The following is a 72,089-nucleotide window of genomic DNA, read 5'->3' as shown; positions in this document are numbered from 1 at the left end:
ACATAGGAAGGAACAGTAAGAAATTACTTTTGCTCAGAAGACTGTTCTTGTCTCAAAGACTGGTGTGCCTCATCAGGTCTCAGTGACATTAGCCAGAACATTGCCAGCACTAGGATTCTTTTAAGAATAAGCGAAAGAGATAGGTATATGAGGACCTGAAGACTGGACCTGGCTGAACAAGTTACAGAACACCATTTTACATCCTCATTAAAAGATGCATTTGGCTAAGGCTGTGGACAGAGCTTGTAGGGAGATCAGACAGGCTTGGATAAGGTCCAGATTCAACCACTGGGCTGGCATACCCATACTAGCTGCAGGTTTTGCAGATGCCATCTAATCAGATATTATCTGATTTAGGAATAGACAGAATAGAATCAGATATTATCTGATTTAGGAATAGACACTTGGCTTACAAAGAGCTGCCAAACTAAATGTAGAGAAGACATAAAATTAACCTCTTAAACTGGGATAAATTCTTATTGCACCTTGCTTGATTTATACGATTTGATGATAAATATGTGTAATAATTACTGGCTTCCATATGTTTCACTATTTTCCTATTGCATTTCAAACTTGATTTCAAGCATTATTATTCTAAAATTATTTTTCATTTCATACCATGAATTACTAACAGGATACTTTTCCCATGAAACTATTTTATTTTCTATTTTACCACTAAAATATTTTAAGAAGAAAATACAGTTGCAAAAAGAAAGTCTCGGAACTCTGGACCACAACTCCTCATTCAAGTTTCAGCTACAGTATATCCTTCGTATCTGTGTTCTGAGTACTGCTACAACAGCTCTGGCAGCACAGTCTTTTTCTGTCAGCTGAGACTATTCCCCACCAGCGTAAGCTAATTAACATAAATTATTAGGTTTTTTTGGTTTTACATATTAACAGAATGTCTTACTCCCCCTCACATGAATGAAATACATTGTTCTCAAGTATTAAACATTTTCTCAAAGATATCTTCTCTAAGTGCATATGAGGTAGCCATCCTGTATACACTTGAGAAGCCCTTACTTGTTTTCAACAATACCTACTCATGCCTGTAGTGCCAAAGAGGTTGTCTACTTTAAAAAGATTAGCAATTACACGTGCACATGTATATTTCATCTTGCTGATACAGTAGTCTCAGGAATATTATATATTATGTTTTCAGATTTTTACAGCTCTGCAGCCAAGTTTCCATAAATATTGGGGAAAGAATGCAATAATCATATTTGAAAGATGCAGTGCATGAAACAATAAGCAGATGGAAGGTTTGGGTTTGTTTTTGTTATCTTCTTATACTGAAGTAGGTGGCATTTCAAATATTCTTGACACTAAATCTCATCCTCTTCTCTGATAACTGGCATTACTCTTAGCCTTTCATTTCCCTCTTTTAATAAAATACCACTACATGGGTAATGTTTCTTGCTTTGTATTTTCATCTTTCTTTTTCTGAGTTTGTTCATGTAAATTACTGCCTGAAAGAAATGTCTATTCACCTGTGTCTTCCCCTACACAAACATCCTTTTCTCTCCATTTAAAAGCTTGATTTTACTTCTACTGAAATGTAGGATGTTGTGTTCATAATTTTTTATAGAACAGCACCATGACTGCAGTAAACCATCCCATCTGAAGATGCCCCTTTCCATCTACCAACTATAAAGTTACTGGCTACAGATATCTTCCTTGACATAAATATGATTGCCATCTTCTGTAATATGGCCAAAATAAAAGATGGCTTATGCCTGCTTACATTCTATTTCTACTTATTGACCTGAAGAGTCAACCTTAATAACTACATGAACTCACTGTCCTAGTATCTCCTCCTATTAATGTTAATTTCTGGTAATTAGGTACCAGGTTGTCCCAGACACTGTCTGTGAAAGAGAGAGAGGCTATAGGAATTATGTTAACTTTGGTCCCCTATTTTCTCTCTCTCTCTGTTTTTTACTCTTTCTGTAGAAACTACACGTTGAATACGCAATAAAAAAAAAAACATCCCCTTCTATTAATGTGCAAACCCTGCCATCTTAACTTCATTGTTCTGAAGACAGGAAACCTCATATGAGTTTTGCAGCACTCGGCACAGAAGAAAGGGTTGAGAGAGGGAAGACATGCCTTACTACCAAATTAAAAGTAAAGTCTCTGTAGAACAGATCACCTGTCCTGTTGCTTTCAGGGTACTGAATGCCAGAGGATAACTAATCAGCTCACTGATATCATAAAACAAATAATAACAAAATGCTATTCTCTGAAAGCATGTCTTCCTGACTGGCCAAGGTCCATGCTATCCATCTTGGCAATGACCTTTATCTTAAGGAGAAAGAAAAAGAATATCCAGCTCTCTAAACATCTGATTTCTTTAATTCCTTCCCATTAATTCCACTGCTAACTCATGTTCTGTCATCCTTTAGAACTACATAATCCAGGGAGGATTTTCAAGCCTCTTTCAAAGAAAAATATGGAGGATCCCACCCTAAGTATGAGTAAGAAATGTAAACTTCATGTTTGCAAACAGTTCCACAGCCTTTGATTCCAACTCAGGCACAATACTTCTACTGACAGGTACTTCTGAATAGTTCCACTTGTGTTTTTACAGCCTCTCTTTGCTTCCAGGTATTGAACAAGTACATTAAGCCATTCTTCCTTCTAGATTCCATACAGAATATCTAAAACCTGACAACAGCAATAACTAAACATACTCTTAAGATGTCTTTCACCATCAAAGTCCAAACTAATAAGCAGGCAAATTAATCTGAAATTTTTGCATCTTTTGACACAGAGAGAGAAGAGCCCATTATTATATACCTCTCTCCAGAAAAAAGTTGCCCACATCTAACTCCCTAATTAATAACAGAATCATAGAATCATAGAATCATAGAATCATAGAATCATAGAATCATAGAATCATAGAATCATAGAATGGTTTGATTGGAAGGGACCTTAAAGATCATCTAATTCCAACCTTCCCATCATGGACAGGGACACCTCCTACTAAACCAGGCTGTTCTGGGCCTTATCCTTGAATGCTTCCAGGGATGAAACATCCACAGCTTCCCTGGGCAAACCATTCCAGTGCTTCCCCATCCTCATTGTGAAGAATTTCCTCCTTACAGCTAGTCTAAATCTTCTTCTCACCTCCCTTGAACTGCTGGCCACACTTCTTTTGATGCAGCCCAGGATACAGTTGGCCTTCTGGGCTGCGAGCACGCATTGCCGGTTCACAGAATCATAGAATTTTAGAATAGTTTGAGTTGGAAGGGACCTTAAATATCATCTAGTTCCAACCCCTCTGCCATGGGCAGGGACACCTCCCACTTGATCAGGCTGCTCAAGGCCCCATCCAACCTGGCCTTGAACACCTCCTGGGATGGGGCAGCCACAGCTTCTCTGGGCAACCTGTGCCAGTGTCTCACCACTTTCATCGTGAAGGAATTCCTCCTTATGTCTAGTCTAAATCTGCCCCTCTCCAGTTTATACCCATTCCCCTTCATCCTATCATCACAAGCCTTTGGAACAGTCCCTCCCAAGCTTTCTTGTAGGCCCCTTTCAGGTACTGAAAGATTGCTATAAGATCTCCTCGGAACCTTCTCTTCTCCAGGCTGAACAAGTCCAACTCTCTCAGCCTGTTCTCATATGGGAGGTGCTCCAGCCCTCTGATCATCCTTGTAGCCATCCTCTGGACCCTTTTTAATAGGTCCAAATCCACGAGTGGACGAGGTGCTGAGGGGCATGTTTTAGTGTTTGATAGGAATGGTTGGACTCGATGATCCGGTGGGTCTCTTCCAACCTGGCGATTCTATGATTCTGTGATTCTTATGTTGAGGATTCCAGAACTGGGTTCAATACTCCCGATCGGGGCTCACAAGAGGGGCAGGTCTCAATAGAGGGACAGAATCACCTCCCTCAACCTGCTGGCCATGCTTCTTTTGATGCAGCCCAGGATATGATTGGCCTTCTGGGCTGTGAGCGCACATTGCTGGCTCATGTTGAGCGTCTCATCAGTCAGCATCCCCAAATGTCTTTAACTGTATTGGAAAAATTTTCTGTTGCAAGGATGTGTGTACAGCTGCACTTCTTTTTTTTTATGTGTCTCTCTGGTTTAAATTTTAGCTGTACATATGGTCCTGCTTTGATGTATAAAATATTGGTCTGGCATGAGAGAAAAATAAACAGCCACAGACTAAAAGATGTATCACAATAACAAGTTAATTTAATTCACTACAAAAACAAATAAATAAAATGAAAATTTCCCAACTCTTACTTCTCCTAACTGCCTCATTTAGATTCACAGCCTTTGAAATCTGTTGGGGGGTGTTTGTGGGTTTTTTTTAAACTGGAAAGAGCTACCTTGAAAGTTTATAAAGTAGATATTCATAGGAGAAAATAGATATCCACACTATATAAATACATCCAACTCTCCTGCCTTCAGTGGATCACAGTTAATGCAAATACTGGGATCTGGCTACATTTTCCTTGATCTATAAACAGTGCTAACACATGTATAAATTGTAGTCTATTTGGATAAGTGCTACACTAGCTATTCTTACTGGTCAATATAATTTATATATTAACTTATAAACTCAGACTCCCTTACAGTATCATTTCTGTATATTATGAATTACATTCAAATATGTGTTTCAAAAATAGTACTGCTTCTAAGGAAAGTGTTATTTAAAAATTAAAGCAAGAACTTGAATGACAAATCCACTTTTGTTTTGTTTTTTTTTTTAAAGGATCAATGAAGCACAGATACAGATATGCTAATAAAGACAAATGTGAATTATTGGCAATAGTTGTGTCATGACTTCTCTGTTTTATGTGGAAATGCAAGGCTTCCTCTCCTTGATCAGTAGCAAAATTCCCCATTACCTCAGTGGTATATTATCAGGTCTGTCAAAACCCACAATCCTCCTGCATTATATGACTTTTCAGAGAATATTTCACGGGCCGTAAATCATCCTCAGCACTTCTCTGAGAAACAGCTATGTTAACAAGTCTCCTCCATTATCTAGGCAGCAGGAGGCCTCTTCAAACTCTCCAATCAAGAGCCCAGGAGTACATCCACACTGTGGAAGCAGAGAAAGCATCTGAAAGCGAAGCTGAGACGTGGATCCCTTTAACATAGCTGGAAGTAGGAATGAGAAACAATAATAAAAAAAAGAAAAACAAATATTAAGTACTTCATTAGGACAAGAATAGCACTGTCATTACTACAGAGCCCCACTGACACCCCAGAACTGCAAATAACTACAACACTGATAGAGAAGAAATAGAGCTCCATACAAATTGAGACTATTTTTTTTTTCCCCAGAGGACTTTACTGACTTGGATAGGAAAAGAAATGCTTTACATAATTTAAATATGCCTCAACCTTTGTACACCTACAGCCAACTGCAAGACTTCAGATCAGTGTGGTCATCAACAGTCAGCAGGTCGGAAAACTAGATTTCAAGTCAGTCAAATGAAGTACAGCAATGAAATATGGCTCAGCCCTGCATATGATATGGAAGGAAAGAATTTGACCCTTACATTTATCACCATGTTAAGTTACATTCAGAAATTAAAGTGAGTGCCTGTATCAGTATTCATTAGAGGTTAATATTAAGCAAACAAATAGACCTTACAAATAAATTATGAAAACCATTTTAAGTTCATCCTCCTGGTTCCTCCAGGCATGGACAGGAGCCTGCTCAAGCATAACCAGACTCAGATAGGCACAGAGCCAGGCCAGGTCTGACCAGAATTATCCTGGTCCGCCATTCCATGCCACTTCCTCACCTGATGAAGACAGCAACATCCCAGTCCCCTAGAATCCTCTGCTGGCTGCAACACTGACCTTCTCTCCTAGAGGCAAACATCTCACACCCTTTCTCCATTCTCAGGACCCAATCTAAGTGCCTGCTGCTAATTTTCTTCATGAAGTGGAGCCATGTGTTAAGCTCTATAAGCCTTCTCTATGAGTTGTCTCCTTCCCACCAAGTATAGCAGACTAGATGACAGTGTAAGTCAGTAGAAAAGGAGGAGCTCTCTAAAGGGGATTATAATGACCAATAGTTACTGTGGAAATCTTCAGGCTCAATAATTATTTGCTCAAGTAGTGAGCAAAAGCTAAATAATCTCCTACATCCACACTCATATTGGACCCTGGATACGGAAATCATCATGGCTTTTTTCTAGTACATGAGGAAAATAAACCCAACAGCTTGCTTGCCATTGGAAAAAAATCCCTAAGGGAAATGATTAAAAACAAAAATAAGAACCTTTACTAAATAAATTGTTTCAGGGATAAATCCTTTTGGAGACATTCAATTTGCATAAAGGGGTTTTTATTCTATGACTCATGATCAAGATAATAGATCCTGAATAAGAATAATATTAATAATTACTATTATTACTATTATTATTGTTCATATTGAATAAAATAGAGTCTCAAAGTGAAAACAAAGTGTCTTCATAAAGTGTGTAAGTGTCTCTGTTCAAAACATTTTCTAGTTTGAAAAGAAAAATAAAGTAGATGGTGGCTAGAGGGAAAGAAATTTTATTATACTGATTTGCAGAGAGAGAAGTGATGCACAAAGAAATCACATCCCTTTCTTAAAGTCACAAAGGAAGTTTATAGTGATGAACAAATTAATGGAAATCACCTGAGTTACAAGAGAAGGTCTTTTTCTCTTTACAATAAAAAATACGTGTAGTAAAAAAGCGTTAAAGTAACTGTTTTATGAACACACATGCACTCACTCAAATTCCACTGCCTGTATAGCTTTCCCCAGGTGCTAGAAGAAGGTAAAATTTTAATAAAATTCATATTTTAAAAAAGATTGCTAATGTTTCTTCAGTTATATCTATTTTATTCAGCTAAGTTATGACTAAAAATTTCCTATAGGTGCTTCTAGACAACATACATACTACTCCAAAAATCGAGACATGCCCAGCTAGCTGTATGGTTTACTTGCAAAAGGAGGACAGAATTTTCTTTCTGTTTTTCAGTATTTTCAAGGGTTTTGGTTCAAAAAGTCACAGCAAAGATTTGCAGGAGTAGTCCAACCTGCAGGCAATTGACTGCGCTTCAGTCTCTTTTGAGTTTGTCAGAAGCCTTTGAAAGGCTGATTCTAAGATTAATAATGCCCATTTTTGCCTATCTGAACAAGCAAATTTACAACACTATTTTCTCCAGCTCACTGAGTTTCATAGTTAGAGATGCGTGATGGATGTGTATCCAGTAACAGAAGTTCTATATAGATAAAAACCTCAGTTTTGTGCTTATCCCTCTTACTCAAAGCTTTGTTTAGAAATTACTTTGGTCCCTCAAATTAAAGAAGGTTTCCCCAAACACCTCTCAGTTTTTATTAGTGAGAAATATAATGAGATCTTATTAATTTTGGTAATATTCATCACTGTTCCAGATAAAGACACAAGCAAAGAAAAATGAAAAAAAAAAAAATAACAGACAAAAAGTGCATTGATGTTTCTGTGAACTGCAAAGGAGTCATCTTCACTTTCAGTACATTCAAAGTATGAAGTTTATCTTTATTAATTGAAGACTATTAAAGCATTCGTTCATTTTTTTATGTTGTGCAATGCAATATCTGGTACTATGCATACTACAATAGAGAATATTTTCCATACCTGACTACAAAAAATATATGAGGGGTTTTGTAACTGGAAATTATCCATAAATAAAAAGATATGGTCAAATTCACCATCTGCATTGTTCAAAATTACCTTTTTCATCATTTTTTAATATCTTTTTAGCAACACTGAGCAATGTAAATCACTTAAATAAAAGAAAAATAATTTTACTGTTTCTAGGGAGTAATACGTCTGATTTAAGAAATAATTTTATTTTCCTGAGCTTTCACTATAATCAAGGTATTTACTAGCATGATTTGTTTTGCCATTCACCAGCTAAAAGGGCAAAGCTGACAGTCTCATGATGAGGTCATTAGTTTATTTTTTCTTCAGTTATAATAAACTGTAAGTGGAGAAATTACACTAATTTGAGAACTTAGTTTTCCTCAGCCAACAGTTATACTTGCAAAATGATTGGTACTGACATACATGGAGTTTGATTGTCAGTCAGGGTGAAAAAGATTATTTATCAGATCAGTCAAAATTGTTATCAGTATTCAAAAATGACCAAATAAGTAATAGTCTTTTGCTTTTGCAGCAGGTTTGTCACTGGTTTGTTATTTGTCACTGTTACATTTTTATGACTTTAAATCTTTTTGTTAATTGCTGATAACATGGATAGTTAAAAAAGAAACAAAATGTAATGTGATACCATTCATTCATTCTGTGGTACTCAGATGGTATGGACTAAAAAAAGATATCAATAAAGATTGTTCAGTGCTCCTAGCACTGGAAAGCTTTAGTTGTTGAGCACAAGTATGAGCCAACTCGTGAGGAAGTTCTTCCTTGGACTGACTAGATGAATATGTTGGAGGGTCCAGCTACAGGAAAACTAGAGATGATCAGGATAGAGACAGATGGTTTGTAAGTCAGGATTGGTCAGGTTTCTTGGTATCATTAATTTTGCAGTTGATTAGCAGGATGTGGCTGCTATATTTACTCATCCACCTGCCTACAATGAAAAATACATGATAGGGAGTGGTGTTTATATTTCTTTTAAAAGTCAAAGTTCAGTGCTGTCAGTGCATCCTGGGGATTTGACTGTTTAGACTTAGGGCCAAATTAAGTGAAGGCAAAAGCATCCAGCTTTAGAAAGACCTGTCAGAGAAAGCTCTGCTAGGAGATCTTAGCAAGGTCAGCCCAACCAGCAGATATAGGAAATTCCCCATGTCTGTGTACTGAACATAGGATGTGCTTGGTTTTACATACATGCTATACAACTTAGTATAATTTCCTGTCATATCCATTGCTTGCCAAATGTTTGTATTGTCCTTCACCTGCTTATCTTGTGCCAAAGTATCTAGAGTTTAGTTTTGGTGCTGCCAGAGGCTGTGGCATAGATGTAATTTTAAGTGAAGAAAGGCTTTCATGGACTTCAATAAAAGTTTGCAATTGTAAATATGCACAAGCAACTTACTTAAAGATAGCATTAGAAAATAATTTATTGCATTCTAAGGTAGGCCCAAGAGTGTTAGTCTTAAAATCTATAAGAAAAATGTTAAGTCCTTCCTAGTTATCATGTCCACGATGCCAGCTCAACAACCTTTGAGGAAATCCAGGAACCTGTGTTCTAGCAACCTGAGGTTCTTGTTTTTGCCAGAAGAAATATGTCAGGCTATTGGAAAATTATCCTAAATAGGCATCTTTTTAAAGCATAAAGGTAAAATGTAATAATAACAAAGGTTTCCTGCCCATTCACATATATATAAGTTCTAGGGCATTAAAGCTATTTAGTACACCAACAAAACATTTGGGCAATGTATGCTTAACTATATATACATTTCATTGAAAACTTATCAGATGCATGGGTTGGATTATAGAGTTCAAAAAATGCTGTAAGTAGCAATCTGGTTAAAGAAAATGTACTTTTCCTAGACTAATATCACTGAACTGTGGCAAAACATGGATGTAGATAAAGCTCAGCATAGCAGGCCTGATTCAAAGTTCTGCTAAACTGAGCTGCTGATCTGAAGGAAGTAGGACAGATGTAATCAGATAACTTTCAGCTTTGCATGGGCTTTCTTTCTCCTCAGGGATATAAGCAATCCTTTTGCTCATAATCTGTTGTAGGAACTTCAAGGACTGAAGCACTCTCACATTCAACTCAGATGAATTTAATTAATTGAATTGGTTTATAGCAGGATATTTTCTAGAGGGTCTTTCCAAGGATAAGCACAACAATTCAACTTTGGCTCAATAGCATTCACTTACATAGCAGGAAAGGATAGTACCCTACTGCAGGAATGAGAGGTGAAATTTGATAAGTTATTTTGTAGGTCAGATAAGATGTTGGCCCAAAATTCTTCTGTTTTACTAGTGCATATTTATTCTTATACATTTGAAATCAAATCTTGTGAAGGCCTTCCTGGGTACTAAGTGATAACAAACTTTGTAATATTACAAGTAAAAAAATAAATTAATACAAACAGGCTGGGATTCATTGAATACTTACTGCACTGCTCTAAAAATCTGAGTTCAAGCAAAATTCAGTTACTTGCTGCTTAAGTGAAGAAAAATGGGTGCATGGAAACAAGGTTGCATTAGCAAACACCTGTTAGAGGTATCTTCTGGCTTCTAAATATACCATACTAAAAACATAGGCAGTGGATACGAGTTCTACATCTCGCTGAGTACATTCAACTCCTCCATAGTATTTTAAGACAACTAAAGATAATTCTCAGAAGAAAGCTTTTCAGGCCAGAATGCGTTCAAGAAAGAAGACAAAAAAATCTTTTGTGTGTAATATAAAGAGTATTTTCAGGTTCATATAGTCAATTCACATTGTGTGTTAAGCTTAACTGACTCTGCCTATATAGTAATAAAGTTTTAGAAAATGTTTAGAGAAAACTCAAAGTAGTTCTGACTAGTATATTTAAATAATGGTTTGAGAGTTGTTTTTTGTAGATCCAATTGATTGGCGATTGTCAATCATACATATATACATAGAGAGAATAAATACTATTTAACCAGGAATAAATGCATTTTATAAATTAATTTTACCTCACTTTGAAGAATATCTCAAGTTTCTAACAGTGCAAAGATCTATTCTGGTTTCCAAGAACCACCTTGAGGTCTGTGACTGAGATGTTGCAGATGTTTCAGTGACAGGCTGCCATGTATCTAGTACTTAGAGTCATATTTAGTTACTCATTCCCTTTGTGTCCCAGAAAATAATAAAGAAAAAGGCATTCAGCAGATTTTAAAAGTACCTCAAAGCTTCTTCTAATTTACAATTCTGCAACATTTCAAACAGGCTCTGCTTCATTTCTTCACCAGTTGTGACTGATGAATCCAAATTCCCTGCTGTAGCTTTAGGGGGAGGGATCAAAACCTTATCTGAATAGAGTAGAATTGCCTTTCACCAAAGCAGGAAATAATCTTTTATGCTAATTAATGAACATTCCTCTCATCCCGGGCTGCCAGAGGGATTTTGTTTATAGAAAAAAAAAAACTATTAAAAATTGCAGTCTCTTCATCCTCCCTTCTGGCTACCAATTCCTCTTCTCAGACATTTTCAGCAGCCCCTGATTCACTTTCTTTTCATTGTTCTGGTAATATATTGATGATGTCTTTCAGTGTAGCCTTTGAGACGAGGGCTAATCACAGCTCCTATCCCTTTTGAGTGTGTTAGTAAACCTGTTCACAAGATGAAGTCAAGGAATAACCTGGAATGGAATAAAGTATGAAGTAGGAATAAACTGAATAGAATCTGTTGATGAAAAAAATTCAGTAACAGGGAATGGCAGTTGACTGAGGTGAGAAAGGGATCAGTAATTCAAGGAACCTCTATGGAAAAAGAGATTGTGCTCTGATACAGCACAGCAAGTGGGAGAAGTCTGTTGAGTGATTATTGTGACTCCTGGCAAAACCTCCCATGGCAAATATATTCCAGACAATATAGGAATGGTTCAAATTTCTACATAATGTAGACATAGTTATATAGCCATGAAAAATGATTTAATGCACTTTTCTTATACCATTTCTCTATCTGTTGTATGCATGTGTATACCGTGTGCATGTATTTAGCACCTGAGACCTATTGTTACATTTTTACTACAATTTCTCTTTAAACGTGACACTGTGCAATGTTTTATATGTGTAATGTTCCAGTTTTCTAGTCATGTATGGTGAGATTGCGTTCTGTCCTCATGACTACCATGAGCGAAATTGATTAAGGAATTTTGAGAAAAAAAAAAAGAATAAGGTGATAGAAAAATGTAACGTTAACTTTTTACCTGAAAGATTATTTGACATTTTTGTGTTGAAATTTTGATTTTGTTTCAGAATCAATCTAATTCTCAGAAAGGTGAAAAAACTGAAGTAGAGTGTATAAAGAAATTTGTGTTATCGTTTTCATTATTTTTTAGTTTTGGAAGACAAAGTGAATAGCAAAATTTGTTATCAGCAGAGCAACAAATTAAGTCTTATTTTCTAAGAATTTGTGTCCATTAGAATAAGCTTAATAGTCTACATGACATTTTCTTTGCCTTCAACTGTTGTACAGTAATTTCCCTGATTCTTTCCATTGGAGGTCCATTAAACCTTCCAACAAAATCCAAAGTTACCTTCTGCATCATCAAATCATCATCTGGGAAATAAGTGCTCCAGCCAGTGTTTTAAGCAGAACTTTTGAATTTGGAATACCTTTATTTCTCAAACAACAGAATTCACTTTATTTACTCATCTAAAGATTTTCATATATACTGAAAAGGAACAGAATATTCATGAGGGTGGAATCTATCTTACACATTTTGTTAAGGACTGAGTAAAAGTTTCAAAACTTCTTAAGGTGGAACTGATAGATGGAAAAACCAGACTCTGGAATAAGCAAAAACTTTTCTTTAGGAAACTAATTTCAAATTATGTCTCCCCTACAAATCAAATTTTTCAGTAAAAATAGCAATCTCTGTATTTCTATTGAATAACTGTTTTCTCTAAATTGATTGTGCTCCTGAAAGAATAAAACACAAGTATTTTGAAACTACACTTGGAACAAAACTGATGCAAGAGGAAGTGGATTTCTGACATTGCTTGATATGAAAGTTTTACATTTAAGAATAAATATATAAAGTAGAAATGTATGTTTATTAATGCATATATGGGAAGAAAAAAGGAAAATAATATTTGCAAAAGCACTTATGTGACATTAATTTTTATTCACATTCTCTTTGAGAGTATATGAAATAAAAATAATTGTGAGGACCTTCAATTTAAACTGACTTATTCTCCATTTTCTGTTGCAAGTTGGGTAAATATAGTTATGCTTGAGAACTGTGTTCTACTGTTTGAGGACAGGTTATTCTTTTTGTGGTAAAACCATCTGGCCATCCATCATTATGTCAGGCTTCGGCTTTACTGAGCTGGTGACTATTGCCTTTTTCAGGAGAGCGAGTTCACACATTCTAAGATGGTTCCCAGGGAATCCATCAACATTTTACTGTTTTCTTATTAATGGAGACTCTAAGAGGTTTTTTACTGAAGAGCTGAGTCTTAACCTACTAAATAGCTAGACATTCACTGGTTTTGCTTGATACAGTAGTGACTTTTGCTTACTTTTCTGTGCTTAGCTGTATTTTTATTATCCATTCATAATCTTATTTATTGTGACACTGACTTAAAAATGTGCTCAAAATGACGGATTCTGCTTGAAAAGAGGAAGATTATTATTTTCATCTATTGAGATCAATATCAGTCTTACTCATTACTTCAAACAGAGTAGACCATCTCTGTGTGGTAATTTACTACCTTTACTTGCTTTAAGTTAAACCAAAAAGAAGTGGTACATTACTTACAAATACAGAATTGCCTATGGGGACATGTTATCAAAAATATTTTCACTGAATTCTACCTTTTCAAAATTATTATTTGAAGGAGAATAATTCTACCTGCACATACCCTGGGTTGATTCAATATTTAGCATATTTATGCTGTCACTCTTTTGTATCTTTCTATCTACTCTCAGTTTGCAGTACAAATGAAAAAAAAAATTGAGGTCTTCTAATTACAGCTTAGTATGGAGGGATGAAATTTCCCTTTTGCTTTGGTTCATCTGGTATTTTCTATCTTGGAGTTTGACTTCAACCTCTCAAGTTTAAACAGACTCAAAAGTAGCATGTGAAATTAAATGCAGATCATTAAGTTTTGCCTCTATAAAAGTAAAAATATTAAGCTTAATGTTTTACTTTGAGGAAGACTGTTTATATTTTTGTAGTGTAAATCAGTTATGTTGACTTCATTGTTTATGCTGAAACAGCAAATTGTACCTAACACAATCTCAAGCAAGATAAATAGATATAAGGTTGGAAATAAAATTTAGACTTAATCTTGAGTCTGGTTTTCACTGGTGTTTTAAATAATGAATAACACCACATGACTAAATTTAAATAATCTAGATTAATAAGGAACGTAATTTATGTCCAGCCTAGTGTTTGGTAATTCTAATCAATTTAAAACCAGATTGTGCACCAGGTACTAATGTAAATGGAGATTGAAACTTAGTATATATTGCATATTTTGGCATTTCCTTTCCAAACACTTCCATACAGATTTACTAGAACCAAAATTGAAATTTTACATAGGAAGAAGAAAGTAAATGATCATTCCAGCAACGAAAATTCTGGGAAGGATGAAAGAAATTACAATTCACGTACCTTCCTGATATCTCTACTTGCCACTGGGGAAAAAAAAGGTATCAGAAAATTTTTGGAGTTTAACAAATGTAACAGAAAGAAATGTTAAATCAAGGCAAAAATATCAGCTATTATGCCAGAAAACTGTTCTCTCTTTCTCTCTGTCTTCCCCAAAAAGATATCATGCCTTCCTAGACAATAAAATACCAAAATATGGTGTCAACTCTCAGTTCTGCAATACTTAATTGCAACTCAAGGGTAAGTCCATTCAAATGGACTTCTGGACAGAAAAAGAACTCATTCTTCCAGCTGGTACAAGAATCTTGGGTTTGCTTGTCCCCGTGTGACTTTACAAGACTTTAAAAATATAATGCCTCAAGAATGCCACTACACTTTCTTGAGTAAATGTCAAAATGAACTGTTCTCCTATGTCTGTAACATAAATATTTTGGTTCAGCCAAAAGCAATTGTAAATTCAATCCAAATTTATGACAGCCTTATGAAATAGCTGATTTGCCAGGGGTAGGTTGCTCAGTTCCTCTTGTGACTGTCAGGTCACTGCTTTTTCTAAAATTTCTTTCAGAAGTTTATGCTGTCTACTTTTTTTTTCTTAAAATAGTTCTGTAAGTGGATCGGGATTAGGGTTTTTTTTTAAACATCTGTGTTCCCAGTTTTATTGTCTTTAATTTGAATCAGACTAGTATATATCTATATGAATAGGTATGTCTTTATGTATTATGCATAAGCCTTATGAACATATACATAATGCATAAGAACAAACATACTAAATTCCATGCAGCATTCACTGTAGAAAACTTGGTTTTAAACCATATTGTTAAAGTTTTGGTGATATTTCTTTTACATTAGAATCAGACACCACTTTGTAGGGGATTTTTCATAATGGCATCTCAAAGAAGCTTTGGGGCAATTGTACAGTTATTCCTCTGATATGTGTTACAATTTTGTTCTTTAAGAGACAGCAATGGATACCAAAGGATTAATCACTTGTTATATAGCGTGTATGAATATAGCACATCCTCATTGCCATATATTGATGATTAAGATTACATGAAGAGAAGATGCTCTGCCCCTCAGAATCTGCATACCTTGACAAGAGGGAAAAGCTTATGGTGCTATCATTTATTTTAATAAAAATTCAAGACAGTAGGGGGAGAAGTAGATAAAATTCTCCTAAATGACTTTAGTATCTGTGCAAAACAAATAACTCAAATATGGAACTTCAGTGGGACGAATTATGAACAACGACAAATGAAATAATTCCACTACTGTTTATGTTGCTGTTATCTTAATTCTCAATAACATTCATGAGTTTCATTAACTGAATATGTGAAAGAAATGGTAATAAAATGCAAGTCAGCTCTTTAAGTCAGTGATGAAACCCATAAAGTGTCATAGTTTAGTATTCAAAAATTTAGGAATGAATGACAACAGCATATATGCTCTCAGAGATTTGAGACTGAAAACTATCAACTGGGGATGTACACGTAAATTGTGCAGCTACTACAGTAGAGAAATAAGAGAAACAACCAGAGAAATCCAGCAATATGCACTGAGAAAGTAATATTTTTTCATTAGTATGCCTCTGTTGATATCACTAGATTTTTTAGTTCTGTTTATATTTATAGTTTCTTTACAAAAGGAAATGTTTAATATCAGAGTGGGTTTTGCATTAAATAAAAAGAAGATTCAACCAGATAAAAGTACTGGCCTACATGGAATCACAGCATAAACAGGCCTGTGACCCTGAGCATAGGCCATCTAAAATGAACTCAGAACTTTTTACTGTATTCGGTGATTTTAGACCAGTCTTAGATATTTGTATGCATATTCAAGGGCAAAAGTAGGAAACAAATGGCATATGATAATTTAGAGGACACTCTGAGGTGAAGCAAAACATCAGACAAGGTTTTACACAATTTGAAACCAAATTATTTCAAGCACATTCATTTATCAACTCTAGTGGGAAAAAAGTAAATATTTCTCTACAGTGTATTTCAATCCAAATTAGGCAATTTCAGGCTAACTCCATCTATAATGAAAATGTAGACAAATAGAAGAAGTCAAATACACAGAGAAGAAATATGCAATGATATTTGTTAAAAAGAAAACACAAGAAGATTTTTTTCGAAGCTTGTATCTGTTTTTGAAAAACCTTTTGGCTTTATTTAAACTGATTTGCATAATTGTTTGTAGCTTCTTTTTTAAAATATATCATTTTGTAATTTTCACTCTGGTAAGCATTATTAGAAAGGATGAATTAGTTACAACAGATAACAGAGAAAAGAATGAATAATAAAGTAAAATAAAGTGAACTAAATAAAAGCATATTTTGTCTTCCAAACAGTTTGCACAAGACTAAATACACTGCAAGTCTGTATTTGGGGGATTACCACAAAATACTATGTGTGTTTTTCCTTGCATAGGAAGTTAGACTATGTTACTGTCTGTCCAGTCTCCCGATTTTTGCCACCAGCATTCTAGATATTAGTGCAATACTCATCTAATCTGCCTTTTTATTTAAATGTATATGGGAACAGAAGAGAAAATGACCATGATGTTAACTATGTAGACTTAGATGCAAATGTCTACATAATACATATTTCCAGTGTCATACAAGTACAGTACATTTTTAAATAACACATCTCTGTTAAGTGTTTTTCAATGAAAAAATGGGATCATATGATTTTTCCCTTTTCTGCAGTATGCCAAAGAGAATGTCTAACTTTCAATATGAATTTCCTTCCTCATTTTACCACTATAGAAAACAGACTTCAGAACTGAGCTTGCAGAGAGATCAGCAGATAGGATTTCCTTAATTTCTTTCTATACAAAGTAGGATCATCCTGTCAAATGTTCTTTCTTTCTTAGCTGTAGAGCTTCAGTATTTCATGCAACCATCTGAGCTACTTAGGGAAGTTTAATTTTCAAGACATACGCAGCCTGCCTACATTTTCACACACTTAATAAAACCAGACAGAAAGAATTACAGACTTAAAAGGCAAAAGGGGGAAAAATGAGTATGGAAAAAGTAACAGAAGGTTGTTATTCAAAAGAGGGTTCACATTTGTTTCTAATATGAACCTTGAATATTGAATGGAAAACTGAAATAGCATTTTTCTTTAAGTGCTGCACCAACACAAAAAAAGAATGGAAAGTGTGATTCAAGATTGCAGAGAATAACCAGCATGCAAAAATTTCAGTACGAGTAATTTCTAAACAATTATCTCTTTCTACTTGGTTTTATTTTCCTGGGATAAGATAATTGCCTCAGCATTGTTTACTGCTTTTTTTTTTTTACTTATAGGGTGGGACGTCTTTTTTCACCCCAGTGTAAAAGGTAATGACACTTCTGTTTTGTAAAATGCATGGTATTAAATGTTATCCAAAGGGCTAGAGTCATTAGTAATGACAGGAGCTAAATGGAGAATACAACTTCTTTCTATCTGGATGAAACAGAACTCTGTGAAACTAGTCCTCCAAAGAATTTGGAATCGGCTTATTTCTATTTGTTTATTTTCAATCAGATCTGCATCAGCAAGGCACAATTTAACTATACACCAAATGAAAAGTAGCAGCCAAGCCCAACCCTGCCTAGAATTATGATATGATAGCTTCCATTAGTTCAGTACTTAACATGCAATGACTTCTTCCTTGTTTTGTGCTTCTCACCCTCTCTAGGATACTTCACATCAAAATACTTAGCCACTTGCTCATTAGCTTGATGCTGCACCCTTGCAATTTGCAAACAACTCCCCCTTGCACCCAAGTTTGACGTTTGTTTCTTAAGACTTCCTTGAAAATACTTTGATTATTCTAAATAACTGTCATAGAGGCAACATCATATTATATCAGTGATAAATTAGACCTAAAGATAAGGATTTCTTTAGCAAACAATGTGGCTGGATGACAGCTCAGAGACTATGTCCAAGGAAGCCAACTCCAAATATTGTGTAATGAATAGAAATCTGGATTGTTTAACTGCGTATCACAAGTAAAAAATGAGATTTTGGATTTTGTTTTCTTTTAATCTCAACTCATTGCTGTACACAATTGTTGTATTTATTTCTTATTTATGTTATGACATTCAAATGGGAATTTCAAGGTTACTACTCCTACCTAAATTCAACTTAAAACTATTTTCTAGCAAATTAAATGTGGACTTTTTTGCATGTTCTAGATGTTGATCACTAGAGTGCATCTAGTTCTACTGAGAAGAAAAGACAAGTCCGCAGCACAGAGGAAATGTCTCCTATTGTTACTAGAAGCTCCTATATTCTTCAGTCCTTGTTCAGGGGACTGTTGTGTGTAGGTCTATGGTAATTAAATCACTTTGATCATTATAATACAAACATGAAACATCAAAAGACTGTCACTGAACTGCTGAACTGAGGATCATTTCAGAACTCTTGTGAACTTGCAAAATTGTTTGTCTGGAAAGGTGAAAGTCTGCCTCTCCATATTAATGTTAATTTGACTGCATATACTATCTAAAACCATAATGGAAGAAAGTTTAACAGGAAGAGAAAATAGCTTTTAAAATGCTGATATAGTTAGAAGAAGATCTTAGTCTTTCTTCAGCAAGATACTAATCATTAAAGCTTGTCCATCTTTTCTGTTATTTGTCCCCAAAAAAAGAAAATTTAAAAATTGCCTTTTTCTGCAAATCTTAAATTTCTTACCCTTAAACCATCACAACTGTAATAACATCATGAGGCCAAAAAAATGAACTTATGGTTGTAAGTCCTCCCTAATATGTAAAATTTCATTTAAATTACCCATTCCCATTGATACTAATGAAGGACAGTCTAGGTCATTTCATGTTGAAGCAAGTCAGAACAAGATTTCTCCCTGTCATAAAAGAGAACTGGAAATTTGCTTGCAACAGTAGTAGTTAATAGTCATGACAGCTTAGTAAGCCATTTTTCCTAAATATTTTAAAATTTCTTTTAAATTTCTCCTCTTTTTTTTCTGTTTTTGATTTAGCTAACAACATATAATGATTTTTAAAATTTGTTATTTAAAGTTTTCTGAAGGTTAGTTTATGAGAATAACAGCTTGCCTGTAGCTTGTCTGCAATCAGTTAATGGAACCACTTTTGAATACGCACCATTTTGTTTAAGTGTTTTCATTTTTATGTCTACTGTCTGAATATTTATCCATTTCTCATGTTCCTAAATATATATACATTTTCTTTATTTACTCCTCTATATATTGGTTTTGCCAGGATGATATTCAGCATTTCTGCCACTGTTCAATCAGGCACAGGTGTTTTGTTTATATCAGCCATTTATTATGCTGCAGAACTAACCCAGCCTTGAAGATTTAACAACCTTGAATTTCTCTCTTTAGATATGGAAGAGTCAGAGAAAGTTTATTCTTGGTGAAAGATGGTATGCTTGTGTAGAGATGGAAATATATTATTAGCAGAAGTGTGTTTGTAATTGTGTACTTATGGTCAGGTTGGCATCATTTCCGGGACCTTTGTTGCATACTCTAGTATGCAGCATAGGTATAATTAAGTACTGTCCTGTGATAGGAAGGTGGACAGTTTCTTCAGATCCTCTAACGGACAGCAATATTTGAGCTTGTAGCTACCTCCTTCCTCTTTCTCAGCAATATATGTAAAACTTTCTTGACTTTTCTTAGGGCTTTCTGACCCTTGACCAACCCAGTTGTGTGGTCTAGGTGAACAAGAGGGTAAGCAACAGCCCTAAGGAGAAGTGTTTGGACTCGCTCTATGCAGAAAATCTTATACTAATTTTACACAAGTACTTAATTAAGGTAGCTATCAAGTATGCTTAGATATAGAAAATTCAAATAGGTAGACTATTTCTACCTCTATTGCTGGCAAAGGTCCTAATTCTCGACTTCTAGAATGTATTATGAAGAGATATCTCATTTTGTTTCAACTAACTACATAAGAATCAGCCCCCCTGAATGGTACCAAGAGTTAGATACTGAAAACTAAAAAATATAACTAAATTTTTATATGAAAACTGTATAACAATCTCTCTCATTTTAGAACACTGCAGATGCTCCTCTCATCCTTTTTCTTTACCAATAAAAAAGTTGAGAACTCACTATGTGTTCACAGAAGTAACATCAAGTGCAATGCTTGAATTAAAAAAAAAGAAGAGTTGATTGTACTTTTACAATAGAATAGAATCATTGGGTCGGAAAAGACCTTTGAGATCATCAAGCCCAACCATACTTGTCCACTACTAAACGATATCCCTACTAAGAACTCCATCTACCTATCTTTTAAATACCTCCAGGGATGATGACTCAACCAACTCCCTGGGCAGCTTGTTCCAGTGCCTAATAAAACTTTTAGAATAGAATAATAGAATCATAGAATAACCAGGTTGGAAAAGACCCACCGGATCATCGAGTCCAACCATTCCTATCAAACATTAAACCATTCCCCTTAGCACCTCATCCACCCGTGCCTTAAACACCTCCAGGGAAGGGGACTCAACCACCTCCCTCGGCAGCCTGTTCCAGTGCCCAATGACCCTTTCTGTGAAAAATTTCTTCCTAATGTCCAGCCTAAACCTTCCTTGGTGGAGCTTGAGGCCATTCCTTCTCCTACTATCACTTGTCACTTCGGCAAAGAAACCAACACCCACTTCTCTACAACCTCTTTTCAGATAATCGCAGACAGTGATAAGGTGTCCCCTCAGCCTCCTCTTCTCCAGGCTAAACAACCCCAGTTCCTTCAACTGCTTCTTGTAAGACCTGTTCTCCAGCTCCTTCACCAACTTTGTTGCCCTTCTCTGGACATGCTCCAGGACCTCAATGTCTTTCTTGTAGTGAGGGGCCCAAAACTGAACACAGTATTCAAGGTGCAGACTCACCAGTACTGAATACAGGTCCTGCTGGCCAAGCTGTTTCTGATTCAAGCCAAGATGTTATTGGCCTTCTTGGATACCTGGGCACACTGCTGACTCATACTCAGCCAGGTGTCAACTAACACCCCAAAGTCCTTCTTGGATAGGCAGCTTTCTAGCCACTCTTCCCCAAATGCTGCAAGGGGTTGTTGTGTCCCAGCTGCAGGACTCAGCACTTGGCCTTGTTAAACCTGTCCCGTTGATCTTGCAGAGGTTCCCTGAGCATAGCTGGAATATTTTAAGATTTAGTTTTGAAATTTTGGATATAATCTTCTAGTTGATCTCCTTCCATTAAAAAACACGAACAAATGAAAACAAAAAAAAAAAAACCAAACAAACAAAAAAAAAATGAACAAGAACCAACCCCCCAAAAAAGTAGTTTTGTCTCAGGCTGGCTTCTTACTGCAGGCATTAGAGAATAATCTGTGTTGTACATCAAAGACATTCAACTGCTCTAACTCTCATTGTTTCATTATGATATGCTAGCAGCAATGTCCCTTATCTATTTCCCTCCCTATCAAACCAGCAATGTAGCTTGTTCCAGCAGATACAGTTGGTTTCCTACTGTGCAATGAATATTTTTTGCTTTTGGTAAGGGCACAGTAGCAAAGTGCTGAGGATGATGCAGGCAGAAATAACTCTCAGTCATGCAAGCTTGTTCAAGAATCCATGGAGGCTGATTGCTGTCATGTTTACAGTGCATTACTGCAGTTGATTTATTCAGATGTATGTGTGAATCTTCACCTTGTGACTTGTCCTTTCAGTTCAAACTTCACTTTAGAAATCAGATTTTCTTTCTCTTCATGAACTCATCATTTGCTCTACAAATCTCCCTCCCTGCATATCCTCTCAACAACTGAATGCGTCATTTTTTTTTTGTCCTGCTCCTGAACCTCATCTATAATAATAATTATTTAGGTTTAACCCTAGCAGGGCAGAAGGCTAACTCATTTAGAAAACACAGATTTAGTATATGTAATAAAATCTTCAGGATATTTGTAAAGGCTTTCCCAATTCTTTCCTGCCTGTTCAGCAAAACGAACAGAGGCTTTACTTGAACCTGACATCACAGATTTATTCTTGTCTGAAAGAATTTCTTGCGAGTTGTGTCTGCAGTCTGTTTTCATGCTTTGAGATGGGTGACCTGGCATAGGAAAGGAGTATCAGAGATTTGCTTCCACTTACCTCTGAACAAGGAACTTGTTTGGGTAGAGGAAAAAGCTCTAAATGAGATTGTCTCTCTATTCCTTTCTTTACGTGCATTGAGACTGCTTTAATTGTTTGCAGTGGCTTCTTACCATATATGTGAAAGAAATTACAAATCCATCTCAACAGGGAATGGAACAGTTGTGAAGATATGTGAGAGAACTGAAGGGATCTTATATTTTTAGCTGCAGCTGAGTCTGTAGAGGAAAATAAAAAGATAAATATTCTTCCAAACATAAAATTACTAATTGAAATTGAAAATAATTTGAAATTAATTTCCAAGACTGATTTTCCGAAGAATTTTAATGATGACAACAGAGGAGCACTATGCAAAGAAAAATAAATAGATAGATAGATAGATAGATAGATAGATAGATAGATAGATAGATAGATAGATAGATAGATAGAGTTCTGTCTCCCAGGAGTTCCTAATATATGAAGCAGTGAAAACATAAGGTACGAATACTTTCAGAAGACTGCAACAAAACAGACAATATTCCTTAACATCATAGGAATCAATATTTTGCCAGCAAAGGTTGATCTTCATCAATTTTTACATTAAATATCACAGAAGAGGAAAATTTTGCAAGTCAGTTTATAAGACAATGAGGAGGTTGTTCATAGGCATATGCCAAGACAACCATCACAACAAATGAGAAAAGAAAGGGAGAAATTAGCATTGTATTTAAACTTTCTTCTAGAAGCCAGGAGAAATTAATTAGAGCTGTTACAGAGGAATCATCTCCAGTCCCTTTCCTGCGAGCATTGTGCTAGGGATCTTATACCAAATATAAAAGTATATACGGTCAAATCTTGGAGTAGGTCATGTAAATAATGAAAGACAGTCCAGTACTGATAGGGAGCTGCCTAACGTTGGAGAGACGCTGGAAAGTGGAAGGCAGTAATAGTGTTCACTGGAGGTGTTAGGGGACAATAATGCAAAGACTTTTAACAGAGGTATTGAAAGGCAAGGGTTAAGAGGATAAATAGCTAACATATTTTCATGTATATAACCCACCTTCAGATAACCTGCACTCTTTTAAAGGAGCTGTTCCTTGAAAATATGTCCACGGATAACCCACAGGTACTGATAAGTGATGAGACACAAGAAAACAGAAGCAGAAAAGATCAAAGAGAGGGGCACGTCTGACAGAAGTTCATAAAAAAGAGGGGGCATTAAGTAAAAGATAGAAGTCACATGGGCTTAGATGCACGGAAGCAAACAGTGGAGTGTCCTGAGATCCTGTACATACATGGAATTCACATTGCTACTTAGGCTCAAGGTTTGTTTTTGTCTTTTAGTTTTTTAAACAGAGCTATGTTACACACATGAAAATGTGGCAAATAAAACTGTTAATGTATTTCTGTAGTACCTAAAAATACTTTTGCAAATATTAATAATTTTCATGTCAACGTACTATATAGTATGCAAATAGTATCAACTACATTTCAGAGAGTGGAACAGTGAGTTGCAGAGACACAGGCTGACATTGAAATCAAAGTGGGCCTTGGTTGTTTAGAAGCAAGCATAAACCAGATCTCCTATATCAAATTAAGCACTTAGGGTGTCTTTTCATTCCATACCTTTTCTCTCAAAAGTGTTTTGTGTGTATGATGTAAAACAGACTTGAAACAAGTAGTTTGCAGAAATATGTAAAAGAAAGTAAATGTAAATAGAAAAGACAAAACAGTTTAGAAAATACTATCACAATTAAAAAAAAAACCTTTCAGAATATTTATGTTTTACTTTTGATATACATAAATGTAGTTATATATATGTGTAGTTATATACACATATTATTATACATTCCATTAATTAAGAAAACTTGCCAGGAGTGATTTTTTTTCTGTTAAGGATGCAGACCCTAATTCAAAACACTAGACATCATATTAACAGGTGCATAACAAGATATTTAAGGAGAAACAGTAAACTACTTAAAGATGTATGTCTTGAAGTAAAAATGGCTATTTTATGATCTGTCATGAACCAAGTGAATGATGACACAAAATTATAATCTCCACTGCAAAGAGGAAGGCAAGGGAGCATTTCAAACACAGATCAGACACCAAGACTGAAAGCAGAACAGAGAATATTTTCAATACTTATCTAAGTTGGAATGTAAACCAGGCTCCTAATGAGCTCCTACATCAAATAATTTATAGATTAAAGTTAAATGAGTTGACAATTTGCATGCACATTTTTATGGCTATGGGCCTGCAACACTAACTTTGACTTTGTAATTGGTGTTGCTTGCTCCCAAATTAGGGCAATAAATCAAAGCAGTAAAGGAGTGTTGCGTGCCCACATATTTATACATAGTCTTCTCTGAAATTAAAGTCAAATTTACATGCAACATAATGACAGTGTACATGGATTTGTCACTTGTTCTACTTCATATCAAAGCACAGGTAAGAGGTTCAACTCTTTGTTTCGTGCAGCTGCTGCATCCAGCATTAATCAAATCTAGAAAACAATAGCAAGAAGAAACTTGACAAGAAAGGTGGAAACTATCTTAAGATAAATGTTTTATCTACTTCACAGGATCAAACATTTTGACCTTCCCTATGAAACAGAAACCATCGACAGTAGTCCATAAGCTAGATATATTCTACATTAATTGTTCTCTTCACAGGTTTAATTTACACACGTGCACATGTTCCTAGAAAAGAATGAAATTGCAAGATGTCACTTTTCCTATCATACTTTGGTTTATCTCCAAGTCTGATCCCCAGAGTGAATCTATCTCAGAGGAACTTTGAGCAAAGGCCATAGCAGAAATACAGGAACACTGCTACATAGAATGCTTCGTCTGGCTAAAACTAACAAAACAGTGTTGTAAAAGATGACACATTATTTTGAAGAGCTTCCCTGTCTTCATCTGTTGCAGGAACGACAGGCCAATTCTTGATTGCTTCAGTTGTCAGTTGTGTAAGAGCTCCTCCTGTTGACATTAACCATCACATTATCATCCTAGTCATGAGGAGTCTTAAGTGGCAAACAGTACTTTGTCAAATAGCAGTGATTTAACCTAAAGAAATCAAAAAACAACAGTCATATATATGAAGTTTGCTTGAAAAGGGCATAAATATGTAAGCAGAGTATAGAAGAAATATTCCTAACAGACTTTTGCAGAAGTATTCTTAACACTGATGTCTGTGTATCAAATTGCCTGCATAAGTGTGAACTCTTGAGCCTTTCTTTATTTAATGAAATAAATGGATGCATCACTGAAATGGATTTACTGGTCTAGGATACAATAGTTTTTTCTTTGACTGGTAAATCTAGACAAACTGTGAAAAAGCAAACAAACAAACCCAAATTGCAAATAGCAAATGAGATTTGTTGTGTAGGAGGTGCCAAGATATAAACATCACAGAAGCATGAAATCATAGAATCACCAGGTTGGAAAAGACCTCCTGGATCATCGAGTCCAACCATTCCTATCAATCACTAACTCATGTCCCTGCGCACCTCATCCACCTGTGTTTTAAATACCTCCAGGCATGGTGACACAACTACCTCCCTGGGCAGTCTGTTCCAGTGCCTGCTAACCCTTTCTGTGAAAAATTTCTTTCTGATCTCTAGTCTGAACCTCCCCTGGCACAGCTTGAGGCTGTTGCCCCTTGTCCTTTCCACTGACACTGGGGAGAAGAGGCCAGCTCCCTCCTCTCTACAACCTCCTTTCAGGTAGTTGTAGAGAGCAATAAGATCTCCTTGCAGCCTCCTCTTCTCAAGGCTAAACTATTGCAGCTACCTCAGCTGCTTCTAGTAGGACTTGTTCTTCAGCCATTCACCAGCTTCATTGCTCTTTCCTGGCCACACTCCAGAGCCTCAACATCCTTCTTGTGGTGAGGGGCCCAGAACTGAACACAGTATTCGAGGAGCGGTCTCACCAGTGCTGTGTAAAGGGGCAGAATAACCTCCCTGGACCTGCTGGCCACGCCGTTTCTGATACAAGCCTTCTTGGCCTTCTTGGCCACCTGGGCACACTGCTGGCTCATATTCAGTCAGCAGTCAATCAACACCCCCAGGCCCTTCTCCTCCAGGTACCTTTCTAGACACTCTTCCCCTAGTCTGCAGCACTGCACAGCATTGTTGTGCCCCAAGTACAGGACCCCATTGGCATTGTTAAACCTCATCCCATTGGTCTCAGCCCAATCGTCCAGCCTGTTCAGATCCCTTTGCAGAGCGTCCCTACTCTCCAACAGATGCACGCTTCCACCCAGCTTAGTGTCATGTGCAAACTTACTAAGGGTGCACTCAATGCCTTCATCCAAGTCATTGATAAAGACATTGAATAGGGCTGCACCCAGCATTGAGCCCTGGGGGACACCACTTGTGACCAGCCTCCAGTTGGAATTAACTCCATTTACTAACACTTTTGGGCCTGGCCATCCAACCAGTTTTCCATCCAGGAGAGTGTGCGCCTGTCCAGGCCAGTGGCAGCCAGTTTCCTAAGCAGAAATGTACCTGCTGTGAGAATACTGTGTTCAGTTCTGGGCCCCTCACCACAAGAAGGATGTTGAGGCTCTGGAGCGAGTCCAGAGAAGAGCAACAATGCTGGTGAAGGGGCTGGAGAACAAGTCTTACGAGGAGTGACTGAGAGACCTGTGGTTGTTTAGGCTAGAGAAGGCTGAGGGGAGACCTTGTTGTTCTATACAACTACCTAAAAGGAGGTTCTAGAAAGGAGGGACCTGGCCTCTTCTCCCAAGTGACAGGGGACACGACAAGAAGGAATGGCCTCAAGCTCTGCCAGGGGAGGTTCAGGTTTGACATCAAGAAAAAATTTTTACAGAAAGGGTCATTGGGCACTGGAACAGGCTGCCCAGGGAGGTGGTTGAGTCACCTTCCCTGGAGGTGTTTAAAAGAAGGGTGGATGAGGTGCTGAAGGGCATGGTTTAGGAATGGTTGGACTCGATGATCCTGTGGGTCTTTTCCAACCTAATGATTCTGTGATTCTGTGATTCAGAATGCTGTGAGAAACTGTGTCAAAGGCTTTACAGAAGTCCAAGAAGGCTATATCCACAGCCTTTCCGTCGTCCAGTTAGTGGGTCATCTTGTCATAGAAAACAATCATATTAGTTTGGCAGGGCCTGTTTTCCATGAACCTGTGTTAACTGGGTCTGATCACACAGTTATCTTGCATGTACTGTATGATAGCATGCAAGATCACCTGTTCTATGACATTCCCCGGCACTGAGGTTAGACTGACAGGCCTGTACTTTGCTGGATCCTCCCTCAGACCCTTCCTGTAAATGGGTAGAACATTAGCCAGCCTCCGGTCCAGTGGAACTTCCCCAGTCAGCCAAGACTGCTCAAAGATGACGGAAAAGGTTTTGGCAAGCATGTCTGCCAGCTCCCTCAATACCCTTGGGTGGATCACGTCCAGCCCCATAGACTTGTGGATCTAATTGGCCAAGCAAGTCTCTAACCACCCCTCTTGGATCATGGGAGCTTTGTTCTGCTCCTCTGTCTTCTGGGGATGTACACACGGAACAACTTTCCTTACTATTAAAGACTGAGGCAAAGAAGGCATTAAGTACCTCAGTCTTGTCTTCATCCTTTGTCACAACTGTTCCCTTTGCATCCAGTAAGACTGAATATTCTCCCTGGTCCTCCTTTTACTATTGATGTATGTATAGAAAGACTTTTTATTATCTTTCACAGAATTGGATAGGCATAAACTGCCTCACAATTGTCTAAATACTGTTGTCACCTGTATTACACTAAAATAGGAATTAGCACTACAGTGCCTTTGTTACTGGTATGTCACATCAGTCATAGGAGCTTAGACATTTTCTTTTTCTATGTCCTGCTTTCGTGCAATCATTTAGAAACAGGTCAGATCTCTGCTTCCCTACTCTGCACCCTAAATAGCCCTGTGTAGTCAGGTGATGACTACTTTGTTAATGCACTTTAGCAGGCACACACCATTACAGCACTTTAGCTTTGCTCCAGTTATTAGGTTTAACAATGAGTAATCACATGAGCAACCAAAAATTTAGTGGTACCAAAACAGCACTATTTTACTTTCTGCTTTCTTGACAATTTTAAAGAGATCTATTGTCAATGTAATTTAGCAATCATGTTAAGAGGTAAGTCATTGTGTTTTTCTTTAAAACAATGCTTAAATCAAAAATTATTGTTGTCATTTCTTTCAGACTGAATTTAAACTTCAAGCAGGTATTTCCTTCAGTTTTTCAAGAGAAACCTGGTTGGAAACACAGGACTGATGACAGGATCTTGAGAGTAAGCCAGTGAGTTATGATTAGAAGAACCACTCTGAAGTGCTTTAATGATGGATCGTCCAAGGGGAAAAAGAAAGATTAGGGCCTTGCATCTCTAGTGGGTACTTCAATTCACATCTGACCTACTGGATGATAGTAATTGGGTATTATGGTTTAGAATGTTGGCCAGACCTTCTTAAAAGAATTGAGATATTATTATTAGGATATGATTTTATGAGTCAGAAACAATCCTGCTCTTGGAAGAAGAGAAAGATTTAGCTCTTTTTGTGCTGCCTTTTTTTTTTTTTTCTTTACAAGCAGTTTTAAAGATGGATGACATAATTATTTCTGCAATGATATTGCACTAAGAGAAGCCAGCTGACAAAGCCTTGCAGTAATACTGCAAAGCTGCAGTTTTAAATGTACTATCAAACATTTAAACACTTAAACAGACAAATAAAGTGTCCAGGTAAATATCAGCAGCTTAAAGTCTTGGCAGAAGAATGATGAAAAGACCAGCTGAGGAGATGAGTAGATAACAGACATAAATCTTTGTATTGCCTCTCTCTCTGTGTCTGGCCTAATCAAAGTCATCCTCTTTTTTTTTATTTTTCTACACTGCTATTTAGCATTGATTTTGGCCATGTGCACAAGGCCTGAAGGACCATTGTTCCAAGAACATGATTAACCAAAAATTAAAGGAGGAAAAGTCCTTGGTGCTCTTTACTCTTTTGCTTAGTATGACTTAGCTGTTGCTAACGGTTTTCTAAACACCTCAAAGTTGGATATAACAATAGCCCCTCCTTTTATGCTGTCTTCTAGAATTTCTGATGGCCTATTGACTATGTAAATTAGGCTTCTCCAAAGATGAAACTTCTTTCTTAACATCAGTCCCACCTACTCTAGCTAACATTAATATTGTACATTTAGGTTACAACTCAAACAGCTCAATAAATTTATCTCCAAACTATGTGCAAAACTGGTTTCACCCATGTCTGTAGCGCAGCTGTTTTGTCGGTTATCATAAAGTTCCAGAAGTATCCATTGCTACTAACTGAACTGTCAAAGAACTTTGATTGGTAGTAGTCCATGGTGACAGTCCACCAGATTTGGTCTAGGAACAGCCACTAACTACAGCCTAGTCACAGCAGAGTTAATTATAATATAATGGGTGGGCTTTACACATGAAATTATAAAATAAAATGTCAAAATAAAACAAACCCTGTTAAAAATATGTATGTCATGGTGAGGCTTCATCTGTTCAGTAACTGCAGTATAGCTCTCCACAAACAATTGAAGGAAACTCCAGGAAGTCTGTTCTTCTCTTAAGCAAAGCAGTTTCAGGAGACAGAATCTAGCACAGAAACTTTCCTCTTGACTCTCCATTCCTTGAAATGATGCCACTACTAAATGAATGCCCAGTTGTTAGTGAAACTTGTGTGTAACAGACTTAGCGTACATTGGAAACACATGAATTATGTCAGACAACCTGGTTCTGGTTGGGCTTTTGTCCAGAAAGGATATCTATTTTGATTCCCTATATCAAAACACAATAGAGTGGAAAACAGTTTACAGGAAGATGGAAAAGGAAGTATCTGTATCTAAAATTCACAGCTGTCCAATTACTTCTCCTATGCATCAAACAGCAAATGCTAAAAGTGTGGAAAAAGTTTGGATTCAGAGTTGTTCATTGAGATTAGGAGTACGTTGCTTCATCATTTCTTTAGTGGATGGCAATACAGAATGTCTCTGGGAAACAGAGGTGGTCTAGGTGATGCTTTCCACATGTTTTCCAGTTCAGTAAAACTTAAAATCTAAACTCTTTGATAAATTTATTCCCTCCTCTCATCCAAATCAAGAAATTTTAGCTGGCATTACTGGTTTTGGCTAAAATACTTAGGATTTTTAATATCATATCTTGAAGGTAAGGTTTATATTAAGGCTCAGCTAGAAACTGGATTGGCCAAGTCAGTGAAAGATAACAAAAAATCTTTTTACAAATATATAAATAATAAAAGGCGGACTAGGGAGACCATACAGTCCCTATTGGACACAGAAGGAACAACAGTAACAGGGGATGAGGAAAAGGCCGAGGTACTTAATGCCTTCTTTGCCTCAGTCTTTAGTCGTAAGGAGGGTCGTTCCGTCTGTGTACTAACTCAGGAACTAGAGGAGCATAATGAGGCTCCCGTGATCCAAGAGGAGGTGGTCAGAGCCTTGCTAGCCCGACTGGACAGCCACATGTCTATGGGGCCGGACGGGATTCACCCTAGGGTACTGAAGGAGCTGGCGGATGTGCTGGCCAAACCCCTTTCCATCATCTTCCAACAGTCCTGGAAGACAGGGGAAGTTCCACTGGACTGGAGGCTGGCTGATGTTGTGCCCATCTACAAGAAGGGTCGCAGGGAGGACCCAGGAAACTACAGGCCTGTCAGTCTGACCTCAGTGCCAGGAAAAGTCATGGAGCAGGTGATCTTGAGTGCTATCATGAAGCACATGCAAGAGAACCGGGTGATCAGGCCCAGTCAACATGGGTTCACAAAAGGCAGGTCTTGCCAGACTAACCAGATCGCCTTCTATGACAAAGTGACTCGGCTGCTGGATGAGGGAAAGGCTGTGGATGTGGTCTTCCTGGAGTTTAGCAAAGCCTTTGACACAGTTTCTCACAGCATTCTGCTTGAGAAACTGTCAGCCTCTGGCCTGGACAGGCGCACACTCTCCTGGGTGGAAAACTGGTTGGATGGCCGGGCCCAGAGAGTGGTGGGAAATGGTGTGAAATCCAGCTGGAGGCCAGTGACAAGTGGGGTTCCCCAGGGCTCAGTGCTGGGTCCAGCCCTGTTCAATGTCTTCATCAATGATCTGGATGAAGGCATCGAGTGCACCCTTAGCAAGTTTGCGGACGACACTAAGCTGGGTGGAAGTGTTGATCTGCTGGAGGGTCGGGAGGCTCTGCAAAGGGATCTGAACAGGCTGGACCGCTGGGCAGAGTCCAATGGCATGAGGTTTAACAAGGCCAAATGCCGGGTCCTGCACTTGGGGCCCAACAACCCTATGCAGTGCTACAGACTAGGAGAAGTCTGTCTAGAAAGCTGCCTGGAGGAGAGGGACCTGGGGGTGTTGGTTGACAACCGACTGAATATGAGCCAGCAGTGTGCCCAGGTGGCCAAGAAGGCCAATGGCATCTTGGCTTGTATCAGAAACGGCATGACCAGCAGGTCCAGGGAAGTTATTCTCCCTCTGTACTCAGCACTGGTGAGACAGGTCCTTGAATCCTGTGTTCAGTTCTGGGCCCCTCACCACAAGAAGGATGTTGAGGCTCTGGAGCGAGTCCAGAGAAGAGCAACAAAGCTGGTGAAAGGGCTGGAGAACAGGCCTTATGAGGAGCGGCTGAGAGAGCTGGGGTTGTTTAGCCTGGAGAAGAGGAGGCTGAGGGGAGACCTCATTGCTCTCTACAACTACCTGAAAGGAGGTTGTAGAGCAGAGGGAGCTGGCCTCTTCTCCCAAGTGACAGGGGACAGGACAAGAGGGAACGGCCTCAAGCTCCGCCAGGGGAGGTTTAGGCTAGATGTTAGGAAAAAATTCTTTACAGAAAGGGTCATTGGGCACTGGAACAGGCTGCCCAGGGAGGTGGTTGAGTCACCTTCCCTGGAGGTGTTTAAGGCACGGGTGGATGAGGTGCTGAGGGATATGGTTTAGAGTTTGATGGGAACGGTTGGACTCGATGATCCAGTGGGTCTCTTCCAACCTGGTTATTCTGTGTGATTCTGTGATTCTGTGATATTAAAAGTGACTAAAATATTTTCTTTTGAAAGCAGAAGCTTTTTTCAAAGCAGTTAACAAAGCTGATCATACCTTCACTTTTATACACTGAGATAGATCTGGCAGATAATTTCAAATGCTCTGGAAGGATGTTAGCCCTTTAATGTAGCTAGATTTGTTCTTATGGATTGTGCAAGCTGGATTGTATTGTCTAGAAGACTGTCAAGATGGGCAGTCATCTTTAAGAATAGAATCATGGAGCTGTTGTAGAAGAAAATTGTTACATATTAAAGCTAGATGGGTTATGAATTTAAACAATACATACTGTCGGGAAGCAGAAAAAAGTAGATTTTTTATTTCTTCTATGACGAAGATACTTCCAGCATACCCCAATCACCATCTTCTTCACTTTTAAGATGAAAGTGACCTTCAAGATGTAAGTTCTTCAAATAGGAGCTCTAAGCTCATGATTCTGACAGTTGAGAGACTCTGAGTTTTAAGTGACTGCATTTAGAGCTGTGCTCAGACAATCATCCTACTTGCTGCTGTTCTATAGATTAGTGAATCACTTTATTTTTCCATACAGCTACCTCTTTCTGCTGGTACTGTTTACATCGCCAGGCTCCAGCTACATCTGCATTTAAATGCTGCTCCTAAGCTACCACTAGACACAGCAAGCCTCTCCATGGAAAAAGCTTAAAGTGCTGCAGCAATTCCATCTTTATGTAGAATGGCCTCAATCAGCTAGCCATGTGACTGCCCACACTCTACAGGGACCATAAGAGTGCTGACCTATCTTAGGAATCAAAGCCTTAAAGTATATTTGTGAGAAAATTAGAATATTCTTGGCAGCTAAGTCTGTGGAAATGCAATCCCACTGCTCCAGACAGTCATGGTGTGGGGATTCATTCTAAACAACTTTATCATAGGTGCGTATCAGAGGAATGTGCTCTGTACGCTATACAGTAGCTATGCAATTCAGCTCCTGCTCAGAGCTTACCCAGACAAAAGCGCCCTGGAGGCCATTACGAATGTGTAACACATGTTAACTCCCACATCCAACACAATCTTTCTGGACATTATTAGCCTTCTCCCTCTCATGTCTGTTTCTGAACTACCCTGTTGTAGCATCCATAGGAAATCAATAATGAGTGACTATCGATCCAAAAAAAACCACTTCACTATATGAAATCATGTTACAGCTAAATAACAGCTATACCCCTTAGATATTCTAAGTTCTGATGGAAATAGGATCCGTTAAATAACGTACCTCAAAGTGATAACTAGTCTAGGAAGCATGGTTTCTATATCACCCCATTTGTGTAGTCATTTTCAATTTTGTGTGAACAAATGAGCAAAATAGACATATTTTGTGTGTGTGTAAATACATATATTTAGACATATCTGCCTGTTGAAGTCCAAATATATTCCTTGTTGTGCTGTATTGGTTGCTATAAAATACAACTTCTCCTTGTCAGGAGAGCTGAATTTAGGGCAAGTGTGGTGAGACTGGTAGTGTTTCATGAAACACTAGGTGTAATAACAACAGACTTGTCAACATCCATATGTCAACATTCAATATTTTCTGGCTAGACATCTAATCTTTTATGACCTGGAGATACTAAATAGTCTTTAAAATGATTCTTCAATTACTATTAATAGACGAGTTTTGTTTATATTTATTTACCTAGTGCTATGGAAGTGAACGACACCATTTGTAAATAAATCAATAGTGCAACGAATCTGTACTAAATATTGAAAAAGAGACAGAACAGACAAAGTAAATCTGTCTTACAGGAAAAGATCTTCCTACGAAATAAAATACTTCTTACAGTTGTTTATATTCGCATCATAGCTACATTGCCTCTTCCACAATAGTCTGTAGTGGGACTGAGCCAGTGACATAATTGTCTTATTATAAGCACTGATTCTGGACTGAAGTTTGTCATCCTGTCATCACTAAGTGTGACCATTAAAAGGGCAAGGACATGTCAGGACACCTGGGGGACAATTGGATATACAGCCTTTTCCTGCTGTCTGTCTGCTTGCTGCTTAAAATCAACCCCACCCATATTCCACTTAAAGTTCACAGTGGGAGAAGAATGATAGAAAGAAGAGGAAGGACACAGGGGTGGGGAGAAGAGGGGAAAGTGTTGATAAGAGAGTACAATGACTGGAATGTATATAAACAGCGAGGAGGGGGAGGGACTAGGGGATTGGGGCATGTGTTTGTTCTGTGGAAAGGTTCCTTCTTAGGTGAGCAGGAGAAAATATCTATCAAAGACAGGAGGAACTGCTTGAGAGGAGTTAGACATGATTTATGGAGCAGTCCGGATTTTACCTATGATTCATAGTTATTTCACATATTAGTATTTAAAATATTGCAAATAATTTATCTAGTCTTTATCTCTATATTGCTGCATCTTTGCATATAAGTACAGATATATATGCATACATACATGTATAGAGACCAGCAAAAAATTAAAAATGTTTCAAGAATAAGTCATGTATCTTTTTTCTCACTATGCCTAACTAAATAAATTCAGTTCAACTACTCAGGGAAAGTAGGGGTACTGACTTCTATTCCTTATTTTGGAATAATTTGTACATCTGCATTGTACACTTCATTTCTTGTACATATCCAAAAGATATAACATAATAGTTGACTTTCAGTTTTCATGAGCTGCCAGACGCTTAGACTGATGTCTCTTTAAAAGTGCCTCCAGTAGGGCCAGTTCTTCAAAATCTTATAGAGAAATACCAGCTTCAGGGTTCAAAATATCAGTTTAGCATTACTAATTCTTTCAGATTCAGGGTCTTTCTTTAAGTTCCTCCTTTCAAAACTGATCCTTTAACATGTGAATTCTAGCACCTGTAAGGCAGGAAAAAAACGTGATGTCACATCAAAAAATGGGATATCACGAAACAGTCTATGTCAATCTACACTGGTAGTAAAGAAGACAGAAAAGAAAAAAACAACCTTCAGAGTGTGACAAGGTTTGTTATAAATAATATGCTGTGTATAGGAATGGAGAAAATGTGCAGTAATTCTTTTTCTTTATGAATAAGTGACTCATCTGAAATCTACACCCCATGGAGTAACTGTAGGTGCCTAATTGACTGCCAATAAGAAAACCATTACAACTCCATTACTCCATCAGCTGCAGGGAGGAGACAGTGGGAAAAAATAACTTGTTAAGTAAAGTTTTCACACCCCTGCCTTGTGGTGAATTCCTCAGCTGCTTTTCACATTCTAAATCCAGAATGTGTCTCTGCTCACAACCTCTCTATCTGTGTAGTGCTGGCATACACAGCATGCTCTGCTATGGCGATTGTCCCAGATAATTAGAAACAAATTTAGCCCTGGCAGAAGCATACACACAGTTCCCAATCAAACCGCTGCCTTTATTAAGAAAAATGTCACAGTAAGAAAGAAGTTCTTTGATACTTATACAAGCATGAATGTGTCATCAGATAGCATCAACTGATATCCAGCTCTTCTTGTTCTTCTTCATATTAGCTCTTTCTAGAAGTAGCCTTAGAGTAATGACTATAACAGTGGGAAAAAATGGAGAGCAATGTGCTGGGAGCAATTAAATATATTATTTTGACAGAATCATAGAATGTTTTGAGTTGGAAGAGACCTTTAAGTTTGCTCAGAGTCCTGTCCAGCCTGATCTTGAATGTTTCCAGGGATGGGGCTTCTACCACCGCTCTGGGCAACTTATTGCAGTGTTTCACCACACTCAACAAAAAAAATTTCTTTCTTATATCTAAGTGAAATTTACCCTCTTTTCATTTAAAACTACCACCCCTTTTCCTATTGCTACAGGCCCTACTGAAAGGCTTGTCCCCATCATACTTATATGGACCCCTTTAAGTAGTGAAATGCCACAATAAGGTCTCCCTGGAGTCTTTTCTTCTCCTAGGCAAACAGCATCAGCTCTCTCAGCCTTTCTTCAGTGTTCCATCCATCTTGACATTTTTGTGGCCGTCCTCTGGAGCCACTTCAATGGGTCCATGTTTTCCCTCTATGGAGGTTTCCAGAGCTGGATGCAGCACCTCAGGAGGTGTCTCACCAGAGCAGAGTAGGGGGGAAGAATCACCTCCATTGACCTGCTGGCTACACTTCCTTTGATACAGGTCAGGATATGGTTAGCCTTCTGGGCTGCGATGTATTTTCTTTGTCAATGAATATTTTGTGTACAGAAAATCATGTCTATTTTTTAAGTAATATGAGAACAAAAGCATAAATAAAATCCTCTTAAAGAGTCACAATATTTATTCACATCAAAATTTATACTGCTTGCTTCAGCTTTTCTCAGCTTAGCTACTGACTTCTAGTTTCAGGCTACAGAAATGGATAATACATAGTATGAAAGAAAAAAAAGAATTATTTTACACTTGTCTTCTAATTTGTTGGATATATAAAAAGATCTCCAAACTAGATTCTAAACTAAAAAGACTATGATAATCTGTGCAGAAAGAGCAGTTCACTGTGAGGAATGTAGCCTTGTGACCCAAGCAGTACTCTGGAGACCCACTGGACGACAATGGAGTTGCTCAGGAAGTGCAATGGCAGCAGACTTCTCTGGAAAGTTTATGAAACTTCCTTCTTCTGTTTGGATAAGATATACCATGAGAAAGACCAGTTTAATTAGAAAATTGAAAACTAAAAGCAAAAATGAATATGTATTTATGCATATGCACATAAATCTCTCTGTATAATTTCTTGACACTTTCTTAAAAACTCTAGCAATATTTGGAACTGGCATTACTTCAAGTTCGAGGAAGTTTAAATAAATTCTTGCTTTATCAGGAGTCCATCTACCACACCCATCTCTGTAGATTAACTGATTATTATCCATAATCCACAAATTAGTCCAGAAATCAACAAAGGTGCCAAGAAGAAACACATTTTATAAAGGGTCAGAGTTGATCCTTGTGCTTATGATGTGTCATGTCTGATAAATAATGAATGAGGGTAACAGAGATGCTAGTCAGTAGCCTTTTATAATCATCATACTTCTGCATATTTAGTATTCAGCTACCTTATAATGGAGGTAGAAAATCACAAGTGATTACTTCTTGTGAGAACTTACTAAGCTGGGATAACATAGTTGCTTCCAATCACACATTCTCACACATATTTGTCTCAGCATCTGCTGTATTCTGCCTGCTGGACACCATCCCTATGAGACAGAGGACACTTGAGAGGATTGAGGTCTTTGAGATCTGAACACATTAGATACCACATAGTGATCAAATCAAGATACTCCTGTTGCCCTTTAATGACATTGCATTTCTCCACCTTAATCTTCAAAAGTAGACAAAGGAAAATCATGGAAAAAAGAAACTGAAAAATGGACTGAAGATGTTCAAAATTATTCAGAAGCAATTTCACTGAGGAAACCTGGCAGTGGGGAGAAATACTAATTTATTTTCCTGGGAAAGAGGGTTACAGGTATGTTTCACTCTTTTTTTCCTCCCCAGATATCCATCTTGTTAACATTTAAGGATTTATTCTTTATGCTTATAGCTTTTTAAAAAAGTTATAAAGATATTCACGAGAGTCTGGCTTATGTGAGATCACCCTTAAGCCATGGGAAAAAACAGAAATGTTTCTATGTTTTTCCATATGTTGTTTTCTCTCTCGCAGTCTTCCTTCTTGTCAATGTTTTCTCGATACATATCAGAACAATACAGTTCTGTTTACCTGCTTAGAAAGTCATACCCACTAAGAGAATGATGTACAGCACCTGAAAGAAAAACAAATAACAAAAAAACCCCAACAATAACAATAACAGTATGTACAGAAATATTTCAGAGTTAAAAAGGTGTAACTATTAAAACTCAAGGTCTAGAAAATGTATGGGGTTTCCCGCTAACTTTGCTGTATTTTTTTTTTTGGGGGGGGGGCGAGATTTAAAATCTAAGCTTATTTAAATTTTTATCAGCTTCCAAAACACAGAGCAAAAATAATTTTCTCAGATAAAGTTTTTTTATTGCTTCTCTCTTACACCTGAATGCTGGTTAGAAGCTTGATAAGTAAAATTACCAAAACACTTATGTAGAAGCAATGTCCAGAACAATCCAAGGTGAGATCCAAAACAGTACTTAGGCACCTACTATAAAATTATAGTGTAGTTTAGACACTTCTAGCTAGAAGGATGATCTAAAAAACTCCACGTACTCATTCACATACCTGAGATTTCATAGGCATCTAAGTTTTCTAACTTACTTTGTCACTGCACACATCCAAATATGTCATCCTCTCAGCTGAAGGAAAAATCTAAAAGCACAGCCTCCCCACCCAGTCCATATGGGATGTGAAACAGTGTATCCTTTTGCTAAGTCTGTCCAGTTCAGTAAGTGTGCTTTGAGATCACTTCATGCATGACAGCATCTATTTCAACACATTGCATAGTTCCCACAGACATTTTCATTTGAAAATAGGTCAGAAGAAGGCGGTAAGTACTTTCTTAGCAAGACTGTTATGCAAAATGTGTTTAGTAACATCACCTCCTCCTCCTCCCCCTTCTCGCTGGCTATCTTATGAAAGAGAAGTAGGAGACAGTTGTCTTTGGTGATACTTCTTAAAACTTACATAGACAAGTGCAGGCAAAGTATTTTGGTTTCAAATCCTAGTTCCACAGAACCTAATCTGTACTATAAATAAGTGCCTAAATTCAGGAGAAAGACAAAATATTAGATAGTTCCCTCTCTTTGACATTTTCAAATGTGTAGCTTAGATATTCACTATGCAACCATATTGATTCCTATGAATCATGTTTGAGGGCTGTACTGGAAAGTTTGGATGTCCTACGCTGTACCGTGAATTCCACTCCTCAAACATGCATTTAATTTTGAGGAACTGAGTTAGAGAGCAGTTGTTCAGTACCTTTTTTTTTTTTCCTGATTTGGATGCTTAAACAGATTTTTGAAAGTTCAAGACAAACCTTGCCTTGCCTCATTGGTCAGTGGGTGTCCCATGCCTTTCTCTTCTGAATATCTAAATGAAGCCAGTTAGGTCCTACTGTTGTCAAGTGGGCAACGAATAACTTGAAAACTGAAGAAACTGAAATCCCATAGTTATTCCAAAGAACTCACAGTCTATGCTGGAAATTAACATTTGTAGCCCTAGAAAATGTTCTATTTAGAAGATGAAAGATAAATATTGAGAATAAGTCCTCTCCTACTCTAAACTAAGTGAGCCCTCTGTGATTCTACCACTTCAGCATGAACAGGAAAGTCAAAGCAGCATGGATACTTTGTTTTGTTCTGTTATTCACAAAGATGACAGTGAACTTGGCATCGGAGCAATTTTTCTGTTTCAACAAAACTACCTGCAAATAAAGCAAGAGATGCAGTGACAAGACAAATAAACAATACTCACTTTATGTGCACACAGTTCAGAAAAAAAGCACTTACTTGTAACAATTAAAAAATAAATACTTAGTTAATATAATCTTCCTAATATTCAAGACAGTGTCAGCTTTCTCTCATTTCCTTACATCCCTGCAGGTCTGCAATGTTGCAACAGATGCTACAGGCTGATGTGGACAATCAAAGTCACGCAGAGATCTACATCTATGCTCTCTGGAATACTGTTTCTGAAATACAGACAGTTACAGTATTGGGAAATTTTTGGAAAAGGTGAATGAATATAATTTCATCCATGAAATACAGATTTTACCAACTTTCTCTCTCATATTTTCACTGTCAATTATCTGTCAGATAATTAGCACAGCCAAATTACTGGGCTCTGAAGAGACATATTGTAGTCCACTTGTCTCACCCTGCACAGCTCCCTTTCAAATACTATGTGCTATTTTCCCATTTTAAGTCCTCTTCAAAAATGAGATATTCAAAAAATTTAATTAAAATTTTGATAAGGACTCATTCACAGCACCTGGTTTTGTTAGCCTTGTGTTAACAGTGCTCAGAGAGGTGGCATAAATATCCTTATGGTCACTGAGTGACTTAGAAATTAAAACCAACATGAACTTTACTGCAATGGCCATTAAACAACACTTTCTCCCTCCCCAAACTGACCTGCTTTTCCAAAATCTATTACTGTAATGCCCAATGGGACAGACTTAACTGCTTTGCTTTTAATGAAAACCCTATGTGGTCAGTGGTTATTAAGTTGTGCCAAAATGTTTGCCAGGGTCCGTGCTAAAGGCTCATTGACACTGTCAAAGATACAAGAAGGATGCTGACCTGTGTTTTCATTTTATTTTTGTTTTTCTATATCCAGATTTGTTCCTGAACCTCAAAACATTGAGCAAGTGTAGATGGATGCATAACATGCAAGTGCTGATAAATGAGTCCAGGTATATTTTAATAACCTTCTACTTGGAAAGTATTTGTGCACCTCTCACATGCAGTCAGTCACTGTGTATTTTGGCAAAGTAATATCCATTTCTGAGGAAAGAGAACTATTTCCATCCTTAATAAGTCATTCCAAGTTTCCTGTGATGTTATAAATAATCAGGCAAGCAGCCGGCTTTATTCTCCCTAATTTGATATTGCACACTTGGAGAGCAGAAAAGTTCAGTCTCAACATAAGTTCTAGAGTTGGACTTTGACCAAAATTTCCCCCTTCCCTTTCCTAATGAGATAAAGTTTATCTTAAAACATGCTTACCAAGGCAGCTGAGACAGGGCCCAGGCTTCACATCTATTTCCTAGGAGCCCACAGCTCGTAGTCAGTCCTGCATGCAGCATGCATGAGGTCACAGCGTGCTGTGTTTGCTTTGGGGAGCTGGCAGCTATGCTGACAGTCTTAGCTAATACACTTGTCATTTGGGAAAATAAAAAAGTGCTTGCAAAACACAGCTTAAACTAGTGTGTGAGTAATTGCAAAAGGAAATATAAAGTCACACTGTTTTATGTACATGTCTGGAAGGCAGCAGGGTGTTGCATTGAGTACCTGGGTTACTGGAAAAGGTCAAGCATCCTCATGACAGGTTAAGATCTTTTCAAACCTTTGAGGAGATACAGAGATCTTCACAGAACTTTCAACAGCTGCACAATGCAGAGACACGAGGAGATTACAGAGCTTATTTTTATGCACGAGAGAAGGTCAATTGAAAGGACGCATTCCTTCATAATTGTGAAAGGAACTTATGATTGTATTAGAACCTGAGAAAAGATACTTTTAAGTCTGCCTCTGCAAATGATGCTTTGTAACATTTTCAGAAAGTCATTCAAGATGTTTCTAATTGTCATTCAATTGTAAAAGAAGTAAAATAAATAATTCTCCACCTACATTTAGAAATTCAGGAAAATTAATTAGATAATAATATTTAAATTGCATATGGGTGCTTTATAATACTACTGCAAGCCAAAATAATGCACTGATGTTCATTACTTTTAAATAGAAGGGAAAGGTTTTGTTTTGTTGTTCAAATGGCTAAGGTCATATTTTCAGATCAATTTCATTTCCAGAATGCAATCCAGATGTATTGTTATAGAATTTAAAATAAAATTATTGCTTAAAGGTAAAACATGATAATAGGAAAATTAACTTCTTCTGATGAGTCATAACATAAAGTAATTTCCCTTTAAAAATAAAACTAAAACCTCACTTTGTTCCCTTAACCCAGATGGTATTCTTTCAGAAGAGGTAACATATCCAACCTGGACTTATTATGCTTCCTAAAACACTCTACATTCCTTAAAAAAATATTTTATAGAAATTAAGGATATTTTCCTAAATAGGTTTGCTCCCAATTTTAAATTCTATATTAAGAAAATGAAGACACTGTTAGCTGAGTTATACTTTCCTGTAATTCATATGATTTCTTAAGAAATAGTATGCAAATATCTCTTCAGGTCTCTTCTCTCATTTCTATCTCTGTCTTTCATCAGAATCAAAAGCGTTCTCTCATAGACTGAAAAGGTCTTCCTGGATAGTGACGTAACATTCTCAGGTAGAATGGAGGTTGGAAAGATGCAGAGACTGAACGGTTTGTCTGGGTAGTGAGGCAACCCTGTTGCCTGGAACAGAACAGTTTCTGCTTCTGTGGGAGCAGGTCTGAGCGACACAAACTGGCTTTTTTCTGGAAACTGTAGACTGATTTCCACAAAGGTTGTTTCACACCACTCAGGTGGTGGAAAGAAGTCTTAAAGTGAGTATAAATCATATTTATACCTCCTACAAGGAGTCTTTATATGACTAACTCAATGGAAAGTTGCTGTGGTGTAAAGGCACTTTATATGTTCATACTTTTAATTTGGCATTAAAAAAGGAAAGAATAAAGAGAAAGAAAACCCTTTCAATGTCCGAAGTTAAGGTTGGATAATAGCCATACTGTAACATAAGCTAGGATTTCAAAGGTGTCTCAGGAAACAGGTCTCCAGCTACCATTTGCTTTTCAAGGGGACTGAGCGAATCACTTCCTCAGACCTGTTTGAAACACTATCCAGAACGATTACTCTGTCTGCATATGACTAGATTGTGTTCTAATAGCTGGCTGTAGTCTGACAGACCCACTATCACAAAGAATCTGCTTTGAGTCAAGCAGCAGAGCTGTTTTTTTCAGCACTGGAAGTCTTACTTAGGACTACACGTGTTCAAGCTGTACCTGGCAAAGGTATTGGTTTTGCCTATGGTGTCACTAAAGTGCCACTTCAGAGGATTTAATAAGGATGAAGTTTGGCTTGTGCTTGAAGGTTTACATGGCAGGTTCCCAAACAAAACACCAGGTGTTAGTCATTCTATAGGCGTTACTTCTCCCTTTGAATCAACAGTGAACCATTGCCCTAGAATTTTAAAAAAACAGCCAGCAGCTGAATTATCCTGTGACCAGCCATTGACTGAAGGGTTAAGTGGTTTTGATCTGCACCTACCAACATTGTTTGTTTTCCAGAAATGCTAGGGGCACTCACAAAAGTAAGATTCTATTACCTTAGATGAACATATGTGTGTGTGAAAAGAATGCCCATGCTTCCGTTCTGAGTAAATGGGTTGAGGAGGTAGGCACAGACGACTCAAAAAGAAAATCATGTCAAAGAGATTTAGAGTTGGAATAGTTTCTGCAACAGTTAAGAATCTAGTACAACCTCAGCTGACCTAAATTCAGGTAGCTGTCTGGCTTTTCCTTACAGTCCGCGGAAAGAGACAGGTGCCTGCAGAAGATGGTCCCTCTCTTCCTTGTCATTATAAAACCAGTAAAAATTACACATCCCCTGGAGATAGCTTTTTCTGTCCATCAACAAAAGAGGTGTCTTAAAGGATTTGTTTATATTAAAGAACTGGAGTCTCCTTGTCCTTACAGCTTAAATTGCAATATCATCAAGTTTATACATACTTTAAATACAGAGTAGACTGAATTGTTTACCAGCTGATATTATGTGTACACCTTTAAGAATCTTGTTTCATGATAGAGAGAATAAAGGATGAGATTCAGAGAGAGAGCAAGATACAGACACACATCTGTATGCGTATCTATTGTCTATTCAATGAATATCTGAAACTTTGACCAATGTAAAACAGTCAAAGGTCCTTGCTGGAAAACAGAAAGCCAAAAGTACATGGTGATTAATGATGATGGATTTTATTGATTTTATTAGCAAACAAGCCCTCAAACAATTTTTCTTTGTTCTACAGAGGCAAAATTCCCAGCACACTGAGTATCTAAGTATTTGCTGATTTATGATGTGTGAAGCAAGGTCACTGAATGCATTTTATTTATTACTTCTCAATAAGTAATACTAGAAAATATCTCAAGTTTTAGCCCCTACAGAAGTTTTGCAATAATAAATGTCAAACACTTGGCATGACTAGATTGACTTGGAACATCTATACTGCAGTTCACCCACTTGATTTTTAATCATTCGTTTGAAACCAGCCCATGATGGTACTAAATTCCAGCCATTTTCCATGCTGACTGTATAATGTTAACAATCTATGTCTTTATTTAGTCATCATGGTATTGATTCAAATTTAATACAGCATTTATAAATTACAAACCTCTCATATGTAAATGACTGGATTCAGATATTGAGGGAAGATCTTTTGGACAGATGCAAATCCTTTTACCTGTAACCACTTATGCATTAATGATCTAGATAACGTGGCATTAGCTACCCTCTCTGGATCTCTCTATACTGAATAAAAGACACAGGCTCCTGAGAAGGTGATTAATTTCTCTTAGGTTAGTCAGGACATTAATAAAGAAGAGTTAGAGCTTGGACGTGTCTATCTTTATTTAGTGACTATAAGTAGACCCTTGTTAAAAAGCTTGTACCTTTAGACAAATCACAGTTAAAGATTTCATACCTTAAAACAGATCAGGAGACACGTCTGCAATAGAAGTTGTCTTTTCGTATAGATATATACATATATGTAGATACACACACATATATTTTCTTCTAACTTGGAAAAGATTATAAAAGATTAAGGAGTTTGCACCAAGAAATGTCCCTTCTGCTCACGCTTATGGTATAATAGAAGCATAGTTTGCCTTTTAAATCAAACAAACTTACTTTAGCGCAAGCAGTTGTTTTCTGGACATTCTCAATCTAAACATTTTTAGTATTTCCAAATTTCATTTTTTAATTACTCCAGAAACATGCTGAACAAAATTAATGTTCAAATACATAATCTTGACTTAAATGGCAAATCATACTTTCAGACATAAAAAGTCATTGGAATTTTAAGTCTTTTGTTGGTAATATATTGCTATATCAAAATAAATGTTCGAAAACAAAATTGTTGAGATTAATTGATCAGCTCATTCTTTATATCATGCACATGTAAACTACTAGTCTCTTCAAGCATGAATCTTGACTCTGTTTCTGTGGCCATAAACTACCACTGCACTAATGATGAACTACAAAGGGAATCTCACCAGTAATTCCTGCCCTCCACTGCCTTGCCAGTAATATGCAGTAGTAAATTTGGGAACAAGAAACAGGACTTCATTTTAAAGAGGAATTAGAACGTATCTCAGTAGTTTTTAATCTGCCAGTTGAGTCATCTGAACTCCTGAACTCTCCTGATTTCTATAAGGAGATACAAATAAAACCCATAAAACGTCCCTGATGGATGAGTTGCACCACTGCTTGGGCAGAGTTCTGCTCTGTGGGACTTTGTGCTGCTCTTGTAATATTTGCTTTTTAAAGCTCTCATATCATTGAAAAACAGCTAAAACCCAAACAAAGAAACAAAGAAAATCTATCCTAACGGGTGGACCTAATTACAATGCTTGGAGCAGTAATCATACCCACAGTTTTTCAAAGTTAAAGGCCTTGGCCCATGATTTGAGATTATGTTCCACCTTTGTTAAGAATACAATCCAGAAAACACTTTTAAATGTCCCCAGACATAATGTAGACAGCACAGCACTCTTAACCAACAGTCAGGCACGTGGCTCCAGCCGGCAGGTCTAATGAACAAGATTAGTACCTGTTTTATAAATTAAAATTTGAAGTAAAAAAATAGTGTTTCATTTTCTCAGCAACCTCAATCTAATTATTACCAGCAGGTTCAGTTGGAAAATTTCAGTATTTTTCCTCCTTTCTTTTGTAACTGAAAGACTTCAGCCTCTTATTTCCCTTGTCTACAAATGCTGTTGTAGCTCACGCCAGCTAGTTCTACTTTTTTTTTTCTTTTTAAAAGATTTCATTTTCCAGTAAAATAAATATATAATGTATGAATTGCTATAAAAATGCACACATTTGTATTTGCTTCTCCCCATTGTTAGCAATCCAACATAGCCACATGTTCACAGCATGTCCTGTCTGGCAGGAGCACCCGTTGCTTAATTTTCTACCACCACCCTCAAAATCCTGGCAGGCTCTGGCCAGTCAAATGCATTTGTTTTCCCTGGTTTCTTAATGGCATTTTCAGAAAGCCTTTTTGTTGAGAAATAGGTGATCACGGCAGACTTCCCCAGACATAAGAAAGACTGATTGTCTGCAGGCTGAATGTCAAAGAGTATTGTTGTTGCAAGACTGTACTGAACTTGGAGATGTTCTATTATTATTATTAACTGTTATTTAATCATCCTGCTAATCTGATACTTTTTGTCCATAAATTCTCAATAATACTGTTCTTCTCAAAAGTGAGATCTGCAGCTCAAAAGTGATTCAACTATCAGTAGTTTCAGGGATCACTGACATAAGGAGGGAATGAAGCCCAGAACACAAAGTCTGCACACTCATTATTTTGAAGCTATGATTGTTAAGACACAGAAAATAGAACAGATTTTAGAATCCAGTAATTCCAATAACACAACAAAACATTACTAAAAACATTTTGAAGACAGTAACTCCAGGGAAACACAAAGTATTTCCCCCCATTTCACATTCTTCCTCTCTACTTTCAGTGGAAATCCTTACGGGAGAATGGATTCAATTAGTATTGCAGAGACAACTATCAGTTCTTTTTCTAGGAATACTCTTCGTATATTGTCACCATACAATTTAACAACTGAATATCTTAAAGTGGGATGGTCTGAGCATTTCCAGTTCAGAGAAAATGTACCCTCTATCTGTAAGAGCAAAAATTTGGGTAATTATAAGTGTAAAATTTCTTAACGGATTTGGTATGAATAAGCTCAGCATGAAATGGTATAACTGCCGTCCGAATATCTCACTATAGAAAAAAAGAATTCTCATAAAATCTATAGGTGATAATTTAAATGTGTTTTCAGAAAGAAAAAAAAAATAAGGAAAAAACAAGCAACAAAACGCACACATAAATGATCCATTCATGCCCTAAACCAGTGACATTATCTTGAGGAAACAAATCAATATTTCATAAATTTTCTTCATTTGATTTGAAGCATTGAGCATTTTTTATTTTTCACTTGTAATTTGAGTACAAAAGGAATAGATAGAAGAAACTAGATTGTAGTTCTGGTTTTACCATCAAAGAAACATAATGTCAACAATGAAAAAATGTGCATGTGGCATTATATATATGTGGCCAAAGTCCAAGCACAGATGTTTCCTAAGCAATGGTGCAGTCACTGAGACACTTCATTGTGGGGTAAATGACAAATATCCTGTGGGTTTTGACAGTTTCCCTCAAATTACTTTCCATAGCATACCTTTGTATTTATGATCTTGCTTCAAGAACTTTTTCCTACTTACATGCAAGTAAATAAAAAGAAGAAAGAATAGTAAAACAAAATGAAAAAAAAATGCTAACACTGACTTTCAGGAGTGATTGTTCTATATGTAACCGAGCAAATCAGTTTTTACATCTTAACATTATTACAGTAATAGTCAAAAGCCTCACAGTTTCAGCTGCTGCTGAACTCACCCTTGAGAGCTTCCCAGAAGGAGGTTACTTCAGCTATGAAAAGTTCAGAATGGAAAAGAGAAGACACATATAAAAGGAAAGGAGGAACGATTTTTTTATCAGCTTCTATTTGCATTATTTCTTTTTTCCCTCAGAAAAAGTAAAATAGTGTATTTTGCAAATTGGAAGGCAGATGGTTACTATCAAAATATGCATGCTGTTAATAAATACTTATTTCACCAGCAGATTTGTCTGAACTTCATTGACTACAAAGTGAATTTAATAAAAAATTATGCTAATTTATGGTACAGGCAAACAGTGACCTAAAAGTATGGTGAGCTTAAACTGGTGAGTTTTCCCTATTGTTCTTAGGAACTGTATCCCTAGCTAAAGCAATTATGTATTGCTCCACTGACTCTACCAGAGCTGTGCAAAATCACTCCATCTGGGCACGTGGACTCCTATAGTGAAAGGAAGCCAATGCCATTGCAAATCTGTAGTCTCAAAATTAAGGAACATTTCATATTCATTTTGTTTCCAGAGAAACTAGATGTCTACAGACTTGTTAGAAAGACATTCTTACCTGGGAAAGATATCCTGCAATACATTTGTCTGATGATTTATATCTTTAATTATCATTCTAGAATACTTAATGTTGCATAGTTTATTGTTAAGAAATAAGAATGTCCTATTGGTTTAAGCCAGCACATTTACAGGATAGGTGCCAAAAACTTTTGTCCATGCTCAACAGGTTTGAATGACTGCAATTCATTTCTGAATCAATTCAAGACAAATGGAGTTAACTGTTGTTACAGTAGGAATACAAATTTATCACTGGAGAACAAAGTTGTATATTCGACAACTGGAAAGGTAGTCATTCAGTCCAAATTGTCTGCCTCAAGTCAAATTCATGTTTACTTGTCATGGACATACTGAAACACAAAATGAGCAGGAATAAGACCTGGTGCTAGTGGGATCTTACATAAAAATAAATATTATTATCAACATATATTAAGTAAGTAAAGGTCACAAATGTATTTGTAGTAAGCGTGAATCCACGATTATGTGTAGGATAGATCTGAATACTCCTAGCGGACTTTGCCCTCTGTATGTAGTCAGGAGAAACAGTCAAGTTTGGTTGCAAAAAGTTACTGTAAATGGAGCTGGAGTGAGCTACTTCTGTGAAAGTATCTACAATCTCTAACAGCCTAAGTTGCCTTCTTACTTCACCTCTTCATTGCAGATGCCTTGACTTCTAGCCTTTTACTTCCCTCAACTTCCTTACATGTAACATAAAATGGATAGTCACTTCTAATCCCCACTAAAGTTTTTCTTTGTTCATTGCATTAATATATCTTTTATGGCTGGCAGCAGCCAGGCTGAGATATGTCTTGTAAACTTGCTCAGACAATATAACAACCATGAAATAAATACATTTAACTAAAATATGAATAAAAAAGAATGGACTTTTTTAAGTTTTAGTGCAAAAGTGTACAACCTTTCCCCTTCTTGCTTCCATTTTTTTTTGAACTGAGGATTGCTGAGACTAGCAGAAGGAAAGAAGTTTGTCAAAAATATTCTAAGAGTATATAAAAGTATATATAAGGACCAGTAACAAATCAAAAGGCATTATCTGAACTAATTAACAAGCTCTCCTGCTTCAATTTGTGCTGTGTCACATCTTCCTGCTTCACACCATTGCGTGACTCCATCTTCTTGACACACTCCTCATAGATACTGGGCATCTGCTTTTAGGTTCCACCAAAGCCGGCTTCTCCTCCAGGCTGAGCTCAGGACCCCCAGATTCTTTTCACTGGGCAAGTCCCTCAGTGTCTGACCATGCTGGTGGCCTGTGCTGCATTTCCTGAAGTTTATCAGTTACTTTCTTGAATCTGGGGGACCAAAAATTGCATACAGTGTTCTCAACCTGATCTAACAATTCCTGAGGATATGGGGATAGTCCCTTCTCTCAATCATCTGGCTGTGCTGTTGTCCAAGGATGTTGTTGGACATGTTTGCTGCCAGGATGCACTGATGTCTTACAACTAGTCGCCTAGTCATGGTCTCTTGATTTTAAAACTAGAATTTACTAATTGTAGCAGGTACAAAAGGATTATATTGTACTATTTACAGAAACACTACTTTTTGAAATCACTATGTCATCCTCTTTCTTTCTAGTTTTCAAGTATCAAATATATAACATGTTGAGTTAGGTGACTATAAAAAAGGCACCTGGGGTGCAGGGCCCCTTCACTGCCTGGGCAATGGACCTCTGTAGTGTTTGAAAGAAAGAAAGAAAAAAAAAAAGACAAAACAACAATGAAATGAAAAATAAACAGTTAGTTAGTCCAGAAATGCTGTTCCCTAACTATGTGCACTGTATGTTTTCCCTTTTGTCTCTTTTCTGCTTGAAATATTCTGAAGGTTATTTTACTGGAGGAATTCTTTCTAAAATGTGGCCTAAAATGTAGCAATCAAGGTTAGTTTTCTGTAGTAGCTTCCTAAAAATACCACCGTTGAGGAAAAAATAGCTCATTGTTTTCTATTATAGCAAGAATATCTATTGCTAATGTATTAAAGATTTTAATGCAAGTTGAAACCAGGAACTATATGACAGCCAGCAAATATTCCAGGGTAAAAATCAGTAAGTTTTAAAAATTAAGTAACTACATATGAACATGCAAATTAGCGTTTCCCAAACAGTAACTCTGATCTTCTGTTCTCATAAGGATCAAAATCTCTGTGACTCCATGAGAAACTTGAAGATAACAATGCTTAGAACATTTTGATTTGATGAAAAAGTTCAAACAGAAAGCATGTTTAGATGTACTATGTGGGTTTGTATGGAAACCAGGACTATTAATCACAGAAAAGTGAGGAGCAGAGACACCACATCTGGAGTATTGTGTTCAGTTCCAGGCTTCCCATTTCAAGAAAGACAAGGACAGAGACTGGACAGAGTCTGGCAGAAGGCTATAAAGGGGACTGGTGCATCTGTCTTATGAGGAGAGGCTGAGCGAAATCAACTTGTTTAGCCTGGAAAAGAGAAGACTGAGTGGGGATCCAAGAGGATTGGCACCCAGTGGGAGGACAAGGGGCAAGGCATACAAACTGGAACATGGGGAGTTCCACATAAACATAAGGAAAAAAAAAACTTTGCTGTGAAGGTGACAGAGCATGGGAACAGGCTGCCCAGAAAGGTTGCTGAGACTCCATATCTGGAGGTATTCAAAACCTGCCTGGACAAGTTCCTGCTGAACCTCCTCTAGGTGAACCTGCTTTTGCAGGTTTGGACTGAATGATCTCCAAAGGTTCCTTCCGACCCCTAACATTCTGTGATTCCGTGAAATCTTATCTGAATCTTCAGAGCTCAAACAAACTTGAGGGCCTTTGTTCACATCTCCAGTGATAAAGCAAGAGGTCCTATAGGAAACTGGATTTAAAAAAAGAAAGGATGATGAAGGCATTTAAAAGATAATGTCATTATTTCTTCCATCTTTTATAGTGACCTGGTATGCAGTCACCACTATATTACTTATTTTTGTTTCTTACTTTTCCTATATGTATTGAGAACAAATCTCCCTAAATACTGATTTGTGTGTGTGTAAAGATTTATTGGATTGCAAATAAATAGCTCTTTGAAGCATTTACACTGCATAGATACTATGCATTACTTTTTAATTTATTTTTTTTTGTAAAGAACATACTTGCTTTTGCATTTGTGCCGATTTCCTGTATCATGCAGGAACAGTATGCACTTTTCCTTTGACATTCTGTATCAGTAAAGAAAATTGTTTCATTAAGTGCCACTTGTTCAGTAAGTGTAACAAAATTAAAGCTGAAGATGAATCGTATATGAGGGCAGAGATCAAAGAGCTATTTATTTTACAAATAAGCACTGCTTTTGTGAGGCTTAATTTTGGATTTTTGCCAACAGAAAAACTGTAGCTTTGGGGAAGGAAGCAAATGATGCCTGCAAAAGATCTTGTTTCCAAGCAGATGTCAGCAATAAAAGAAAAGTGAAAAAGAGAAAATCTATGAGGCAGAGGTAAGAAGGTGTGCATTTTTTTTTTAAGAAAATTTTTTCAGTACAGCTACATTTCAACAGCCATCAGTGTGTACCCTGAAAATTTGCAAGATCTGTGGAAGTGATTCAGTTTCAGAAATTGAAAGTGATAACCTCTGTTAAAATAAAAGTAATTTAAAAAAAAAAAACCAACAAACAAACTAAAACCAAGGAACAGTAATGAGGAAGATCCAGCACCTCAGGAAAACAGAATGAACAGGAAGGTAAAAGGGAATCTGTTATAACACTCAGGCAGCTGAACAGACTGCTGAACTCTGGCCCAATAAAGGCAGAAGTCAGAAAGCTGCCATGCATATTTCCTGCTTTGCATTGTTTCATGAATCCCAAAGCAGCTGGTCTGCCAATGAAGTCAGGAAAAGCCTCACCCAGCTCATTGTTTTGGACATTATGACAATAAATAATAATGAGGTAAAGTAAGAAGTCTTCATACCAGGGCTATCAGTCTGTCCCATGGACTTCACCATGGCCAGGAATTTACGCTGAACTGTGTCTTCCACCTTACAGCTTTAAACTTTAAGTTTCCAGAGGAAATTTTGTATTATGTTTACTTATTATGTTTTTATTATTATTTATTTATTTACTATCATTTATTATACTTATTTATTATGTTTTATTATATTATGTAATGTATCTATTGCAATGTAAAGTATTGTAATGTAATGTAATGTAATAGGACAAACAAAAAAAATATCATCTGAAGGGGCATTATGACAAAACCACAAAAATTTAGCAGGAGGGTCATTTAGTTTCTTATACAAGAAGCTTTCAAAGAAAGCATTCTCTCTAAAAATCTGGGGCCACTGGAGAGTTTTAAAACATTTTAGTTCATTTTTCTGTCAGTATGGTGTTGTAGAACTTTTATTAATGTTTAAAGATTAAAGTTTGTAGGCATTTTCTTGGAAAAGAGCTTAGTTCCCACTCAAGATTTAACCCACCTTCTGTTGAATTAAGGTAGATATTCACACTGATCTTGAAAGACGTTGTATTAAATTCTAGCTCTATTTGAATGAGGTGGCTAAAGAGTTTACTGGGCTCTTGCATCCATACTGATTTTTGAGCAAAACCAAAATTCAGACATGTGGTCCCTCATTTTCACAGAATCACAGAATAGTTGAAGTTGTAAGAGACTTCGGGAGATCACCTAGTCCAACGGCCCTACATGACGCTGGCTTATCAAAGCAGGATTTAAAGATAAATTACTAATCCCTCAATGTACACAATTTTATCACTTGAAGAAGTTATTTTGAGAAAAGTTAAAGAAAATAAAGTACCTCTAAGAAACAGAAAATATTAAAGTTCTCTGTACATAAGTATCAGTTTGTAATGCTTTAGTTACAGACATTGTGACAAGCTTGTCATGAAATATGAAAATATTTCTTGCCCAGAAATAATATAATCCAAATCTGTTCTTTCCTTTATTCATCAATTTTGAGATTTGTGTCATTATGTTTATGTTATTCTTGTCCATTTGGCAGACTGTCAGGAAGGAGACAATACCATTAATAGCAATAGCTACAAAAGATCAAAAATGAATGAATCCTTTCATAAATTGAGACTGCTATATTTATAATTAGTTTAAATCTTTCAGAAGAATTCATACAAGTGAAGGGTTGGCTTTTAGATCTTTGAAGGGTATATGGAAATAACCAAAGAGAAAATGAGGAAAAGAGATGCTTGAAAGAGAATGTTGCTTCTGTAATAGGTTATCAAAGAACATAGTATCAGATTTTATAAACATGCACAGACTTGTCCAGGATTCAAGCACCTGTATCCATGTACCACTGTAAAGCACCAGATTTTATCATTTTATCATTTATAATTTATTTATTTTATAGCAGTGTGTAAGGGAAACACCAGTCAGCAAAAGACATCCAAAAGAGAAAATTGAGAGGAGCAAACTATTCTGACTTTTCCACAGCTAAAAGAAGGAGCAAACCATGAGTAAAAGATATCTGCAGATCTTCTGAAGAATTTCTTTAAATATTAAATGCAGTAAGCAGTGAATATAAGCAGGTATATAAGCAGGTATATCCTGGGAGTTTTTCATTCTGCATATTTTGCACTTATCAGAAACTGCCAATACATGCAAGAACAAAGTGAACTAAAGACTTCATGATAACCAGCTCTCCTGTAAGACATTCAGCATTTCCTGATGGACCAAGCACCACAAAATATCTAACTTCTTTCCTGAATTTACTCTGATTATTTTTACAAAGCTGTCTTAAAAATGCATTCACTTAGATTTTCCTTACAGGTTGAAATTGGCAAGACAATCAGGCTTAAATAAAGCACAGCCTATTTAGAACAATCATCTAACAACTGCAACCCTATGATGAGTTAGTTAGGTATCCTTATGAATTATTTTATGTGAGAGGTCAGTAAAAAAAATCATTCTGGATGTTTAATTATTAAGATCTATTGTTCTATTTAATTTCTTTTTTTTTTTTTATTTTCTTTTATTGCTTTAAAACTATCTTGAGGTCTCTTCTTAGAATCCCCATTTCTAAGTGTCTTATAGTCATGGACCTGGAACTGACTCAGACTCACTGAGGTGAAAGGCTCTATGCGGCATTCTGATTTTAACAGTGATTCTCATTGGTACACGAGAGAAGCGATTGCTGATTAATCTTTGAACAATATGTGCAAGTAATTGAAAGTACAAAAGTTTACTTTCATGAACTTCTTATATCATGCTCTTCATTTTTCTTACTCCTAGGAATTGCTGTTCAGTCCTTTAAAACCCCAGTGACATTAATTGTTTCCTCTTAGTTTTATTCTGGCTTCTTTTCATGGAATGGGAAGCCATGCAGCAAGATCCTTCCACTAAGCCCTCTGCACTCGAACTATTCTAATTTGAAAATAAGAACTAAATTGTTTTTCTCCTCTACTATTGTGGAGAATTTCTCTAGGTTTGAAATAGTGAGGCACTACTTAGTGGGTAATCCTAGATCATACTCTTTAGGCTATTTCAGCAGAAATCGTGACTTGTAGAATAGTTAGGACCAGACAAAGTTTTTTATGCCATGCAGTTACTGTAAAGAGGTTTTCAAATGAGTGGGTGTAAAGGCCACAATGGATGTAACATCTCTACCTAACATTCACAGTGGTAAAAGTAAGAGAAGAAACTTGAATTACATATAGCACAACTTTAGTTAAAATCTGAGTTCATTCAAAGGCAAAATTCACTGCTGCAGGTAGGTTTACAAGTTCCTAGTGACTAAAGTTATCAAGATCCATCAGACAGTGTTTTTATTTTAGTATAGTGTCTTTGGGATTTAGAAATATCCAGCTGGACTATGGTCATGTAGAATTCACAGTTTTCTGGTGTAAAAATGGCACAGAACTCCATTGCTGACCCAGTATCATTGTATTTTAATTATTTTTTCTAATTCACTGAGTGAGTGTGTGGGGCCCTTCCAACAAGGAATGTCTGATTTGGCTTAAAAAAACAAACCTGTAGGTTGCCTCAAGCTGTTCCTTCTCTTTTATCTTTCCTCTCTTTGCCAGCACCAGGAGCCCCTCAGTTGCCTAACTGGACCTTTGACCTGTGTTTAAAAAACAGAAGTAGAGATTTCCTCTAAGGCAGATGACAACAGCTGCATGTAAATCAGGCTGCCAGATTCAATGTCATTCAGGGAATACCTGAGCAGGCAGCTTTCCCTCTGAGGCAGACAGTAATTCTCTTAGCAATGTGACTCAAGGACAAAAGGAGAAAGCAAATGAGATAACTCTAAATGTAATCTACCAGCTGTCTAAAACCTTTTAATAGTTAGAAACTACTGCTTGTCCTGGGGCAGTTTTATCTCTTTTTCTACTTGACAAATCTGTTGATAAGGCAGAAAGTTTTGCTATCACAATTTCAAACTAAGAAACTTGTTATAAAAGGGAATGTTAAAATATTTTCTTGGGCTTATGTGATTATGTGTGGCTATGGTTGGTGCATCATGTTGTGTGTCCTTTTTTTCCATCCCCTGAAGGGAGAAGAAGCATATATTCCATTCAGATAGATCACTGATTAACGTTCACGGCTCTCAGCATTCATTGGCTTCATGAGCTGCTTATTGAAAATATGTAGCTGAGTCTCAAAGCCAACAACATAACCCCAGGGTGCCCATTAGGCAAAAGGGCAGCACAGTAGTAAACAATCTATTTTGAAAAGTCAGAGAATTTGATAAAAAGGACATCTAAGTAATATTTGGTAAATATTTCTTATTTTGCAATACATAGCTTACAGGCAGAGAGGAAAAATAGAAAGACAATAATTTAAAAAGTTACTCGAGCATAAAAAAAAATCTTTCTATTAATAATCTAATAACATTTTTTGGATTTTTTTTACAGAGTGGATACATCATAAAAGCCCTGTCTGTGCCAGATGATGTGAGTGGATTCCATAGGTCTGGGTGGAGAAATAGCTACCAAGAAAAACTCAGTCAAAGAAAGGAAAAGTGTACTGGAAATGTAGTGTGAGAGCTTCCCAACAAGTAATAAAACTCTTGGGATGATTTCTTGTGCTGAATCAAAAAGTACTGGTAAAGTCAGGATAAGAGAACCTGATGCATCTGTAGAAGGCCACAAGCACAGGTAGGCACACACTGTGGGTCTGTACTATACGGCCAGTGACTGCTATATATTGATGAAGAGTACGGGGCAGATTACACACCCAATGAACAAAGAGGCTCCTAAGGGTCTGTCCTGACATTTCCCTAGAAGGCCCTGGTACATCACAGCCAGCCTCATCACTTTGGAAGAGCATTCCAATGGAGATCACCCCATTGGGGCTGCCCGCCTTGCTGCTTCCTCGGCTTGGTGGCTATGAATAAGCGTGTGAGGGTGTGTGATGGATTTACTCAATCCCCCTTAACCAAACCAGCAGCAACTTGGTACAGGGTCTGAGAAGACAGAAGGCTGAGCTGTTGCTGGACCAAGAACTCCTCTAGGAAACCCACAAGGAGCAGAGTGACTCAGTGAACACTGAGAAGCTGTATGAGAAGCCTTATTCATACTTCCATTGTATGTAATTTGACTACAAGTCAACCACTTTTATCCCATAAATATGACAGCCTATGCAAGCCTCCTCTGAGCTGTCCCTGTGAGACAGTGTGGCTGCATGGTGATGATCTCTTCCACTAGGATGCCCCTTGAGAATGCTCCTCTAAGCAATGAGATTTTTTACCAACAGCAGATCACTGGTGAGCACCACTTGAATCCTCCCTGGATGGCAGCTGGACTGCATGACCAGGCAATTCTCCTCTCTATCACAAATTAGTTGCTTAGCCTGAATAAGTAAAATTTTAATCTTAGAATAAATCACTTAGAATTATAATATTGTATGATTTAGTGTGCTGTTTGCTTAGCTTTACTTAGCATAAGTAACCAGACTAGCTGAAGTATCAGGCCACAAGCTGGGAATTTCCTCTTAACTGACTGAACGTGTACCTAATTAGTCAAAACATAGCCTCCAGAGTCAAGGAAATAAAAAAGAAAATAAACGAGGATTGAAGGATACAGACCATCAACACCCGCTGCAACTGAGATAAAATATCAACATGTCTGAAAGCCAGCAAAGGAATCCACTGAGGAAAAATAAGACCCCAGACCTAAATATTACTACTGAACCAAACCATCATGTGAAGGGCAGGTAAATAGTCTGTGAGGATATAATTACCCAGAGATTTCCCTCTCTCCAGAGCTGACCATGTTGTTATACCACGTCATGATATTATTTGTTTCATAAAATCTGATGCCAGAGAGTCTGCTTCAGGAAACCTCAGATTTGAACTTTGGAGCAAAGTAGCACCAGACACCCAGACAGAAGGAAGTGAGTTGGGGATGAGCACAAAAACTTTGAAATCTTACCTAAGTGACATGGAGAACTGCGTGTGCACTTATAATACTCTAGTTATAAACACATATAATCCTTTAAATATAATCACATATCATGCTTTAGCTATAAATACATGTAATCCTTACCTTCTGCATCCTTTAGCCATATACCATTGACCAAGGCTGGGACTAAGACTGCATCCAGCTGCACCTAGACTCCTCTCTGAAAAGGAGTTTAGGAAGCAAAGGTGTCCATTCTGAACCTTGTGATGAAACAGGACAGTGTCTGTCACATTTTTGTATCTCTAGATCCTGTGCAAATCATTGAAAAAGAATACAAACATGATTTGCCCTCCATATGTTTCCTCCATGTAGCAAGTAACACTGTAACTTTTCCATCAAATTCTGTTAAGTTGCACTTTTACCTCAAAAATTCTTTCGTGACAGGTTGCGAGTGAACTATGTACATATGTAAGTGTACCATGTTATCAGCTGTTAAGAATAACAGCTTGATTTTATTATTAACAATAGCTTAATGAATAAAAGATGTTCTAATAAAGATTGCCTGTGATCTTGCCTCCTTTCCCTTCCAATCTTCTACTAGACAAGGAAATTTATAATGAATATGTTCTATAAAGAAATACAGCAAAGAAGAAATTAAGGCATTTACAGATGCTACATGGTCCAATGTAGAAATTGTGGGCCTGTAAAAAATAGATAAGGAAAAATGTTTTGAGGAGCAGATAGGGATAGATAGATATATTTTATTTGTAAGAACACTAGGCTTCTTGAAGCTGGTGTATTTTTCCTAAAACGTGTAATTATAGCCTGTTATCCACACATGTCTGTCTCTTTCATGCTTTGTGTGCCTTTCTCTTTGAAAATTCTGCGAGTAGAGAGCATATCTTTAGAAGTGTTTGCACAAAATTTATCTCCACAATGTGAAATCAGGGCAGTTATTAAATTAATTAAATATATACTAATAATATTTGATCGAAATAGATTAAAACTGGAAGTTTAAAATAGGAATGTGTGGGCCTCCAACCTCAATTCTGCATACACTTAGAGGATTAAAACTAAATTTTATAGATGCATATGTCTTCTGTTAGTTATGTCAATCTTTGTCATATGTAGAGCTCATCAACATACATTAAATACTCATTCATTATGGGGAATAATTCATGGTAAATACCTGTAGCTTCAGAAATATCACTCTAAGAATAGTAACCACATAACAGAGATGTAACTTGGTTGTCTCTCTGTTTCTATTTAAACGCCTCAGTAGTCCATTCTGATTTGGTGAAACACATCAAGATGAAACACTCTCATTTTGTTTGTGGTATAGTTTATTATCACTTGCTGTTGTCCCACAGCACATTGTTTCTCAGCAGAATAATCATGAATGAAATCTGTAAAAGAATTGCCACATCTTTAAGGTTATAATAACATATTAGCAAACTTTCAACATCCAGAACAATAATTGTCTTCATAATTACAGCTAAGTACAATTAATGTGAATCTACTTACTTAAGCTTCATATTACAATTTATTAAAATATACATAAAATTTTCTTTTACTTTCATGATCTCTTTTCAGAGCAAGCAATCTAACAAGCTTTATTTGCTTTGTCCTCAATTTACGAAATAAAAAACCCTAAACCACACCCCAAAAGCTCAACCCCCTCTTAGATGTAGCCAAAATTCTTACAATGTTACATAAATTAATTGTCAAACATATTAAACCCTCAAGTTTCATTTCAATTTTAGAACGAAATCCAAAATCAGTGTAATTTCTCATAGTTTCATTGCAAATTCTTGATATAATAGAAGCATTAAAAGCTTTTGGTTGGAAGGGAGTTTTAAAGATCATCTAATTAAATCCCCCTAAAGGAGGAGGGGCATCTTTAGTTCTTTTAGTTCTTTTAGTTCCTGTCACAATAAACCTTGCTAAAAAGTATGTCCCTAGCTTTCCTATAGGCCCCTTTTAGATACTGGAAGGTACTATAAGGTCTCCCAGCAACCTTTACTTATCCAAGCCGAACAAGCTGAACAACCCCAACTCTCTTAGCCTGTCCTCACAATATGGGTGCTCCAGCCCTCAGATCATTTTTGTGGCCATCCCGTGGACCTGCACCAACAGGTCCGTGTCCTTGTGCTGAGGGCTCCTGAGCTGGACATAGTATGCCAGGTGAGGTCTCATGAGAGCTGAGTAGAGTGAAAGAATCACCTCCCTTGACCTGCTGGCCATGCTTCTTTGAATGCAGCCCAGGATACAGTCGGACTTCTGGGCTGCAAAGGTACATTGTTGGCTCACGTCCAGCTTTTTGTCTATCGGTACTTACAAGCTCTTCTCCCTAGAGCTGCTCTTAATCATATCATACCCCAGCCTGTATTGACACTGAGGATTGCCCTGACCCAGGTGTAGGACCTTGCACTTGGCCTTGTTGAATCTCATGAATCTCATGAGGTTCATGGGGGCTCACTTCTCCACCCTGTCCAGGTCCCTCTGGATGACACCCTATCCTTCTGACATGTCAACTGCACCACTCAGCTTGGTGTCATCTGCAAACTTACTGAGGGTGCACTCGACCTCGCTATCTGTGTAGTTGATGAAAATATTAAACAGCTCTGGTCCATGTATAAATCCCTGAGGGACGCCGCTTTTCACTGATCCCCTTTCGGACATTGAGTCATTGACCACTACCCTCTGGATGTGACCATCCAACCAGTCCCTTACCAAACAGGTCCAGCTGTACCTTGGCCTTCCTGGCCCCATCCCTGCACAACCAAGCAGCACCCATATACTCTTCCCACGTTGCCTGACTGTGCTCTTGCATCTTGCTCTTCAGCTTGACCAGCATATCTTGACTCAGCCACATTGGTCTCTTTCTTCCCTGCCTGACTTGCTACATCTGGGGACTGAGCATTCTTGTGCTTTATGGAAAGCACCCTTAAATATTTGCCAGCTCTGTTCTGCTCCCCTGCCCCTGAATACAGTTTTCTAGGGAGTCCTACAGAGTAATTCCTTGAAACACTGGAAGTTTGCTTTCAAAAAATGTAGGGTCCTGCCCATACATTTTGGCTGTCCCATCTCTCTCAGGACTGTGAACTCTACCAATGTAGGGTGACTATAGCTGCCCAGGCTTCTTCAACCTTGACATCACTGATGACCTTACTTACATTACTGATGATCAGGTTCAATACTGCATCCCCTCAGATAGGGATATCTGTTACCTGAGTTAAGGAGCTATCCTCATTGCACTCGAGAAGTCTCCTTGATTGCCTAAAACTTGCCATGCTACTTCTCCAGCAGATGTCAGGTTACTTGAAGTTCCCCAGTAGGATGAGAGTTTGTGAGCATAAGCCTCCTGTAGTGAGAGGAAGAGGGCTTCATCACTAGGCTACACTTGATCAAGTGGCCTATAGTAAACATCAACAACAAGGCTCCCTTTGTTACCTCAGTCTCTGATTCTTTCCCATAAGCTTTTGACCTGCTTGTGGCTTTTCATGCTCTATCCATTTCTTAATATAGAGGGCAACACCAGTGTTCCTCCTTCCCTGCCTATCCCTTCTGAATAGCCTGTATCCATTAATAGCCACACTCCAGTCCCACCAAGTTTCAGTAATGGCAATGAGGCCGTAGCTTTCTAGCAGCACAGTAGCTTCCACTCCTCCTGTTTGTTACCTGTGCTGTGTGCATTTGTGTACTTCATCCGGGGTGTTGGCCATGTCACCTTCATAGTGAAACACCCTTTTTATTTCCCTTAAAGTGTTCCACAGAAGATTCCTTGTTGGTTCCTAGTACCTCAGGAACTCCCAACTCAACTCCATAAACTTTTGACTGTGCTGCAGTGTCTACAGCATGCCTCTGGGCAACAAGTTGAGGGCCCATACTAGCACCCTTTCCCTCTAAAAATTGTGTGTCATTCTGTAGTTTGTCATAGGCAAGACTGATATGCTCCCCCTCCTCCTTAACATGTAGTTTAAAGCCCTGTAATTGAGCCCTGCAAAGTCCTGAGCTAAGACCTCCTTTCCACTTTGAGAAAAGTGGTTCTGTGTAGGCCATCCTTTTGTCAAAAAATCCACAGATGTGATGTTGACACTAGACATGGAATCATGTATTAATAGATTGGGTCTGCCTGTTCTTTCCAATGTCACTACCCACATCTGGAAGGAGAGAGGAAAAAATCACCTGTGCCCTGGATTCCCTCACTAACCATTCCAAGGCCCTGAAGCCTCTTTTAACCACCCGTATGCTACGTACTGCAAATTTGTCACCTCTCGTGTGGGACAGCACTAGTAGATGGTAGTTGGAGGGCCATATCATTGAGTCATTCTTATTTCATAAATTCATGATTTTCAAAGGTATGACCAATAACCAAATGTAAAAATAATTCTTAGATGACTATGTATGATAATTTATGTTTAGAACTTGGCAACGCTCCTCCTCATCTCATAATAAATGAGATGACAGACATGTGGGAATTATTAGAAGCCTTTATCTAGGGAAAGGTTACCACACAAACCTTACTGCAAGGTGGGATACAGATAAGAAGTACTTGCCAATACATTTGGTCCTGTGAGTCATTGTTGGACTGATTTTGGCAGCTACAACAAACTACACATGTATACTGAATATGCTTGTTTCAACCAGCTGGTAAAGAAAGCTGTGGTTAATCTACCTGTTAGTTACATCCTGTTCCAATGCACATTGAGGTAAGGTGAGAGACAAAAAAGAGCTATTCTACCAACATACTTGCGGAGACACAAGACTCTATGTATGTACTGTGTTCTTCCTTTTTCTTGAAGCCCATTGTCCTGGAATAGGTGTTGAATTGGAAAAGATCAGCTTTAAGTTATTGTTTAAATGAAATCAAATTTAAATTACATTACTGTAAATTTGTTGTTTAAATTTTTAATTTACTCTATCCATGTAAAAGAAATAAAGGCTAGAAAATTAGACAGATGAATGAAGGAAACACCAAGGACACTAATTTTATGCCAGCCTTTTGGAATCAGAAGATTTTTGAACCCTTGAAGTTTGTAATTATGAAGTATATATTTAAGGAAAACTGTATCCACACTTTTTTCACTTCTCAGTTTCAATAAAATTAATAGAGTTTGATGCCATTGTTATTTAAAGACTGATTTACTCAGTGACAACTGGCACAATATCACCTTTCCAATCAGATAAACCCATTTCCTGTCTTTAAGATATTTAGCATAACATGATTATTAATTCATTAACTGCAATGTAAACACTAAATAAGCTAACTTAGTAACAAATGAGAGATTTTTGTAGGACTTTTATCTTAGTGGAAGCCATTGTTTCAGTGTGGCAGTTTCAGGACAAAGAGTTTGTTTCAACAAGAAAGACATGTTTTAATGATCTGCGAAAACCACCGTTGGTAGCCAAGTCCCAGGTATAATGGGAATTGACAGGCATTACTCTTGATGATTTGGCAAATCCAAGGCAGAATGATCAAGATTCCTCAAATGTAAAGTTCAGTGATGTTTTAGGTGGATATTTTGGTAAGCATTAAGGAATTTTTATGCAAGCTTGATGGATTCAAGCATACAAACACTTAGTAATTTACATTAAATGACCAGCTTAGGACAGCCAAATGTCTTTGAGATGATAATAAGTGGTTGCCAGTAATGCCAGCCTAGGAGGCCAACTGACTCTTGAGAGGAGCTGCTGCCTTCTACATTCCTGCAGGAACTTTCCTGAGAGGTCACAGCAGCAAGTCATTCTACTAAAATGAAATGCAGTTTTTTTCTGCAGAAGGAAGTTTCAGGAAATATATGTGTTCATGAATGTCAAGCAAGATATTGCAAAAAAAAAAAAAAAGTCATGTGCTATTTCTTTACATAAAAATGTTAAAATTTCTACTGGTGTCTCTTCACAGAAGCAACCTGAATTACGGCACAGATTAAATCAGGTTAGTAATTGTTCAGTTCTAGTAAATCCAGTAGAAGTTCATAATTTAAAGTGAATCAGCAGTTAAAGGATTGGTGGCTGTAGCCAGGAAAAATGCAATTAGAGGTGTCTTTAAAATTATGTAAGTCTAAGACACCCGCATCATATTTCCCTGATACTAAACATGCAGTTCTACTGCAGATTAATTCAACCAAATGGAATATAAATCACTGACTTGTACATACTAATTTTCAAACACATGACTATAGGGGAGAGAAGGAAAATTATGATGCTTCAGCTGGACTAAGCAATGTTGTATATATTATTAAAATTGATAAAGGTAATATTTAAGAGCCAAAATCAAATCTTAGGTAAAATCAAAGTATAAAGCAGTATTTATGGATTAATATAAATATGGTTTTATGTTTATCTTAATAAAGAATTCTTTATCGTGACATACAGAATGGTACCAAATTACTGTTTTTCCCTTGTGTCCACTTACCATCATAAGTTTTGCAGAGACATTAAATTGTATGTTAATAATAATTCTGCTGAGCTTTGCTGAGAATTCTTAAGAAGCAATAGGGTTAAGGTGCTCAAAATTTTAAAATATTTTTCCCAATTGTTGATTTTAGCTTGGTCTAACTTCTGTCTATTCTTTTTGCTGTCTCCTTGATACCTTTTTAATTAACTATCTCTCAGTTTACTGTACTAGGAAAACTTAACCTTTGATGAAATACATTGCATCTCCATACTGTTCTTGAAGCACTCTGTTCAGCATTAATAGACAGTTGCTTTATCATGTCTGTTGGAATTTTTCTTTTACTTTTTCTACATAAGGTAAAGGAAAAAAAAGTTTTTAAATAGGAATTCGAATTGCTGTATTGCTGTAGGGCATGTTTTAGTGATGTTATTCATCATATTCACTTTTTATTTGCAATAAAAGTTTAAAAATTTACAATTACATACACAATGATTTATGAAATTATATTTAAGCGCATTCCTTATTACTCTACATTAACAGCTTATGTAAACTACTGAGTGGCCCAACTTGAACTAACCACCCATATGACACATTTCTGAAACACATAATCAAAATTAAAATGTCTAAAGAGAAATAAAAATATTTAGAAGTAAAAGTCATGGTTGTCAATTGTTTTTATCTAGTGTTTCAGGGCATACAAATTTTTTAGTAAAATATTGTTTACACTCTCCTCCTGAGTGATCTGTGTCATTCTCATGCCATGCTGGTGATTCTGAAGAGCTCATTTATAGTGGGACACAGCATTGACAACCAGCTGACTATGAGCCGACAGTGTGCCTAGGTGGCCAAGAAGGCCAACACCATCTTGATTTTTATCAGAAACAGTGTGGCCAGCAGGACTAGGGAAGTGGTTGTCACCCTATACATGACATTGGTGAAGCTCCACCTCAAATACCATGTTCAGTTTTGGGTCCCTCACTGCAAGAAATACATAAAGGTGCTGGAGGGCATCCAAAGAAGGGCAAAAAAGCAGGTCTGGAGCACAAGTCGTATGAGGAAATATTGAGGGAACTGGGGTTGTTCAGTCTGAAGAAAAGGAAACCAAGGGGACACTTTAATACTCTCTACAAAAAACTGAAAGTAGGTTTTAGCGAGGTGAGTGTTGGTTTCTTCCCCCAAGTAACAATCAACAGGACAAGAGAAAATGGCCTCAAGTTGCACCAGGGGAGGTTTAGATTGGATATTAGGAAAAATTTATTCACCAAAAGAAATGTCAAGCATCGGAACAGGCTGCCCAGGGAAGAATCGTCCCTGGAGGTTTCTAAAGGATGTATAGTTTTGATGCTTAGGGACACAGTTTACTGGTGGTCTTGGCAATGTTAGCTTTACAGATGGACTTTATGAACTTAAAGGTCTTTTCCAACATAAACGATTCTGTGGTTCCACGATTCTATGAAATATGTTCTCAATACTTGTTGTATGAGAAAATAAAATTGATTATAGAACTACACTTAGAAAGCCAAAGTAAACATCAGTTCACCAACTGAAAAGGGAGTGATAAATCTGTTTAAAACAAAGGACAAAAAAAGTAAAAAGCTGCATTACAAGAGACAAGAAGGAATATGTGTTTAATAGCATCAGAGACGGTAACAGTTGCTGTGAGAAATGACGGTAAAGCACTTTATCAACTCAACAAGATTCTAAGTGGCAAATTTCCATCACCCAAATTTCCATTACCTTTGAATATTTTTATTACTAACTGTTCTTCTTGAAACAAGTGAAAGTATTTTTTCAACATTTCAATAACTGCCATGCTTGCTAAGCTTCTCAATTTCTGTTGTTTGACTCTATATTAACTCAGGTTGGTGCATATCTTCCTTGCAATGCAGAGCCCAGAAATGGACATGATAACAATGTTGAACAATGTGGGGATTACTCCTGCTTTTCTGGTTATGCAGTTTTACCTCTATGCCCCTTTTTGTGCATTCCAGTGTAAAGTTTACTTACTTCATAATAACATGGACTTCACTGATTCTTCTTCAGTTCATAATCTAGCAAATAGAAGAACTTCTTCTTTCATTTTATAGATGGTTATTCCTCCCAAACCATTGTCTCCAAATGTTATTAAGCTTTTTCCAGACATTTTCAAAACACTTCTGTATTTATAGATTGAATTCCAATACCACTTTTTGTTGCTTTTGCATTCCCTATCAACTTCTTATCTGCAAATATAATTAATCTAGCCTCTATTTCATCATCTAATTCTTCATTGAAAGTAATGAATACAACTGGACCTAGAATTGGCCTTGTAGCACCCCCATACATAACCACTCTGGAATGAAATAGCTTTTTACCGCTTATGCTTCTTTCTTGTTGATTTGGCTAAAGAACTATAATATAGGAACCATATGGCTTATCAACAATAAACTAATATATTTAGATAGATTTTTCTGACAATAGAGCTCAAAATAAGAGGTCAGGAAAACAAATACAAAAAAAAATCCTACCTAACAGTCTGCTTAACAAGACAGAAGGCTGATAATAAAGAGTATAAATGACTGTGGAAATAGATAACCCTTAGAAAAGGTATTAAAATAAATGAATTAATAACAGCTGCTGAGATATGTCAAAGAGTTTTACAATCCTTCTCTTTACTATTGTCCAGAATAAGAAATGGAAATATATAGACTGTGTGTTAAGAATAAACTTGTGTAATCTGATATAACAGGTGTAACACTGAACAGCTGGAGGAAGAAATAAAACTGACATTTCAAAGTCTACTTTATTATAATTTGGTTGTGTGTGTCTTAATAATGTATAGATATATTATCCATACAAATATACACAGAAGAATTTTTTTTTGAAGCAGAGGAAACTTTGAAAGGGACGAAAGAAGTAAGTCTGAATCCTTCCCTTTCTAACCAGATCTTGCCAGGGGGGTGTTTTTGGTCCTCCCATGAGCTTACAGCTCAATAGAACAAAACACTCTAGGTCCTTGTGCCTCATGAGGAGAACTCTGGTATTTCTTGCTATAAACACATGCCATCAGAGAAAAGTAAGACCTGAGACTAACAGTGAAAGAGATGATAAAGACTGTTTGATCACCTCTTTCCAGTAAATTTACAGCACTTTTTAATTCTTGTTCATCTTCAGTTTGTTCAACTCCGTGAATTGCACGCATCATACTGTGATAGTAGGATGAACTGAGCTGTTACTTCTCATCCCATTGTGTCTTGGCACTACACTGAAAAAAGTCCATGGTTTTGCAGTATCTTCTTCTGTAGTTCATATCTGCTTTACTTAATAAGATCTTTTAATGATAGTATTTTCTTTTTTTGAGGTTTCTTATCCACAACAGGTTTTCATCTCAGAATAGTTTTGTCGTACATCTGTAGCATCTGGCCAGATTACTCCAAGACAGCTTTGCTCTTTGTATCTGTGTCTGGACTGCATTGAACTAGTTTCACCATCCAGCTGGAGTCAAATTAGCCATTGATGTAACAGTTGCAAATATGACATTAAGTGACTAGAAGCTCATTTCTACAGCACAGCACTTTGAAGAGATTTGGTTTTACTAAAAGAGCTTTCCTCTTTGTAAGAGTTTTCAGCATCATTCCTGATATCCCATTTCTCAGAAGGTTCTAGAACCCTGTGTATTGATGCTTGTTTTCATTTGCCACCTTCAAAGTAGGATTTGATTATATTCTCCACATAATTTATAAAACTACTTGTGAACTAGGTGCACTTCATTTTTCTTTTCCTGTAGTTTCCTGATGGTGTATACTACGTACAGAAACTGGTAAGTGTTCTTTTTTTTTCCTAGATATGTTTTGTCTTGTGGTTTGGACTTCCTTAATTTAATCCTGTGTACTTTCTCTGCATATTTCAGCCATATTTGCTGTTTAAAGACATTTATGTGGAGATTTGTATGTTTCTCAACAACCTCTCTTGAAGATTTTAAACACATGTCCCACAAATGAGTCTGACTCTAGTTAGCAAGTCTTTCATTATTCCAGTGCTGCATGTGGTTGCCAGACTACTCAAATGTGTAATATTCATATTTCTTTGGATGTACAATCATGTTATCATATTCCAGTTTCATTCATTTGTAGATCATAATCCTCAGGCACCTTTATCTGCTGCTCAAGTATTTCAGGCAGTATTCTTAGATACAGTCACTCAGTTACTCATTCTTGTCCCTGCCCAATGAGCTGTTAAGGAATTTCTTTTCATTTTTTTTTAATTTTGATGGTCACCTTTCCACATAGAATCAGTTTTTGCTTCAAAGTGCCATGTTTTTAATTGTAAATGTAGTAGTTGTGGTTTGTGTTCATTCTGACCATTTTGTTTTCAGTCATGCTTTGCATGTGACTTTGGCTCTCACAGCTATAAAACAAACATCTACTTTTCCCCAGACCTATCCTGTTTTTTTCAGGTGAGTTGTGTTTTTAATTTGACTGTTTGCCCTAGCACGGGGGGAAACTCCAGCACAGGTATTGGACATTCAGAAATTCTGTACTTATGACCGTCTGGTAAAAGCCACATTCTATATACACTGTACTGCAAGTCTGTGTACAGTAAATTCAATATTGTTCAGGAATAAACAGAAATACCATGCTGTGTGTGTTATCTGGGTGCTTTTGAAACTTTCTGGAAGCAGAGGATATGCTTCTCTTGCCCACCTTCTTTCAAGAGCTCTGAAAATTATTTCACATACTCCCTACAATTATTCTGTGCATTCAGAGCAAATCTTATGCAAAATTGAAGTGTTAGTACTGAATAACTCTATGGTGAGTGCATGCTTATTTATGTTTTGTGAAAAAAATATATTCTTTATGAAGAAAAGCATTTAGAAAGGTATTACACTAAAACTGGATTCCAAGCACTTTTTTATATTACAGCCTTCTCCAATGTCGTCCCTTGTACAAATTGGGTTTTCTTAAAGGTTCAATGCATGTTATTACTTGAAAGTCAGGAAGATCTGCTAGTTTTACTAGTGCTCGTTTAAGCCAGTTGCACTTCAAGCAGCTGTACTGTATAAGCAATGATTTATTCAATTTTTTTTTCTTCAGCAAACTGCATTGGTTATATGACTAATGGTTCAGAAAGCTTGTTGGTAATCTTAAATCTGAGACAAAATCAGAGCAAGGGAAACTACAGAGTAAAAACCTGTAGTTGGCTGAGAGCTATAAAATAAATTATTTCCAAGGAAGTGCCAATAGTGTGTTTAATACTCCCTGGCACATCGTCTCATTAAGTTTATCTGTAAGATGATGTTAGCTTTGAAGTAGCCTTTGTTTTTCAAGGTGTTCCTAGTGCCTCTAGTTGTTTTCTGCCAGGTCTGTCATTTCACAGCCTGCCTCAGAACTCTAATACACGTTAATCAATGAAACTAAAGTTCTAGGAACAAATGCAAAGACAAGAAAACAATCTCTTGTTTTGACTCGCTGTCACAAAATGTCTTACCTTACAACTCAGCAAATCAGTCTCCCACTGTGTGCTGGATGTTTTGGTAAAACAGATTTCTGCTAGATGTGAATGTTATTCCAAGCAGAACACACAGACATTCATAAAATTACTGACTTGAAGATAGGAAACTCACTGGGAGGAATTACATGTCTCGGCTTAGCCTGATTTCAAGATAGCAGCTCGGACATGCAGGATTAGATTCTAAGAGAAATTGTACTCCAAATCTGAGCCCTGCTTAAATGATTAGGAGGAAGGTAGGCAAAAACCAGCTTTGTTCAAGGTCGCAGGACTCAGTAGTTTGTTTTTTTTTCTTAAAATATCTTCAATGAACACTCAGGTTTCCTTTAATAGAAAACATCAGTTTTCTTCAGGCAGAATAATACTGAAGGACAAAAAAGAAAGAAAGAAAGAAAGAAAGAAAGAAACAAAGAACAGATGTAAATTTTTGTTTGTTTTTATATGAAGGACTACATAAAATACAAACAAAATTATTAGCAATTAAGTCATCCCAGGCATACACTTATTTGACATACACTTATTTGCTGCATGTGTTATGACAGGATCTCATTACCTGATTCCAGATATGAATTTGGACTCAGTCTATGGGTTACTTATCTTTAACTACAGTTGTGCCAACAATGTGAACTTTGAAAAAAATATCAAGAAAAAAGAGAAAGATAGATTCGTTTTCCTCTTGTTAAAGTTACATTTCATTGCAATGAGAGATTACAGTTATATAAAAAAAATTCATTTCTAAGATAATTCTTGTGCTTGACAAACTGCATGCACGTATGAATCATTTCATAGAACTAGAACTATTTTCACTCAACACTGAAATGAAATCAATGTGGCAGGTGCTTCAACAGTATGGCATAGTAACTTTGTAAGGGAAGAAGGAAAGAAAGTACTAAAATAAAGCTTTACAAAGAAAGAGTGTGATCAGCCATTCAAATCAGACCATAGAGATGCTTGATCTGTTTCTTGTTAAAACTTCCCTTGCAAAAAAAGCCACACAAAAAGAAACCAAATCATTTTGCTGAAAAGCATTTGATTTATATATTTTAAATCTTCCATCTTATCAATCAAACTGATTCTTTTAGCACCTAAGATTAAAGAGATAACATATAAAAAGATAAAATTTATAAGCAGATAAAACCAAATTATTGTGAAGCACCCAGTCAGCTATTTGAAATGAGAAAGCTGCCAAAAGTATTTTAAGAAGAGGTACATTTCCTCCAGATTTCTGCATATAGATCTCCTGGTCAAATACTATGGCATAAATTCTTGACAGCTCGATCAAAATAGGTTATATATGGCATTCTCCATAACTGAAGCAAAAGAAGCACCATAAACAAGACTTTCAGTTTATACTGCTTTTCATCATGGCATTTAGTAAGGATTCAGAACATTTTCCTTCGACTTGTCACTGGGACTCTCCTGCCTCCACAGCCTGACACACTCCATGTGTGGACACCATTGGCAAGACTCCGGATCTATCTGGCCCAGGACAGGATCCCCTCAGAAGCTCAGCAGTTAGCCTTGTGTTTGCTACTGAGTGGATGAACATATGCTCATCAACCAATGGATAAAATCCCTTTACAAACATTAATTCTCATTATACACATGAGAGTTAAGCAAGTTTTTATTATACTGATTTCACACACACACAACACCTGAGACATGAAGGTAAAATTAGGCTACAAAGCAAGCACTTGCCACTGAGAATGAAATCTAGGAATACTGTTAACTTAAAATTCCCCATTGCAGTTAGCAGGCAAATTACTTTCTTAGAACTACTTAACACTGAAGTAACTAGATTTAAGTTTTCAGGACAATTCTGTACCAATGAAAGCTACTAAAATGTTGCTTTGTTAAATTCCATTAAAGCTGAGGTACACATCTAGCGTAGGTAAGTTTAAGAAATCTTTATTTCTTTTAAAGAATGTGAAGTATTATAACTGTGCATACTACAGGTCAATTAATAATAAATATCTCTTATGCTTTAAAGTCATACTAATAATTTATGGAAGTAGTTGGATGCACAAATTCTGCAAAGCAGTGAGTGCAGTGCTGCTCAGAAAACTATGCTGAAATTAGGTGCTTGATATTATTCTGGTTGAAGAAAAATATTTGCAGCATTTTTTGTTCCCCTCCTGGAGGTTCTTACTCCCTTTTTAGTTGCAGGAGATAACCACAACAGAAGGTAGCACTGCTAGAAATTTCAGTCTTGCTATTAAAAACTACCGGCCTGAAAATAAACCAGGGATTGTAACATTTGTCTGGTAAGATCAAGGTGCCAATTGTTAATACATGTGATCAAGAGAGATGCTTTTCTGTGATCATTCAATCAGGTGAATCAGTGCATTCTATGACTCATGTTTTGACTTCACCTAACTGAAAAAAAGTGCGCTTAAAATGATAGGTCTTGGTACTAGTCTCAGGCATAGATGAAGTAGAATGGAAACAAAAATGGTCCTCTCTCAGATTCTGGGCTTAGTCCTTAATGGAATACTACATATTTTCCACTGAGATTCTTTAGAACTTCATCCCTAAGACATGAATGCAATTGAAGACAGTCCAGCTGACACGTATCATAAAACAGATGCATGCCTTTCCAGAAAACTGGAGAGTAAATGGATGTTTGCCCATAGCTGATGTTAGAGCATCCTCTTTCATGACATTACTCT

Source organism: Phaenicophaeus curvirostris, chromosome 5, assembly GCF_032191515.1.
Source record: "Phaenicophaeus curvirostris isolate KB17595 chromosome 5, BPBGC_Pcur_1.0, whole genome shotgun sequence".
NCBI lineage: Eukaryota > Metazoa > Chordata > Aves > Cuculiformes > Cuculidae > Phaenicophaeus > Phaenicophaeus curvirostris.
This window is presented reverse-complemented; position numbering follows the sequence as displayed.